The 72089-nt window shown below is 36.6% G+C and overlaps 2 protein-coding genes and 1 pseudogene across 2 annotated transcripts in view; 2 read left to right on the top strand and 1 right to left on the bottom strand.

Moving 5' to 3' along the window:
- Nucleotides 1–9, bottom strand: part of LOC104093771 (glucan endo-1,3-beta-glucosidase, acidic) — a 1854-nt gene extending 1845 nt beyond the window's left edge. The window contains exon 1 of the mRNA XM_009599590.4: nt 1–9. This exon is cut by the window's left edge and continues 122 nt beyond it. The gene's annotated coding sequence lies outside the window, so the exon portion shown is untranslated.
- A 44179-nt stretch (nt 10–44188) lies between these two features.
- Nucleotides 44189–50571, top strand: LOC104103261 (protein FATTY ACID EXPORT 1, chloroplastic-like; annotated as a pseudogene).
- Nucleotides 50572–66068: 15497 nt separating this feature from the next.
- Nucleotides 66069–67284, top strand: LOC138909171 (uncharacterized). Its single transcript, XM_070200355.1, has 2 exons — nt 66069–66333; nt 66638–67284. Exons 1-2 carry the CDS (start codon nt 66069–66071, stop codon nt 67282–67284), a joined length of 912 nt encoding a protein of 303 aa, XP_070056456.1.
- The last annotated feature ends 4805 nt before the right edge of the window (nt 67285–72089 follow it).

The raw sequence follows: 72089 nt of genomic DNA, 5'->3' as shown, positions 1-72089 counted from the left end.
CATTATATAGAAAACTTCTACAGTCAAGTCAAATCAGTCCATGGAAAAAAAGAAAAACAAACAAATTGAATCATAAGCTCTAGAACCTACATCTAAGAGATAAATTCTTGGACTTATTTCACTAGGTTTGAAAAGTATGCAACCCCTTCAATTCCTTGATGAGAATGACTTATGACTATTAATTTGAATTTTCTTAGCAGCCCTTACCATAAATATCTGCACTAATTGTTGGAGTAAATAGGTAGAAGTTTCACATATGGTTAAAAAAAACCATTATTTCCACTAAACACGTGTGTACATAGAATTGGTTTGGACTCCACATATGGCACCAACCATTGATTTTACCTCAAAAACATGCAAAGTAGTTCAAGCATCTCAAGGACTCAAAGATGTACCTAAGTATGGTTTGGCGGTCAATAAAGTGAGTGAATATGCGAAAATTCCAGTAAAACAAAAAAATTAGGTGATTTTTCGTATCTGTCTAAATCTTGATAGTGTTTGTTCTACTGGACACTAGCACGTATTCAATGGATCGAGGTGCACACAAGTTAGCCAAAAGTTAATAAAAAAAAAAAAAAGGAAAATCAAGGATTCAAGATATATAATCAAAGTTCATATGCTGTTTGGTTTTAGTTCATAGCTCTAGTAATTAAAACAATGTCTTTCAATCCTAACTCAAGATTGTTATTTATAATTTGTGTCTTAATCTCTTCAATGATAGTAGATCAATTTTTAAACTTCTTTTTTCGTGAAAACCATATAATTCTCTCAGCAGATATGTCAATTTGAAAGTAACATAATAGGATCGAGACATTTTCTCAATAACTTATAAACTTCTAGAAAAACTTGTTCACATTTACTAAAAGATCAAAAGTTTTAAGTACATGTCACGTGTCATTATCGTTCATCAACATTGATCACTCAATTTTGATTAGTAAATATTTATTCCGTAAATAATATTAAATCAGGAATAAAAATCCAACATTGTGGATCTTCTATAAAATGTTAAAATTAACACCATCTAAAATATTTACATAATTCTAAAAATGATGGTGCTAAATGACCAATGCCCCTATATATTCCCCTATGTTTGGTTTACACGCTAGTTATGGCGGAGATTACAATGCAGACGTGATTATTTATGTGATGAACAATAATTAAGAGAATTTTTATGCTATGGTTAATAAAGTAGGAATTGTTATAAAATGATCAATAAAGAGTGAATATTTTGTACCCAAAAAAAGGAATTTTTATGTGAGGATTACTTATATTAAGGGTATTTGTGGCCTTTAATTGATTTTCGCATAATTTAATGAGAGTATCATTTAATATGGCCAACCAAATGTTACATAAGATTATGCAGGAATTATTTTTTCTTATACCACTACGCAAATGCAACATAAATTATCGCGAAAAATTTAAAAATAGCTATTTTTACGCGTGGTCAATCAAATTTAGCCACATAATCAAAAGTCAACTATAACGGCCCGACCGGTCGTTTTGAGATTTAGCACGTCGTTCATCGGTTTGAGCCCTTGAGTAGCTTCACTTCAGGTATTATGACTTGTACGCGTGGTCGGAATTTAATTTCGGAAAGTTCAGAGTTGATTTGGAAAGAAAATTCTAATTTCGGAAGCCTTAAGTTGGAGGAATTGACTAAAGTGTGATTTCTGAGTAAACGATCTCGGAATTGGGATTTGAAGGTTCCAATAGGTTCGTATGGTGATTCTGGTATTGGGAGCGCGTCCGAAAGTAGATTTGGAGGTCCGTAGGTCATTTCGGGGTCATTTGGCGAAAGTTAGAAATTTGAAGGTTTTTAGAAAGTTTGACCGGGAGTGGACTTTGTGATATCGGGGTTGGATTCTGATTCCGGAAGTTGGAGTAGGTCTGTAATGTCGAATGTGACCTGTGTGCGAAATTTGAGGTCAATCAGACGTGATTTGAAAGGTTTTGGCATCGAATGTAGAAGTTGGAAGTTCTAAAGTTCATTAAGCTTGAATTGCGGTGCGATTCATGATTTCGATGTTGTTTAGCGTGATTTGAAAGCTCGACTAAGTATGTATTGTGTTTTAGAACTTGTTGGTATAATTGGTTGGGGTCCTGAGGGCCTCAGGTGGATTCCGAAAGGTTAATAGATCGATTTTTGAACTTAAGAATTTCTGAAGCTTAATGCTTCTGGGGTAATCGCACCTGCGTGACTTTGGCTGCAGGTGCAAGATCGCGGGTGTGGAAAATTGCTCGCAGAAGCGAGAATGTACTGGAGCTGGGGTAGCCGCAGAAGCGGACTGGAGAAGCGCACCTGCGAGTGCGCAGGAGCGAGGCAGCTGTCGCTGGTGCATAAAATTTGCGCAGATGCGCGAGATCAGCTCACACCTGCGATGCCCGCAGAAGCGAAGAGACTTCCGCATGTGCGAGTTCTTGGCTGGGCAGTGAGGACTGCAGGAGCGGCTATTGGGCCGCAGGTGCGAAGGTCGGGCTGGGCAGAATGTTGTTAATGCGGGGTTTGGGTTCATTTCACCCATTTTATTTCACACGGCCTGGGCGATTTTTGGAGCTTTTGAATAGGGGATTTCATCATCAAGCATGAGGTAAGTGATTTCTACTAGTTGTGAGTTACATACAAGATTTATACATGCATTTATGCATGAAAATTTGTAGAAATTTGAGATTTTGGCAGAAAACCTAAAAATGGATATTTTTGGATTTCGACCGCGAATTTGGGCATGAAATTGAGAATAAATTATATATTTGAGTTCGTGGGGTTATGAGTAATGTTTATCTTCAAAAAATTTCAGAATCCAGGCACGTGGGCCCGAGGGTAATTTTATCGACTTTTCGAGCGGAGTTGGGAATTGTTGTAAATGGAATTATAATTAGTATTAGAGTAGACATTTATGAATTTGCACATTTACTGACTAGTTTTGGAGCGATGGGCATCGGTTTGAGTTGTTGGAAAGGCTTTGGAGCCGGTTATGGGACTTCAGAGCGAGGTAAGTCTCCTTTCTAACGTTGTAAGAGGGAATTAACCCCATAGGTGAATCAAATTATTGTGTGCTTCTATTTGTGGGGGCTACGTACGCACGAGGTGACGAGAGTCCGTGCGTAACTACTATTATGCTTAGGTGCGAGTAGTCTATGACCCATATCATGTTGTACTTGCGATGTCTGCGCCTTGCTTATTAATTTAATCATTTAAAACATTTAGAAACTCGATAGAGGAATTGTAAAAAGGTTAAACTTTATTTACTTGACCGTTAAATGAGAATTTGTAATTCTTGAAATATTTACCCCTTAATAAATCTTAAATTGGTTGTTTAATGTGTTTTCTCTTTTATGGAGCGGGCCAAACGCTTCCGTAGCAGATAGATGCATCTATGGTTCGTGCCGTTCGACCCTCGGCAGTGCACAATTTAAATATTATGTTGGATCGGGCCGTACGACTTCCGCATAATTTGCGCATGATAAATCTTTGAAACCAATTATAATTGATATTGCTTCTTTGGCTTGAGATATAAATTGTTAAATGGCGAGAATAAGTTTGAAATTTTTTTTTATTAATAAAAGAATTGTCCACTCACTTCTTGTTATTGAGTTTATAATTATTTCATACAATCCATGCTTAAGTATAATATCGGTATTTACCGTTAGCCCACAGTAAGTGTCGGAGTCGACCCCTCGTCACTACTTCTTCGAGGTTAGACGGGATACTTACTGGGTACGCGTTGATTTACGTACTCATACTACACTTGCTGCATATTTTTGTGCAGGTACATATATGTCTAATGGCCTTGTGGGCGCGGAGGCGCGATTATTGCGGAAAATTAGGTGAGCTGCATTCTATACTCGATCCTTAGCCAGTAGAGTCTCCTTCAGAGTATTTATATTTCTCCTGTCCAAATTTGTATTCCGGACAGATGTTGTATTTTATTTTACATTCCTAGTTGAGGCTCATGTACTTGTGACACCGGGTTTTGGGGTGATTTTGGGTTGTCCTGTATTGAAATTGTTAAAAATAGTATTATTTACTTTGTAAATTTCATCTTTTACTATTTAATTGAAGGAAATATGACTTCAAAAATATTAAAATGAGAACCAAATTAAGTATTTATTTTTGACTTGCCTGACAGCGGTGTCCGGCGCCATCACGACCGTTAATGGATTTTGGGTCGTGACATCAATTATATTTACCACTAAATTAGCACGGAAATAATTTGTTGACTAAAATACCCCTACTCTATTTATATAATTTACGCGACAAGATCTCATACTCTGTTTCAGCAGAATCTTGCGGCGCCAATCTACAGATTGAAGTAAGCTCTCACAATTATTTTTCTGATTCTTCAAATTTTCTGGTTTGATTTTTTTGTTCTTCACAATACGTTGATCTATGATTTTTCTCGTTTGTAATTCAGATCGTAACTAATAATATCTGTATTGTTATTTATTATTATAAATTTTATATGAAAAACGTTTATTCTGTGCTTAATTGTATAATATATAAATGTAATTTAATTTCAAGTACTTTATTCTGTCACTAAACACCGAAAATGTCTAGTTCATTAAAAAAACACAGTTAAACTGATGGCAGATGAATTAATTGCAGAACAAAACATCCAGTATAATATACTGGACCTTTCTGATAGATATATTAAACTTACAAACTTCCAAAATATTATACGGAGAGTATGTATGATTCAAACCAAGAATATATCTAAATATTTAAGATTCACCTACTATCCTGAATAAAAAAATGGAATTTTGTCGTTAGATATGTCAAAACTACAGACCCTCCAACATATAGTATTGGAGGTATCTTTGATTCAAACTACTACAAAAAATTATGCATAAAATGGTATAGAACACAACACTAGTATAAAATGCTGGACTTGTCTTAATTAATATGTAAAACTCAGACACTTCCAGCAAATTATACTGGAAGTATCTGTGATTCAAAATAGAAGAACACATATAAGTTTTTAAGGTTCCCCTAATGTCCTGAATAAAATGCTAAACTTTTATTATTACATATTTGAAAACTACAAACTCTGCAACATATAGTACTGGAGGTATCTTTGATTCAAAACCAGAAAAAATACTGCATAAAATGGTGCAGAACACAACGCCAATATAATATGCTGGACTTTTCTTAATTAATATCTAAAACTCACAAACTTCCAGCAGATTATACTGGAATGTGATTCAAATAAGAAGAACACATCCAAGTTTTTAAGGTTCTCCTAATATCCCGAATAAAATGCTAAACTTTTATGATTACATATGTGAAAACCACAAACTCTGCAGTATATAATACTGAAAGTATCTTTGATTCAAAACCAGAAGAAAACACTAGTATAATAGGCTGGAGCTTTCTGAATTGATATGTAAAACTCATAAAATTCCAATGTATTATATTGGAAGTATCTGTCGTTTAAAGCAGAAGAACACATCTAAGTTTGTAATGACCTGAATAAAATGCTGGACTTTTATGATTACATATGTCAAAACTACAAACTCTTGAGCATATAGTACTGGAGGTATCTTTGATTCAAACTACTACAAAAATTATGCAATAATGGAGATTGAAAATTAACAATTATTGAAGGGAATCACTGTGATGACCCAAAATATTATCTTTAAATTTAATAATTAATTATGTATTCTAAGACCTCAAAAAGTACTATTTATCATTCATCGACTTGCGTGCGCAGTCCGTAAAATTTTTCGGAAAGTTTTTATGTGAAAAATAGATTAAAATGTGAATTAGAGCTTTAAAACTCAACTGAGTTGACTTTGGTCAACATTTTGAGCAAACGGACTCGAATCAGTATTTTAACAGTTTCAGTAGGTCCGTATCGTGATTTGGGACTTGGGCATATTCCCGAAATTTAATTCCGAGGTCCCTAGCCCGAGATATGGAATTTTGATTTAAAAAAATTAAAAGTTTAAGTTCAAATAGTGACCGGATGTCGAATTATATGCAAACGAACCCGGAATAGAATTTTGATGATTTCAACAGCTCTGTATGGTGATTTGGACTTAGGAGCGTGATCGAAATTTTATTTGGAAGTCCATAGTGAAATTAGGCTTGAAATGGCTAAAATAGGAATTTAAGTTTGGAAGTTTGACCGGGGAGTTGACTTTTTGATATCGGGGTTAAAATCTAGTTCTGAAAATTTTCACAGCTCTGTTATGTCATTTATGACTTGTGTGCAAAATTTGAGGTCAATCGGACTTGATTTGATAGGTTTCGACATCGAATGTAGAAGTTGGAAATTCTTGAGTTTATTAAGCTTGAATTGGGGTGTGATTTGTGATTTTAGCATTGTTTGACTTGATTTGAGGTTTCAAATAAGTTTGTATGATGTTTTAGGACTTGTTGGTATATTTGGTTGAGGTCTCGAGGGCCTCGGGTGAGTTTCGGATGCTTAACGGATTAAAAGTGGGACTTAGCTGCTGCAATGTTTCTGCTGGAAATGCTGGTCAAAATCGGGCTGCCTGTCAAAATCGGGCTCCCTGTCAAAAAACGGACTCCTTGTCAAAATCGGGCTGCCTGTCAAAATCGGGCTCCTTGAGAAATCGAGCTCCCTGACAAATCGGGCTCCCTAACAAATCAGGCTCCCTAACAAATCGGGCTCTCTGACAAATCGAGCTCCCTGACAAATCGAGCTCCCTGACAAATCGAGCTCCCTGACAAATCGAGCTCCCTAACAAATCGAGCTCCCTGACAAATCGAGCTCCCTGACAAAATCGAGCTCCCTGACAAATCGTGCTCCCTGAAAAATTGAGCTTCCTGACAAAATCGAGTTCCCTGACAAATCGAGCTCCCTGACAAATCGGACTCTTTGGCAAATCGGGCTCCCTGACAGATTTGTAAGTTATAAAAACAGGGGACTTCGTCCCATTTTCCATTTTTGACGAATTTGAGCTTGAGGAGAGGCGATTTTGATATATTTTCAAGGAAAAACATTGGGGTAAGTGATTCTAACTCGGATTTGGTCAATATACATGAATATATCATTGTTTTCACCATTTAATTAGTGTTTTGAGATAGAAATTTGGGAAATTTTTTGAAATCTCATAGAAACGAATTTTTGAGATTTTGGTGTCGATCCGGAGTCGGATTTGAGTGAAACCGGTATGGTTGAACTCGTAATTGAATGGGTTATCGGATTTTGTGAGTTTTGCCGGATTCCGAGACGTGGGCCCCACGGGCGATTTTGAGCTAATTTCGAATTTTATTGAAAAATATTGTATTTTCTTATGAAATTGATTTCTATAGTTTTTGTTGACTGTATCGAATTAATTATGACTAGATATGAGTCGATCGGAGTCGGAAAAATCGAGGAAAAAGCACAATACTTGGTTAAATTGGAGCAAGTCGAGGTAAGTGACTTGTCTAACTTTGTGTGGGGGAAATTTCCCCTAGGATTGGTATTGATGTAATTATTGAAATGTGTTAAAAGTCGTGTGCACGAGGTGATGAGTGTGTATACGGGCTAAATATGAAAGATTATATTTTAAAATTATGTAGATCACTGTTGCGCATTTATTAAATTATTTTATCTTGTTATATTCTTCATCATTGATTTAAGATATATACTTCAAATTTGTTTGTTCTTTTCCTACTAATTGTTTTACCTGTTTAGTTGAAACTTGACTTCTTTTATTCTGTGCATTATTTGAAGGTTGATTTTCTTTAAATTAAATATTATTAATATGAAGTATTTGACATTTTAAAACTTGATATTGAAGCAACGTATTAAAGATTTTGAAATATTATTTTCCTAAATTATTTACTCCTGAATATTTTTGTACTCATTGTGATGGAGCAGTGAGCTATTTATTGTGGAAGAATATTATTGTTGAATTATTAAGACATGAGCCGTGAACTCTTTATTGTGGAAAAATATTATTGTTGAATTATTTTGTCATGAGCCGTGAGCTCTTTATTGTGGAAAAATATTGTTGTTGAATTATTTTGGCAAGTTAAATTATTTGAGCACCTGAGGTGTAAATTGTGATATATTGTGATATTGATACGCATGCGGTGGTATAAGGTCTGGGTATTGAAACACATGCGGTGAGATAAGGGTGGCTTGATACGCGTGGCTAGTAGGGAGAACTACTAGAAGTAATGCGGTGTGATAAGGATGTCTAAAACGCGGGATGCTATTTCGGGAAAAATATTTTCTTTAAAATAAATTGTGAAGGCTCCCGCAGTGAGATCAAGAAATGAGATATTGTGAATTTTTTTATGATTTGGGACTACGAGGCGGTACCTCAGGAGTGCCCTTGTTGATATTGATTTATGGCCGCAGTTGCCTTTGATTATTGTTGTGATTTTCTTAAAGTTGAAAAGAATTCAGTTTTGTTTCCACGAGGTATTTATTTGCCATTATTTGATGTAATTAAATGTGACATACTACTTGATTCATTTCCATTGCCATTTTATCTTATAATATTGTTTAAACATTTTACCATGTTATTATTTATTCTCCAGTAGGGCCTGACCTGACCTCGTCACTACTCTACCGAGGTTAGGCTTGGCACTTACTGGGTACCGCTGTGGTGTATTCATACTACGCTTCTGCACATCTTTTTGTGCAGATCCAGGTATATCTTATTAGACCACGCATCAGTAAACTAGTTGTACGAGGAGACTTCGAGGTATATCTCTGCCAGTGTCCGTAGACTCCGGAGTCCCCTTCTATCTTACTATGTTGTCTTCCTTATTTGTTTTAGACTCTGATGTATAGAGACACAGAGAATAAATTCTTAGAAGTTTGTGACTTATTTCTACCGGGTTTTGGGAGTTGAAATTGTTTGAATTATAGTTTATTTATTTCAGATATTTATTATTATTCTGCATTGATAGGCTTACCTAGTCTTAGAGACTAGGTGCCATCACGACATCCTACGGAGGGAATTTGGGGTCGTGACAATCACATATGTTCCAGAAGAGCAAGTCATGCTGATTTCTGAAATAACAGAAGAGCAAGACATGCCGATTTTTGAAATTACAATAGAAAATGAGAGTATAATTCCTGTGAAAGATCAACACTTTGAAACACTACACACAATTGAAGGGAGAAAAAGGAACGCAAAAGGAAAGGCAAAAGAAAACCCGTCAATAATACTAAAGGAAAATGCATCATTGGATGATGTAAAACTGGGGTCTGTTTTTCAAGATAAAAATGCTATGATTAGATTTTTTGCTTAGCAGCAATAAAGGAGAACTTTGAGTTCTATGTTGAAAGATCAAGTAATACAAGATACTCTTTGATATGTTGTGATGAAAAGTGTGGTTGGACTGTTCGAGGTTTAAGAATTAAGGAATCAACACTTTTTAAAATAGTTAAATTTCAGAGAATACATGAATGCTCGATTGACATTAGAAAGTCACATCAAAGATAAATGATTTCAAATGTGATAAGAGATTACATGATTGACAACTTAAGAGACATATATACTGAAGTAAAGCCTAAGTTTTTCATTTCAGAAATGAAAAGAGCACATGGAATAGACGTTGGCTATGGAAAAGCATGGCGTGCTATTCAAAAAGGGATATCTTTATTAAGAGGAATAACATAAGAAAATTATGAGCAGCTGCCATCTTATTTGTATATGATGGAACCAAAAAATTTAAGATCATATACTAATATTAAGAGAGATGCAGAAAACAGGTAAAAACAAAACTTGTAAAATTTTACTATTTCTTTTGTTTTTTGTCATCATTATTTTCCAGTTCATTAGTGAATACTGCAAATGACACAACAAACTCTATATTAATATTAAATATAATACTGCATTTTGATATGAAAAATATAGATTCTACAGTATTAAAACTTTTAAAATTACCAGTATAATATACTGGTTTCATATGCAAAATATACAAAATCCCAAGCCTATTATTCTGCTACTATGTTTAATTTATAGTAAAAACACACATCTGCTAATATCCATTAATATTCAGCTTGTCATATCACAAAACTAAATTCTATTTACTTTTCAATGTAATAGGTTTCTTTACATGTTTTTTTATGTATGGGGCGTTAATTTCTGGGTGGAAGTATTGTAGACCACTTATTGTTGTTGATGGAGTATTTCTAAAAAATAAATATAGAGGTGTTCTATTAATGGCAGTTACAAAGGATGCAAATAACCAAATTTTCCCTTTAGCATTTGGGGTAGCAGATTCAGAGAATAACGAGTCATACGAATGGTACTTCAGAGAATTAAGAAAAGCAATTGGCATTCATAAAGATTTAATGTTTTTATCAGATCGACACAAGGCCATTGCAAATGGAATTGCAAAAGTTTTCCCTGAGTGCTACCATGGTATTTGCATATATAATTTAGAGAAGAATCTAAAGCAAAGAAAAGTGAGAAACACTGTAATAAACCGGTTTCAAAGTGTTGCAAGAGTATACATTCAATCAGAATTTGATGACTTTATGTAACGACCCGGCCGGTCATTTTGAGAGTTAGAGCCCGAACCCCTATTAACTGCTTTCCCCATATCTATTTTTGCTATTGTGATTTACCGGGATGAGTGATTTTGAGTTTCGGAGTGTTTTGGGACACTTAGCCCCTAAATAAGAGCTTAAATCTTAAAATTTGGACTGTAGTCGGAATTGTGTGAAGACGGTTCCTGAATGGAATTTTGTCGATTCCGTTAGCTCCATTGGGTGATTTTAGGCTTAGTGGTGTGTCCGAAATGTGTTTTGGGGCCCCGTAGCTCATTTAGGCTTGAAATGGCGAAAGTCGAATTTTTGGAGATTTGGACCGGTAGTGAAAAATTTGATATCGGTATATCTGCCGCTTTCGCAGACCTCGGAGTCCCTTTCTACTCTTTCTCATGTCCATTATCTTCTGTATTTTCCCTGTTAGATTCTGATGTATAGAGACACTAGATTTTTCCTTATGTAGTTTGTGATTTACGATGTTCCGGGTTTTGGGATTTGTTGTGTATTTTTGAATAGTTAGTTAAATTTATATTTTATTTCATTATTCCGCAAAAATGTTAGGCTTATCTAGTTGTAGAGACTAGGTGCCGTCACAACGTCACACGGAGGGGAAATTGGGTCGTGACACTTTATGTCCCAAATAGCTGATGTTGAGAAGAAAATATTCGACTACTTAATGGAGGTACCAGGAAGATGGGCTCGTTCACATTGTCCAATACGACGATATGATATGCTAACAACAAATATTGTTGAGTCAATGAATAATGTTTTGAGACGTGCAAGAGAATTTCCATTTTTAACAATGATAGATTTCATACAAGAAAATTGCAAATCTGGTTCTATGAAAGAAGGATAGCATCGGAAGAAATTTTCGTGAAATATCGAACTAGGCAGAAGCAACATTGAATGACAAAATTAAACCAGCTTTTACATTTAGAGTATTGCCCATTGATCGACTCATATTCAAAGTCAAAGAAGGGGGTATGGAATTTATGTTGATCTAGACAAGAGAACATGTGATTGTTCTGAATTTCAGCTAGATAAGATACCCTGTGAACATGCAATTGCTGTAATTGACACTATATATCAAAAAAATCGGCTTTCTGCTCCGCCTATTATACAAGGGACTTTTGGTTGAAAACATATGAATGGCAAGTAAATTTTGTAGGTGATTCAACTACATAGGTTATACCAGATACTATTAAATCAGAAATCACTAAGCCTCCGGATGCAAAAGTTATGCTAGGAAGAAGACAAAAGAATCAACATGTCTCCTGTACAGAATTCAAGAAGGAATCAAGATGTGGTCGTTGCAAAAGATATGGGCATAACAGAACAAATTGCACATATTCAACAATAGTTCATCCTTATTTAAGAAAATACAGGAAAAAGAATGATTGATTATATGCAATAAAGTTGCATGCGCTCATTCAAAAATGTGGTCGTAATCCAGAATAATTTGCTTGGGATTCTTGTTTCTCAAAATTTTATTACTCGCTATTTTTTTGTTTCTTGATTTGAAGTCAAAATGACTTTAATCTTTGTTTCTTCTATTACAAAATACTTTGTTGCAGTTATATAGTAATTTTTGTATAACGACCCAACCGACCGTTTTGAGAATTTGCACTTCGCTCGGCAGTTTACGGGCATGAGTAGCTCAGTATGATGTATTCTAATTTATGTGAATCATCGGTTTTGGTTTTCAGGTTATTCAAGACTGATTTGGAAGGATGATTCTCAACTAGGGAGCTTTAAATTTGAAAGAGTTTATCAAGTTTTACTTTTTTGTATTTGACCTCGGATTGAAATTTTTATGGTTCTGTTAGCTCCGTTGGATGCTTTTGGAGTTAGGAGCACGTTCGGATTGTGATTTGGAGGTCCGTGGTTGAATTTGGCTCGAAATGGCGAAAGTGGTAAGTTTGACGGGAGTGGACTTTATAATATCGGGGTCGAATTCCGATTCCGGTAGTTGGAGTAGGTCCGTAATATCGAATGTGACTTGTGTGCAAAATTTGAGGTCAATCGGACGTGATTTGATAGGTTTCGGCATCGATTGTGGAAGTTTGAAGTTTCAAAGTTTATTGATTTTGAGTTGAGGTGTGATTCATCATTTTGATGTTGTTTTGTGTAATTTGAGGCCTCGAGTAGGTCCGTGTTATGTTATTGGACTTGTTGATATATTCGGACGGGGTTTAGAGTGGCTCGGATAAGTTTCGGACGAGGTTCAGATCACTTTCGTTGCATAGTGCATTGCCGAAGGCTGCTGGTTCTGGTGTGATCGCACCTGCGACTGGTTTTGTGCAGGTGCGATGGCCACTGAAGCGACAAAGGCGTCGCAAATGCGAGATGAGATTTAGATGAGGAGGCCCGCAGAAGCGGAGAAAAGGGCGCAGGTGCGGATGCGCAAGTGCGTCGAGTGGAAACACGGGTGCGAGTGTCTTCGCAGATGCAGAGTTTGATACCGCAGGTGCGGGGATTGCTGGGCAAGGCCATTTTTTGCAGATGTGATATTTTTCCGAAAAAGCAGTGGTCGCAGGTGCGACGAATTGTGCGCAAATGCGGAAATCGCTGGGCAGAACCTATAATTCGAGGTCTTTGGTTTCTATCTTCATTTTCGGATTTTGGAGCTCGGATTAGGCGACTTTGGAGAGGAGATTTTCCACACAACTTGGGGTAAGTGTTCTCTACTCATTTTTGATCTTATATCACGAATCTACCTTCATTTTTGGTAATTGGATTGTGAATTTTATAGAGGAAATTGGGGGTTTTGGCCTAAAGTTTCATAATATGAATTTTTGAGTTTTGAACATCAAATTAGAGTCGGATTTGAGTGAAACTAGTATGGTTGGACTCGTAATTGAATGAGTTGTTGGATTTTGTAAATTTTGTCAGGTTCTAAGGTGTGGGCCCTGGTTGGGCTTTTGGCCGGTTTTGGGATTTTGATTCAAGATTTGATATTTTTCGATCGGGATTGGTTCCTTTAACATTGTTTGATGTACTTGAGTTGCTTTTTGGTTAGTTTCGGGCTATTCTGAGGTCGGAACGCGCAGGATGGTATCCTTGGAGCATTGTTTGGCTTGCTCGGTATTGGTATTGGCTTGTTCGAGGTAAGTAACTCTTCTAATCTTGGAGCTGAGGGTATGAACCCTGAATATACGTGTTATGTGTTTGATTTTGAGGTGACGCACATGCTAGGTGACGGGCGTGTGGGCGTGCACCTTGTGAACTGTGATTTCCGTTATTTTTGTAGTACTGTGTAGTTACTTGAACTTGTCTGAAATCATAAAATCTCTACGTACTAGAATTATCGAGTTGTGATTATGTTAGAACCATGTCTAGGCTACATGCTTATCCTGTTGGGACCCACTGATGTAATTTCTGTTGTTTAGTAATCTGCTTTCATTGCATTACATACTCAGTCATACGCATTCACATGCATATCATATCTCAGTCTCTGTTGTTATTTATTGATGCACCATATTATTGTCTTTGTGCTCGTATCATGACATTGTGAGCCCGAGAGACTGGAGAGATTGATGACTGAGTGAGGCCGAGGGCATGATTATGGGATCGGGCTGCACGTCGCATCGGGTCAGATTGGCTTACTATAGCACGTGAGTTGTCCGTGCGATTCCGGATATTGATATTACTGCACGTGAGTTGTCCGTGCAGCACGTGAGTTGTCCGTGCGGATTATGGTGCTTGGGTTGTAAGAGCCCCTCCGGAGTCTGTTCACACACCCCCAGTGAGCGCATGTACCTACTGAATGCGAGTGCCGAGTGCTAAGTGCTGAGCGATTGGGAGGACTGAGTGATTGTGAGGACTGAGTGATTAGGAGGACTGAGTGAAATGATACTCTGAGAGTATGCATATGATTTTATCACTGAGTTGCATCGTATTGACATGCACATTTGACATACAAGCATAGAGATGCATTTTTCTCATGTTGTACGGTATCACGTCATTCATGACTTCTCACACATTTTGGCATATGGGCATAGTGATGCATTTTTCACTAGTTATCTAGAAAGAAAATGAGACATCTTATTTATTATTGAAAGGATTTTTTGGAAAATTACTGTTTTTAAACTTACTCATTTTTTTGTCAACTTCGGCGAACGATTTGGGTTTTCACTGATATACTTGAACGGCAAAACTATTTTCAGAAATCAAGATTAAGCTGAGTATTTTATCTTTGAGTTACTTCTTTTATTACTTGCGTTATGTTGTTATGAACTGATGTTGGTTATTGGAGTTGGACTCTGACCTTGGTACCAACTCGTCACTACTTTCAACCTAAGGTTAGGTTTGTTACTTATTGATTACATGGGGTCGATTGTACTCATACTACACTTCTGCATCTTGCGTGCAGATATTGGATGTTGATGTTGCTGTGATCGACGGGAGGTGGATTTGAAGATGTACCTGCGTTATGGTTGTAGCTGCCTCTTGTTCATGGTAGCCTTAGATTTATAAAAATCTGTTTATGTACATTTCGAACAGATGATGCATTTATTTCATACCAACTTTGTAATTTCTAATTTTAGAAGCTCATGATTTGTACTACCAGTCCTTGGGGAGTGAATTAGAGTCAGTTAAATATTAATTGAATCGGATTATTGTTATTGGGCTTACCTAGCGGGTGCGGTTAGGTGCCATCACGACTAGTTGGATTTTGGGTCGTGACATTTTGTTTTTCCGAAATCCATATATCTATCAAAAGTAAGAGTGTACACTCAGTATAGCTATATAAAAAGCTTAAAAGTATACCTTGAACATTATACTGGAACTGATCAAATTTTCTGTCCAATACTCAGTTAAATATACTGGAACTCATCACATATATTATAGCAATATGCACATTTTTCTTTAAATTATACCAAATATAATAGGTACTCTTTATAGTATACCTATATAAAAAGCTTAAAGGTATATAACGAACATTATACTGGAACTAATGATTTTTTTGTATAATACTCAGTTTATTATAATGGAACTCATCACATATAGTATACCAGTATGCACTGTTTACTTTAAATTATACCAAGTATAATAGGTTTAACAATAAGAATATTATACAAAGTGTGCAATAAGAGTGGTATACGAAGAATGTTAGTATACCTGTACCTACAGTATACTCACATTGTATGGTATTCTACAATGGAAACAACACTAGACATGTTATACGCATAAAATCATAAATATTTCCTGCATATTATCCTGAAAGTTTGTGAGTTTTACATATCAATTAAGAAAACTCCAGCATATTATACTGGTATTTTGTTGTTGTTTTGCACTATTCTATGCAGTATTTTTTCTGGTTTTGAATCATAGATACGTCCAGTACTATATGTTGGAGAGTTTGTTGTTATCACATATCTGATTACAAAAGTCCAGTATTTTAGGGGAACCTTAAAAACTTAGATGTGTTCTTCTGGTTTGAATGAGAGATACTTCCAATATAAAATGCTGGAAGTTTGTGAAGTTAACATATTAATTCATAAAAGTTCAGTATATTATACGGGTGTTCTGTTCTGCACCACTTTATACATCATTTTTTCTGGTTTTAAGTAATAGATACCTCCGGTATTATATGATGGAGAGTTGTTAATTTTCACATATCTAATCATAAAAGTTCAGTAATTTCTTCTGTTATGTCTTGAATTTGAAGAGGAATTATTATCAAAAAATAACGCACAAAAAGATTTAAACAAAAACATATTATATTCCACTAAGAAAATTAACATAAAATAAAAATACATAAACAAAATACTTAAAATAAAAATAAGATAATAACCCTTTAAACAAAAGGTTTATACAACAAAACAAGACAAAACAAAAAACTAATCATCCATATCGTCACTATCAGAGTGATGAGCTACTCCATCTCCAGAATCACCATAAGAGCCATCTCTGGCTATCACCTCCAGCCTATCCAGCTTGTCGTTGTTTTCTTCTAAATCCCTTTCATACTTCTCTATGAACGCATCGAGTTTCAACTCAAATGCTTCTATGATATCTTGTTTGATTTCATCAATGATATTTCTGTCGGCATCAACCAATATTATCAAATAGTAATAACACTTTAATAAATTACAAGTTATTATAAATTAAAAAGAATGGCTTTATTTTATAATATACAGGGCCTAAAAATATTTTAATAAAAATCAACGAAACATATTGAAAAATTTATAAGAAATAAGAACTCCAACTAGTTATACTGCAATACAAGGAACTAATTTTATGATCTCCAGCATATTATACATAAAAATATAAAAATAGAAACACAAACACATGTTAAATATATAGACTCCAGTATATTAATCTCCATTTCAATCCAAAATATCTTTTAAATTATAGCAAAAAATAAAAAACTATTTCTTGCTCTTTGTGTTGCGATGTCACGACCCAATTCTCCCTCCGTAAGATGTCGTGACGGCACCTAGTCTCTACGACTAGGTAAGCCTAACAAAAATGCGTAAATAGCAAAATGGAAGGAAAACTTAACAACTAACAACAATCTCAATAATTGATAACAATGTCGCTCGACATGTACAATAACCAACACTCTAGTAATACACGGTATTCCCAAAACCCGCAACATCATAAGTCACAAGCTACAGAAGAAAACTAGTATCTCTATACACTAGAGTCTAATAAAAGAAGTACAGAAGGTAAATGACATAGGAGAGAATAGAAGGGGTCTCCGAAGTCTCCGTACAATAGCAAGCACTCTCAGCTAATAGCGGGGCTGATAAGAAGTACAAGGATCTGCACACAAAACATGTGGAGAAGAGTAGCATGAGTACACCACAACGGTACCCAATAAGTACCAAGCCTAACCTCGGTAGAGTAGTGACGAGGTCAGGTCAGGCCCACTAGTATATAATAAATAAAGCAGGGTAATATAACACTATATTAAGAGACTGGAATTTAACAAAAGGGAAAACACAACAAAAATAGCAGTACAACACAGGGGTAAACAGTAGAGGATCTCTCAAGATACCGTCTCGTAGTCCCAAAACAAATATACAAGGAGAACTCCCGAGGTACCGCCTCGTAGTCTCAAAAGTAAATATACATGGAGAATTTTCGAGGTACCACCCCGTAGTCTCACAAGTAAATGTGCAGGGAGAACTCCCGAGAAACCGCCTCGTAGACTCAAAAGTAAATATGCAGGGAGAACTCCCGAGGAACCGCCTCGTAGTCTCAAAAGTAAATATGCAGGGAGAACTCCCGAAAAAGTAAACACACAGCTCAAACCGATCGATACAACAGTTAAGACTGATAAAGATGAAGGAAAAATAGGAAAACATCTAGGCATGCTGCACAAAGTTCAATAGGCAGTTAAAGCATGTAGACATATGATAATAGACTAGATAGGATAACTATACATGTTGGTATAACTTAATTAAGATGAGAACATGTTACTACTCAGTAAAATGGAATAGCTCAATTAAAAATGAAAACAACTGTTACTCAGTCAAAATCGGATTTTACAACAAATAGCCCGTGTAGGTACTCGTCACCTCACGTACACGATGCTCACACATCACAACAGTACCAAATCCTAAGGGGATTTCCCACATGCAAGGTTAGGCAAGCCACTTACCTCGAACCAAACTCAATCAATCAGTAAGAATACCCCTTCCTCGATTATCCAACTCCGAATGGTCCAAATCTAGCCAAACAAAATTACATATCATGAATAAAATTACGAGAAACTAATTTAAATAATAAATCTACGACTTTATCAAAGAATCGAAAATTTGGCCCAATACGTCGACCCGGGCCCACGTCTCGGAATCGGATAAAAGTCACAAAATATGAACATCCAATCAACCACGAGTTCACTCGTACCAAAATTATCCAAATCCGATATCAAATTCCCAATCAAAACTCAAAAACTTAGTTGAAGAATTTCTCCAATTTTTCCCAAATATTTCAACACAAATCCGAAATTAAAGGATGAAATTAATGATAGATTAGTGGAATATAACCAAAAACAAGTGAAGAATCATTACTCAATCAATGTCTCTGAAAATCTCTCAAAATCTCGTTCAAATCCGAGCTCCCTATCTCAAATTTTGATAAACATGGCCAACCCTCGTTTTTGCAAACTTTAATACTGGTCAGGTATTTCCTTCTTCGCGAATGCGGTAACACTCTCGCGTTCGTGAATCAAAAAAGTGCTTCGGTCCAAAATCCTTCACCGCGAACGCGATGGTCTACTCGCGAACGCGAAGGTTACTCAGCTCGACCTACGCGAACGCGGAACCAGCATCGCGAACGCGTAGGCAAAATGGCCTGGAGGCTCAGTCGACCAACTTTCTCAACGCGAACGCGAGACCACATCGCGAACACATAGACCATTTACCTTAGAGATTCGCGAACGCGGGACCTCCAGTTACTCTTCGCGAATGCGAGACTCCCCTCGCGAACGCGAAGAAGGAAACCATCAACTGAAAAACTAGAAAAATCTGCAATCTTTCACAAGTCCAAAATGATCCGTTAACCACGCGAAATCAACCAGAGGCCCCCGGACCTCAACCAAACATACCAACAAGTCCTAAAACACCATACAAACTTAGTCGAGACTTCAAATCACATCAAACAATGCTAAAAATACTAATCACCCTCCGATTCAAACTTAATGAACTTTGAAACTTCATACTTCTACAACCGATGCCGAAACCTATCAAACCATGCCCGATTCACCTCAAATTTTGCACACAAGTCATAATTGACATTACGGACCTAATCCAAATTCCGGAATCGGAATTCAACCCCGATATCAAAAAGTCCACTAACGATCAAACTTACTAAAATTTCAACTTTCGCCATTTCAAGCCTAATTTAGCTACAGACCTCCAAAACACAATCCGGACACACTCCTGATTCCAAAATCATCCAACGGAGCTAACGGAATCGATAGAACTCCATTCTGGAATCGTCTTCACAGAGTTCTAACTACGGTATAAAATCCTAAGACTTAAGCTTCACTTTTAGGGACTAAGTGTCCCAAAACACTCCGAAACTACGAACAAAACCCCCCCGACAAGTCACATAAGCAGGAAAAGATACGTGGGAAGAAGTAAATAGGGAATCATGGCTATTAATCTCAAAACGACCGACCGGGTCGTTACATCCTCCCCATCTTAAAACCATCGTTCGTTCTAGAATGAGCATAGAGACATACTTGAAGTGGTTAAAAGATGAGGATAGTGGTTGCGCATATCATGCTCGGTCTCCCAAGTCGCCTTCTCGACCGGCTGACCCCTCCAATGAACCTTCACGGAAACAATGCCCTTTGACCTCAGCTTTCGAATTGCCTGTCCAAAATAGCCATTGGCTCCTCAACATAAGATAGATCCTTGTTCAACTGGACTGAGCTAAAAATCAGCATATGAGACGGATCACCGTGATACTTCCGGAGCATAGAAACATGGAATACCGGATGAACTCCTACTAGACTGGGAGGTAAGGCAAGCTCATAAGCAACCTCCCCAACACGCCGGAACACCTCAAAGGGACCAATGAACCTTAGGCTAAACTTTCCCTTCTTCCTGAACCTCATAACACCCTTCATAGGTAAAACCCGGAGCAAGACCCGCTCTCTAACCATGAATTCAACATCGCGAACCTTTCGATTCGCATAACTCTTCTATCTGGATTGGGCTGTGCGAAGTCGATCCTGAATCAACTTAACCTTTTCCAAAGCATCATGAACCAAGTCTGTACCCAACAATCTAGCCTTGCCCGGCTCGAACCAACCCACTGGAGACCGACACCACCTACCATACAGAGCCTCATACGGTGCCATCTAGATGCTCGACTGATAACTGTTGTTGTAGGCAAACTCCGCAAGTGGCAAGAACTGACCCCAAGAACCTCCAAAATCTATCACACACGCACAAAGCATATCCTCTAATATCTGAATAGTGCGCTCGGACTGCCCGTCCGTCTGAGGGTGAAATATTGTGATCAGCTCCACTCAAGTACCCAACTCATGTTGTACGGCCCTCCAGAACCGTGATGTAAATTGCGTACCCCGGTCAGAAATGATAGATACTGGTATGCCATGAAGCTTGATGATCTCGCCGATATAAATTCGAGCCAACTGCTCGGAAGAATAGGTAGTCATCACATGAATGAAATAAGCTGACTTTGTCAGCCTATCCACAATCACCCAAGCTGTATCAAACTTTCGCTGAGTCCGTGGAAACCCAACAACGAAATCTATAGTGATCCTCTCCCATTTCTATTCTATAATCTCTAACTTCTGAAGCAATCCACCCGATCGTTGATGGCCATACTTCACCTGCTGGCAGTTTAGACACCGAGCTACATATTTCATTATGTCTTTCTTCATTCTCCTCCACCAGTAATGCTGCCTCAAGTCCTGATACATCTTCGCGGTACCCGGATGATTAGAGTACCGTGAACTGTGAGCCTCCTGGAGAATCAACTCACGCAACCCATCTACATTAGGCAGACATAGCCTGCCCCGCATCCTCAATGCACTATCATCTCCAATAGTGACCTCCTTAGCATCACCGTGCTGAACCGTGTCCTTAAAGACAAGCATATGAGGGTCATCATACTGATGCTCCCTAATACAATCATATAGAAAAGACCGAGACTACACAAGCCAACACTCGACTCGGCTCAGAAATATCCAATCTCATAACCTGGCTGGCTAAGGCTTGAACATCCAATGCCAATGGTTTTTCTGCTGTAGGTAGATATGCTAAACTCCCCAAACTCGTTGCTCGACGACTCAAAGCAACAACCACCATATTGGCCTTCCCCGGATGGTACAGAATGGTGATATCATAGTCCTTAAGTAGCTCCAACCACCTCCACTAACGCAAGTTAAGATCCTTTTGCTTGAACAGATACTACAAACTCCGATGATCGGTGTAAATCTCATAAGGGACACCGTACAAATAGTGTCGCCAAATCTTCAGGGCATGAACAATAGCTGTTAACTCAAGGTCATGGAGATGATAATTCTTCTCATGCACCTTCAGTTGTCTGGACGCGTAGGCAATCACCCTACCGTCCTGCATCAACACCACGCCGAGACCAATCCGTGACGCATCACAATATATAGTATAAGACCCCGAACCTGTAGGCAATACCAATACTGGGGTAGTAGCCAAAGCTGTCTTGAACTTCTGAAAGCTCTCCTCACACTCCTATGTCCACCTGAACGGAGCACCCTTCTGGGTCAGCCTAGTCATCGGTGTTGTAATATATGAGAAACCCTCTACGAATCGACGGTAATACCCCGCCAAACCAAGAAAACTCTAGATCTCTATAGCTGAGGACGGTCTAAGCCAACTCTGCACTGCTTCAACCTTCTTCGGATCCACCTGGATCCTATCACTCGATATTACATAGCCCAAGAATGCCACTGAGTCTAGCCAAAACTCACACTTTGAAAATTTTGCATATAACTTCTTTTCTCTCAGGGTCTGAAGCACAGTCATAAGGTGTTGCTCATAATCCTCCCGATTTCGGGAGTATACCAGAATGTCATCAATAAACACAACGACGGATGAGTCAAGATAGGGTCGGAACATACTGTGCATCAAGTGCATTAATGTTGCTGGGGCATTGGTCAGCCCAAAAGACATCACAAGGAACTCGTAGTGACCATACCAAGTCCTGAAAGCAGTCTTTCTGGATATCTGGTTCCCGAATCTTCAACTGATGATAGCATGAACGTAAGTTAATCTTGGAAAACATTGTGGCACCCTGTAACTGATCAAATAAGTCATCAATACGAGGTAATGGATACATGTTCTTTACTATAACTTTGTTCAGCTGGCGATAATCAATGTACATATGCATAGAACCATCTTTTTTCTTCACAAACAACACAGAAGCACCCCAAGGTGATACACTGGGCCTAATGAAGCCCTTATCAAGCAACTCGTGTAACTGCTCCTTCAACTCAGGAGGAGCCATACAATATGGAGGAATAGAGATGGGCTGAGTGCCCGGCAACAAATCAATGCCCAAATCAATATCTCTGTCGGGTGGCATGCCAGGAAGATCAGCTGAAAAAACATCCGAAAATTCCCTCACTACTGTAACTGACTCAACCGTAGGGGTATGAATACTAATATCTCTCACATAAGCTAGATACATATCACACCCCTTCTCAACCATTCATTGAGCTTTAAGAAATGAAATAACTCTGCTGGTAGTATACTTTAGGGTACCTCTCCACTCTAATCGCAGTAATCCTGGCACAGCCAACATCACAGTCTTAGCGTGGCAATCAAGAATAGCATAATGGGGCGACAACCAATCCATGCCCAAGATAACATCAAAGTCTACCATACTGAGCAATAATAAATCGGCGTTGGTCTCAAAACCACTAAGAGCAATCAAACACGACCGATACACGCGGTCCATAACTAGAGAATCTCCCATAGGAGTAGACACATAAATTGTCACAACCGAAAATCCATTAAAGGTCGTGATGGCACCTAACACCACTGTCGGGCAAGCCAACAATAAAAGTTTAACTTAATTACTCATTTTAGTATTTTTGAAATAATAAATTTCCTTCAATTAAATAGTAAGAGATAAAATTTTACAGAGTAAATGATAATATCTTCACAACAACAATATGGAACAACCCATAATCCTCCCCAAAATCTGGTGTCACAAGTGCATGATTATTTTCTAGGAAGTAAAATAAAATACATCATCTATCCGAAATACAAATTGGACAGGAGAATATAAATAACTCTGAAGGAGACTCTGCTGGCTGTGGATCGTAACATAAAATGCAGCTCACGGTAAGTCTCTACATCATCCGTGCCTCCACGCCCAAAGACCACCAGACATAAAAGTACCTGCACAAAAATGTTCAGCAAGTGTAGTATGAGTACGTAAATCAATGTGTACCAAGTAAGTATCTAGCCTAACCGTGGAGGAGCAGTGACGAGGGGTCGACATTGACACTCACTAGTGGTCCAATAATATCAGGTACAGTAAAGAGGTGAACAAATATGAGGTAGAGTAAATAAATAAAATAAACAAGTATAAATACGTGGTACAATTCTCCTCTCTACAATAGGCTCAAGCTCTCAATTAGCAAATTTACTCCTCAACCGGAGCATATATATATATATATATATATATATATATATATATATATATATATATATATATATATATATAAGTGGACCACACCAAAATTGGTTGTTATACTTCAAATCAGGAAGAACTCACAGATACACTGACTTCTTTCCAAATGTTACGCACGATTTCATGAGGAAGGTTTATAGAAATGTCGAGGCGTACGACCCGATCCCATCATAATTTGTGCATTGCCAAGGGTCGAACGACACGAACCATAGATGCATCTATTAACCTACCAAGGTGAACGGCCTGCTCCCATGAGAGTATGGTACATAAATCCTGCCGAAGCGAACGACCCGATCCCATTAGAGTAAGAAGCTTTAACCGGTCCTTGACCCCACTCACGAATAAACGTGTGAGTTATAATTTCTTTAATGAAAAACCATTGGACAAGCATATATATATATATATATATATATATATATATATATATATATATATATATATATATATATATATATATATATATATGTATGTATGTATGTATATATATGTATGTATGTATGTATGTATCACGGACACAATGTCATAAGAGGAGTACAATTGTTTCGTGACTAATCATGAAACTCGTGAAGTCTTTACAATAACGAGTCTATCACTTTACGCATGTCTAGTCTAAAGTCATAATGTGAAATAAAAGAATTAAACGAGCAAAGATAATCTCTATAATGTAAGTATAGGCATGGTGTGAACCTAAGTCTACCTGTACATTAACATGAATCTAGCTACGTACGGACTCTCGACACCTCGTACATACGTATCCCCCGCATCAAGTTACACATATTAAATATATCACCTATGGGTAGTTTCCCCCTCACAGAGTTAGACATGAGACTTATCTCGCTTTGAAGTTCCGTAACCGGCTCCAACGCCGCTCTAACACCTCAAACCGGTGCCCGTCGCTCCAAAACTAATCAAACAATGTGCAAACTAATAAGAATATACTCTAATACTCATAAAAAATCAATTTAGACAAATTCCCAACTCCGCTCGAAAAGTCGATAAAAATCACCCTCGGGCCCACGTGCCCGGATTCTGAAAATATTCGAAGATAACCATTACCCATAACCTCACAAACTCAAATATATAATTTATTTTTAATTTCATGCCTAAATTCATGGTTAAAATCCAAAAATACCAATTCTAGATTTTCTACCAAAATCCCATAATTTCTACCAATTTCCATGCTTGAATCCATATAAAAACCATGTATTTAACTCAAAATATGTGGGGATAACTTACCTTGCCATTGATGATAAAAAAACTCCACTTGAACCTCTCCAAGAATCGCCCAAGCCAAGAGAGAATGAAAGAAAATGGGTCAAATCCTGTTCTTAAAAGAGCACACTGCCCAATGACTCTCGCATCTGCGGTCACTTGACCGCTTCTGTGGCCCCGCAGGTGCGGCCAAAATACCCCTTTTGCGGTCCTCCTTTAGGCCCCTCAACTCCGCATCTGTGGCCCCATACGCGCTTCTGAGCCTTCGCTTCTGCGGCTCCACGTGCGCACGTGCGGTCTCGCTTCTACAGAACTCGACCGCATCTGCGGTCCCAGCCTTCCCAGTCAGAAACCGCTTCTGCGACCCTCTTGGCCACTTCTGCGGCTCCGCACTTGCGGCCAAAACCTCGCAGGTGCGGTTACACTAGAAGACAGATGCTTCAGGTTTCCTTCCAAGTCCAAACATGGTCCGTTAACCAAATATACCAACACGTCCCAAAATACATTATGAACTTAGTCGAGGCCTCAAATAACACCAAACAACATCGAAACTACGAATCACCCTCCAAATCAAACTTAATGAATTTTGAAACTTCAAATTTCTACAATCGATGCCGAACCTATCAAATCACGTCCGATTGACCTTAAATTCTGCACACAAGTCATAATTGACATTACGGACCTATTCCAACTTCCGAAATCAAAATCCGACCCTGATATCAAAAAGTTCACTCACGGTCAAACTTCTCAAAAACCTTTCAAATTTCTAACTTTCGCCAAATGACCACGAAATGACCTATGGACCTCCAAATCCACATCCGGACGCGCTCCCAATACTAGAATCACCATACAAAGCTATTCCCAAACTCGAAAATCCCAAAGGGACATCAATAACATTGAAATGCACTTCAATCCAAATTTATGAAATTCTTCCAAGACGCCAACTTTCCAATATAGGCGCTGAAACGCTCCCGGGTCATCCAAAACCCGATTCGGACATACGCCCAAGTCTAAAATCATCATGCGAACATGTTGGAACCTTTAAATCCTGATTCCGAGGTCATTTATTCAAAAATCAAACCTTAGTCAATTCTTCCAACTTAAAGCTTCCGAAATGAGAGTTTTCTTTCCAAATCAACTCCGAACTTTCCGAAATTCAATTTCGATCACGTGCACAAGTCATAATACTTGAAGTGAAACTATTCAAGGACTCAAACCACCGAACGATGCGCTAGAACTCAAAATGACCGGTCGGGTTATTACATAAATAGGGAAACTCAAGGGTCCCGAGATACGCCCAAATACGGGGTAAAATAAGAGGACACATAGGAATAAGTGGATCCTGGATCAAATAAAACCGACACATCTCTATGATAGACCGGAACAATACATGTAATGACAGAGTCGGAAGTAACTGCCTCTGTACGAGCCGAAAGAGCATAATATCTGGCCCGACCTCCCCCTCTAGGGCGACCTCCACCTCGAGCTGGCTGAGTAGGTGGGCGGTAGCTGGTGCTGGAATCATAGCCTGAGGACCCAGTGGAGCACGTGGTGACTGAGAAGTCTGTGGAGTTGCACCCCTCTTAAGTATGGGAAAATCTCTCACCATATGGCGAGTGTCGCCATACTCAAAACAAGCTCTCGGAGGGCATGACTGTTGTGACTGGCTCGGGCCAGGTTTGCTGGGCTGACTGCTAAGAGCACCCTGTGCAGGAGGCACACTAGACACCAACGGTGCATAATAAGGCTCCTGGGGCCTATAAGGGGTCGGGATACCACTGGCGGCTGGAAGAGCTAAATGAATGGGGTGACTTACATAAACCCTGCCATGGCGAACTGCAGTTAAGGAACGAGTACCACTGTAAGTGCCAGACTCTCGAGACTTCTTGGCCTCCCTCTCCTCTCTATCCCGAGCGAGCATGCCCTCCAATCTACTAGCAATACTCACAACTTGCTGGTAAGAAATATCCATCTAACTCCCGGGCCATGCTAAGCCTGATACTGGGGTGGAGTCCCTCAATAAACTGACGAACCCTCTCTCGAACTGTGGCAACCAAGGCTGGTGCATGTCGGGCCAAATCACTGAAGCGAGCTGCATACTCTACTATAGTCATAGTACCCTGGTGCAACTACTCAAACTCTGTGTGCCATGCGTCCCTGAGACTGTGAGAACATACTCCCTCAAAAACATGTTTGAGAACTAAGTCCGTGTAAGTGAAGCTTCCTCATGCGGACTACTCAACTCATAAGCACGCCAACACTGATAGGCTGCTCCTCTAAACTGGAATGTAGTAAAACAAACCCCACTCGACTCCGCTACACCCATAATACGGAGAATACGGTGACACTCTTCCAGAAAACCCCGGGCATCCTCTGACGCCAATCCACTAAAGGTAGGAGGGTGGTACTTCTTGTACCTCTCAAGTCTGAGCTGCTCCGCATCAGAAACTGCTGCCCTAACCTCGAGTTGAGCTAGAGCTACTAGTTGCATCGGTAAAATCTACGGAACCTGGTCGACCTGAACCCGCTGCTCTGGAGTACCGGCGATGGGAGTGTGTGCTCCTCCTCCGGCCTGAGATGTGGCAGGAGTAAGGCTGGCAAGTGGGCCGGTCCATGACCGGGACCGGCCCAGGATCGCGGCCCATGTGGGTAGTGGGCCTAAACGGGCTGAACCGTTTAAGACCGGTACCAGGGGAGGTGGGCCTAGCAAGTGGGCCGATCCTTATCTTGAGGCCCGCAAGACCGGACCGTTTGATACCAGGACCGGACCGGTCCTAGCGGGCCTAAACGGTTCCAACGACCATAATTTTAAAAAAACAAATTTGCCCGTTTGGGCATTTAAAATCTAGATATTTCCTCTGCCAAAATAGTTGTTGGCTATTTACAAAATATCCATTTAACCCCCTCCCCCCCAACTTTGTTTTAATCCCAAATGTTTTATAATTACACTTTTCTCTATTTTCAACTATATATACCCCCTCATTCTTTCATTTATCTCACAAAATCATCAATCTCTCTCAATCTCTCCCTAATTTTCTTCTATAATTTCTTACTTTATTGTTATAATTTGTGAAAAATTATGAAGTTGGTGAATTGAAGTCTTCAAGTCTTCAACGATAATTATTTTTCAACAAGTTTTTCGTCAATTCGGTAAACTCATTCCAACTCTTAAGTTTTAATATTATAGTTTTGTTTGTTTTATTTACTTTGTATTGCTTGATTAATTAAGATGGCTTATTTCTTAAAAAATATTTAGTAAAAATAAGAGAAAATTCAAGAGTGGTGAATCTAGTGGCCAATCTGTTCCTCCTCCACTTCCCCCGACTCCCAAACCTGTTACCCATCCTACACCTGCTATTCTTGATAGCGATAATAGTTTATTACAATTTACCGAGAGTCAATTTTGCCATAATATTGCACCCGGTGAACAATTAAACCATGAATATATGAATGCTCTTTATGGTAATCCAACTACTGATAAAAATGATGATGAAGAAATAGATTTTGATGAAACGCAACCGGATGATGATACACCCACTAGTCCTGCTCCTAAAGTTAACCCAACTAATAATAATCCAAATGATGCCCCGTCTGACCCTCCTGTTGCTGCCATTACTTTTTCTAGACAACCTTCTAAACAGACAGAAACATCTGTTGTTTGGCCATTTTTTACTCAAATAAGAGAAAATAATAGGGCTAAGTGTAAAACTTGTGGCAAAGAACAAGCTTTTAAATATGTTGGAGGTTTATGTTGGAAGTCAGGGGGGACGGGAAGTTTGACTAGACACATATTGCTACACCCTCAAGATAAAGTTAGATATTTTCGTATGAAAGCTTTGGCCGAGGGGACAAGTGTACCTAGTCAGGCTGACCTTAGTACCGGGTCAAATCAATTTCAACTGGGAATTAACACTGTTACCGGTGGTATTTTATATTATGATCCAAAAAAAGATCAGGAAGAATTGGCAAAAATGGTTACTATTATATGCTTACCCTATAGTTTTTCTTCTAACCCTCACTTTGTGCATTATATTAGAAAAGTTTTTAATCCTACTTATAAAGATTTTTCTCGCACAACCGTAAAGAGTGATATTTATAAATATAAACTTGAATATGAACAATATTTGCGCTATTTATTTACTCATATAAATTATCGTGTTGCTATTACAACTGATATTGGTAGAAGTGGTAATGATTGTGATTACCTTACTGTTACCAGTCATTGGATTGATAAGGATTGGATAATGCAAAAGCGCATTATTGCTTATAGAATAATTAATTCACGTCACACATGGCAATTTATTTCTAGCACAGTTACGGATATTTGTAGATATTTTTGCATTAATGATAAAATAATATCAGTTTCAATAGATAATGCTACTAGTAACACAAATGTTGTAGCCTTGCTTACTACTACACTAAGTCCTGCATTTAGTAATATTTTTCATGTTAGATGTATTTGTCATATTTACCATTTAATTGTGGGTGCTGGTATGAGAATTTTAAATGTTGAAATTATCCAACTAGATGGAATTACATGTATGAAAGTTTAGTTGTTGCATATGAATATAGAAACCCCATAAACTCAACGTTTAATGCTCATGTAAGTGATGATGATGATGAGCACCTTACAAATGCGGATTGGGCTAATGTTAAAATGCTTGTAGATGTTTTAGAAAAACTTCATATTGCTACAAATGAATTTTCTGGGCAATATTATCCTACTATTTCTAACTGTTTAGTTTATATTGCAGAACTTGCAAATTTGTTTGATCATTTTTCAGAGGGTGAAGAAATTTATCAACTTGCTATTGATTCTATGAGAAAAAAGTTTTAAAAATATATTTTCCCTATTCCCCCAATTTATGATGTTGCTTCCTTGTTAAATCCTACTATGAAATTAGGAGGTCCTCAATTTTGGTATGAAACTGTTTATAATGGTTTAGCACTTGAAGATGAGGAGTTGTCTAAACTTCCGGACGCAATATCCTCAATTAAAATAAATGTTCAAACTATTTATAATGCTTATCAAGTTGCATTAGATCATGCTAGACCAAATGTTCCAACTCCTTTTTCTTCTAGTTCTCAATCATCTAAAAGAACTGCGGGAGTAAGAGCACTTAGTGCTTGGGCGGGGTTTAGGGGTTCTCAAGCTTCTAGTACTAGTGATTTTTCACAACTAAATGAGCTTGAAGTTTATTTGTCACATGGAATTGAGGAAGTGAATCCCGACGACTCCTTTAATATTTTGAAATAGTGGAAGGACAAAGAAAAATACTTTCCGATTCTTTCAAGGATGGCCCGAGATATTTTAACTATTCAAGCTTCAACAGTGGCATCGGAGAGCACTTTCAGTCAAGCAAGACTTCAACTCGGTGATTATAGAGAGTCTATGAGGGAGAGCTTGGAAAAATCAGTACTTTTCATAGATTGGATCCGTTCGGAAAGAAGAAATTTTGGACTTGCTGAATCACAACCAGAGGTAGACGAAGCTTACGAAGAAATGCTAGCTGAACTTGCGGAGAATGCTGCTTCGCCCGAAAGCGGTGATGACCAAGATTTTTTTTCCGCCACCACCAACGGAAATTCCTCCGGACCTTGAAGGATTTATGAAATTTGTAAGAGATACCATGTAACTTGTATGAACAAAAATTAATATGTAACTTGTATTTTGGCACATCTTGATTAGTTTCTTTTTCTTCTCAATGGTAGTATTAGCACCTTGTTGTGCTCATTCCATAGGGGGGAGGAAGACTAAGAAAGATATTGTCATATTTTTTTAATGCTATAATAAAATTATAACGCATTGCTTTGAATATCTCTTTACAATATTTTTGTCTTTAAATTTGAATTAAATAATTTAGGTCACAATTCTATAATATAATTTACAAGGAATTGCCTTAGATATTTTTATTACCATTTTTTTCTCTAATAGAAAGTATTTATTGGGCCCACTTAGGCCCGGGATCGACCCACTTAGACCGGGACCATTAGTTCGTGGGCCCGATCCCGAGCCGGTTTCTACAAAAAGCCCGCGAAGCCCGTTTAAGTTGGGATCGGGCTCACTTAGGACCGACCCACGAAGCCCACTTAGGCCCGAGCCCAGCCCATATGCCAGCCATAGGCAAGAGTAAGTGGAATCAATCCATCATGAGCTAAGGTACTGAACATGCTCAGAAACTGGGCTAGAGTCTCCCCGAGGACTGGTGCAGCAGCAGGTACTTCAGGTGACTGCCCTCCAACTTGAGCTACTGGGGGCTCCTCTCTGACAGCTCGTGCGGGAGCTCTGGCTGCACCGCGTGGACGTCGTTGGCCTCTACCCCGGCTCCGGCCTCTCGCGGCTCATGAGAGAATAGAATACAGAAGTTTAGAATTTCGAAGTCAACAATTTCGCACGACAAGGAATCAAAGAAGTGAAATTTTTCCTAATAATTCCATAGCCTCCTGAAGATAAACACAAGCGTCACTGTACCGATCCGCGAGACTCTACTAAACTTGCTTGTGACTCACGACACCTACGAACCTAGAGCTCTGATGCCAACTTGTCACGACCCAATTCTCCCTCCGTAAGATGTCGTGACGGCACCTAGTCTCTACGACTAGGTAAGCCTAACAAAAATGTGGAAATAACAAAATGGAAGTAAAACTTAACAACTAACTGCAATAGATAACTGAATAACTGATAATAATGCCACTCGGCATGTACAATAACCAACACTCTAGTAATACACGGTATTCCCAAAATCCGCAACATCATAAGTCACAAGCTACAGAAGAAAACTAGTATCGCTATACACCAGAGTCTAATAAAAGAAGTACGAAAGGTAAATGACATATGAGAGAATAGAAGGGGTCTCTGAGATCTGCGGACGCGATATATGTACCTTGAAGTCTCCATACAACAATAAGCACTCTCAGCTAATAGTGGGGCTAATAAGAAGTACCTAGATCTACACACAAAGCATGTGCAGAAGAGTAGCATGAGTACACCTCAACGATACCTAGTAAGTTCCAAGCCTAACCTTGGTAGAGTAGTGACAAGGTCAGGTCAGGCCCATTAGTATATAATAAATAAAGCAGGGGTATAACAATATATTAAGAGACTGAAATTTAACAAAAGGGAAAACACAGCAAAAATAGTAGTACAACACATAGGTAAAATGTAGGGGGTCTCCCGAGATACCGTCTCATAGTCCCAAATAAATATATAGGGAGAACTCCCGAGGTACCGCCTCGTAGTCTCAAAAGTAAATATACAGGGAGAATTCTCGAGGTACCGCCTCGTAGTCTCAAAAGTAAATGTGTACGGAGAACTCCCGAGGTACCTCCTCGTAGTCTAAAAAGTAAATATATAGGGAGAACTCTGGAGCAACTGCGTCGTAGTCACAAAACTAAACACACAACTCAAACCGATCGATACAACAGTTAAGACTGATAAAGATGAAGGAAAAACAGGAAAACATTTAGGCAAGCTACACAAAGTTCAATAGGCAGTTAAATCACGCACACAAGCAATATTAGACTAGATAGGATAACTACACATGTTGGTAAAACTTAATTAAGATGAGAACAGGTTACTACTCAATAAAATGGTATAGCTCAATTAAAAATGAAAACAGGTTGTTACTTAGTAAAAATCGGGTTTTACAACAAATAGCCCGTGTATGTACTCGTCACCTCACGTACACGATGCTCACACATCACAACAATACCAAATCCTAAGGGGATTTCCCTCACGCAAGGTTAGGCAAGCTACTTACCTCGATCCAAACTCAATCAATCAGTAAGAATGCCCTTTCCTCTATTATCCGACTCCGAATGGACCAAATCTAGCCAAACACAATTACATATCATGAATAAAATTACGAGAAACTAATTAAAATAATAAATCTACGACTTTAGCAAAGAATTGAAAATTCTGCCCAAAAAGTCGACCCGGGCCCACGTCTTGGAATTGGGTAAAAGTCACAAAATACGAACACCCAATCAACCACGAGTTCACTCGTACCAAAATTACCCAAATGCGATATCAAAATCCCAATCAAAACTCAAAAACTTAGTTAAAGAATTTCTCCCATTTTCCCCAAATGTTTCAACCCAAATTCGAAATTAAAGGATGAAATTAATGATAGATTAGTGGAATATAATCAAAAACAAGTGAAGAATCATTATTCAATCGATATCTCTGAAAATCCCTCAAAATCTCGTTCAAATCCGAGCTCCCTATCTCAAATTTTGATAAATATGGCCAACCCTCATTTTTGGAAACTTTAATACTGTCTAGGTATTTCCTTCTTTGCGAACGCGGCAACACCCTCGCGTTCGAAAAGCACAAAACTGCTTCGGTCCAAAATCCTTCATCGCGAACGAGATGGTTACTCAGCTCGACCCTACGCGAACGCGGAACCAGCATCGCGAACGCGTAGGCAAAATGGCCTGGAGGCTCAGTCGACCAACTTCCTCAACGCGAATGCGAGACCACATCGCGAACGCGTAGACCATTTACCTCAGAGCTTCGCGAATGCAGTATCTCCATTGCGAACGCGAAGCACAAATCCCACCTGCCTCTAGTTCCTCTTCGCGAATGCAAGACTCCCCTCGCGAATGCGAAGAAGGAAACCAACAACTGGAAAACCAGAAAAATCTGCAATCTTTCACAAGTCCAAAATGATCTGTTAACCACCCGAAATCAACCCAAGGCCCCCGACACCTCAACAAAACATACCAACAAGTCCTAAAATAATATACGAACTTAGTCGAGCCCTCAAATCACATCAAACAATGCTAAAAATACGAATCACCCTCCGATTCAAACTTAATGAACTTTGAAGCTTCAAACTTCTACAACCGATACCGAAACCTATCAAACCATGTTCGATTGACCTCAAATTTTGTACACAAGTCATAATTGATATTACGGACCTACTCCAACTTCCGGAATTAGAATCCGACCCCGATACCAAAAAGTCCACTACTGGTTAAACTTCCCAAAATTTCAGTTTTCGCCATTTCAAGCCTAATTTAGCTACAGACCTTCAAAATACAATCCGGACACGCTCCTAAGACCAAAATCACCCAACGAAGCTAACGGAACCTACGAAACTCCATTCCAGAGTCGTCTTCATGTAGTTCCAACTACGATCAAAAATCCTAAGATTTAAGCTTCACTTTTAGGGACTAAGTGTCCCAAAACACTCTGAAAACCACGAACAAAATCCCTCGACAAGTCACGTAAGCAGGAAAAGATACGGGGAAGCACTAAACAGGGGATCAGTACTATTATTCTCAAAATGACCGGTCAGGTGTTACATCGCATTTTTGAAATGCAAGGTTTGTCTAATTTTTCGGTGGCCTCATCTTCACTAACCAGATATCCCACCTACTTCTTCTTACCATAATTGTATAATAATGTTCCATCTCTGGTTCGAAGACATGTAGAATCAAAGATGTTATTGTCAACAAGAATCTTCTTGACTTCAATGAAATACTCCGCAAATACAAAACAATATATACCACAATCACTACATACAAAACACATATTAAGAAAGAATAAGATAAACAATAAAGGATTAAAGACTGAAGAATATGATATAAAAAAATATTGCAATTTGCGCTTTTTCCTGTTGAGGCAAGTCATCCACTGATATACAGGATCAAATTAATTAGAAATAATAAAACTCCAGGAATAAATAATGGCGTATAAAGAAGAAACATAATCAAAGAGCATATTAAAAAAACAGAGACAAATCATCATTGAAAAAAAATAATCACAAATAAAACACAACTTTAGTATGAACAAAACTCATCCAATATAACATACTGAACAACAAGCTTACAGATGGCAGACTTCCTGTATAATATACTGGAATTAAACAAAACTCAAGTATATAATAATAATCATCCAGTATAACATACTAGACAACAAACCTTCAAAGGACAGAGCATATTAAAAAAAATAGAGAAAATAATCATTGAAAAAAAATAATCACAAATAAAACACAACTCTAGTATGAACAAAACTCATCCAGTATAACATACTGGACAACAATCGTACAGATTACAGGCTTCCTGTATAATATACTAGAATCAAACAAAACTCAAGTATATTATAATAAGCATCCAGTATAACATACTGGACAACAAACCTTCAGAGGACAAACTTCCCGTATAATATACTGGACCAAATTTATTACAAACTCCATAAACAAATACTGGACTAGAATTTAAAAACATAATCAAACACCATATTAAAAAAAATACAGATACAAATTATCATGAAACACAAGTAATCAGATATAAACAGAACTCCAGTATATTATAATAATCATCCAGTAAAAATACTGTACAGCAAGCCTTTAGAGGACAGACTTCCCGTATAATATACTGCACCAAATTTATTACAAAAATAAAACTTCGTAAACAGATATTAGGCTAGAATTAAAAAAAATATAATCAAAAACCATATAAAAACACACATACAAATTATCTGTAACGACCCGGACGATCGTTTTGAGAACTTAAGTCTCGTTTAGCGGCATAAGGCCCTGAGCAGCTTCATATTATGTGTATTGACTTGCGTGCATGGTTGAATTCAGTTACCGGATGATTCAGAGTGATTTGGGACATTTAGTCCCTAAAACGGAAGCTTAAGTCTTAAGGATTTTTGATCGTAGTTGAAACTATATGAAGATGACTCCGTAATGGAGTTCTGTCGATTCCATTAGCTCTGTTGGGTGATTTTGGACTTAGGAGCGTGTCTGGACTGTAAATCCGAGGTCTGTAGCTGATTTAGGCTTGAAATGGCGAAAGTCAAATTTTTGGAGATTTGGACCGGAAGTGGACTTTTTGATATCGGGGCCGGAATGCAATTCTGAGAGTTGGAACAGCTCCGTTATGTTATTTGGGACTTGCCTACAAAATTTGACATCATTCCGGGTTGGTTAGATTGGTTTCGGCACGAGTTTTCAAAGTTGGAAGTTTTGGAAGTTCATAAGTTCGATCCGTGGTGCGATTTGTATTTTTGGTGTTGTTGATGTGATTTGAGACCTTGAGCGAGTCCGTGTTAGGTTATGGGACTTGTTGGTATATTTAGACGGGGTCCCGGGGGCCTCAGGTGAGTTTCGGATGGGCTACGGGTCTTTTCCCCCTATTTTTGAACTGCTGTTATCTGTTATCTGGTTTCCTTCATCGCATTCGTGTCCTTGCCTTTGCGTTCACGTAGTGTTATTTTGGAGGGTGAAATATTTCCTCTTCGCGTTCGCGAAGTTCTGCCACCCCCTTCTTCGCGTTCGCATTCCCTATCTCGCGTTCGCAAAGTGCAAACCAGGCCCTGGGCACTGGTGATCATTTTCCTCTTCACGTTCGCGTGTCACTTACGCATTCGCGTAGCTATTCCATTACACTCTTCGCGTTCGCGTACTACTTCACGCGTTCGCGAAGAGCAGTCGTTGGGCCACCATATTTTTCCTCTTCGCGTTCCCGAACGTGGCAGCTTTGTTTCTCTTCTTCACGAACACGTCCCTTTCTCCGCTTTCGTGATGCACAAAACCCCTAGGCAGAATATAAAGTCCTCTATTTCGAGGGTTTGCCATTTTCACCATTTTTGGAGTTCTAGAGCTTGGTTTTGAGCGATTCCTTGTGGGTGTTTTCATGCAAATCGATTGGGTAAGTGTTCTTCACCCAGAATTTATTTATTTCCATGATTCTATCTTTATTTTTATCATTTAATTTGTGCTTTGAGTTGAGGAAAATGGTGGTTTTTGAAAGAAAAATTCAAAATGAAAAATCACGATTTGAGGGACAAAATGGTATCGAAATTTGATGATTTTTGTATGGTTAGACTCGTGAGTGAATGCGTGTTCATATTTTGTGACTTTTACCCGATTCCGAGACATGGGCCCAGGTTGACCTTTAGGGAAGATTTCGGGATTTTTGTTAAAGTATTGATTTTATTAATTAGATGAGTCTATAATGGTTGTATTCATGTTATGCAATTGTGTTTGGCTAGATTTGGGCCATTTGGAGTCGGATAATTGGAAAAAAGGCATTATTACAGACTGGTTGAGCTTGGTTTGAGGTAAGTATCTTTCCTAACCTTGTGTGGGGGATTTTCCCCTTAGGATTTGAGTCTTCTATGTTGATTGTAGCCCGTATGCACGAGGGGACGAGTGCGTGCACAGACTTATTTGTGGAAAGTTGGCCTTTTAGGGTCCTTAGGTCCTTGTATTCATTGAATATGTAGTTGTTCTTGTTATGACTATATATCTTAATTACTAGATTCACATCTACCTGGTTAATTAGAATAAATTGCTTCATGATCCACTATTATCGTTACTTGATTCATATGTGCCTTAATTGAAATTGTTATCTCTTTTATAGCCACGCTGTCTTTTCATAACTGCTTATCTTTATTTGGAATTTATATTATTTCATTCTATAAATTATTCAGTCTTAATTGAGGTTATAATTATCTTGCCGCTGCTTATCCTTAATTAAATTGTTGAAAATCCTTATTAATTTCTCAACCTTAAAAGAAGTTTTAGATATCCCATATCTTCGTCGACTTGTTTTATTTGAAATTATTTGACGTGTGTTAGTTTCCCTGTTTTTGAAATGTATATTGTGGGATCGTTGATACACATTAGTTTCCCTTTGTTGAGTTGTTCTCTGTACGCCTAGCATTCTTTACTGTGGTTATTCCATGTGATTTGGTCCCACATTTTCCTGTGATTTAAAAGTTCTTGAGTTGATTTACTTGTCGTACTTTGTATTATTGCCATTGTTGTTGTGGTATTTGTTGTGGTGATGCACGAGGTTTCTGCCGTGCGGTTGTTATTATTGTGATGCACGAGGTTTCTGTCGTGCGGTTGTTGTTATGGGGTTGCACGAGGTTTCTGCCGTGCTATTGTTACTATTGATATTTGCACATGCGGCATGACAAAGTGGGATATATATATGTGTGGGTTGCGCATGTGGCGAGACAAGGTGGGAATATTATTATGCACGTGTGACGAGACAAAGCGGGCATTTATGTTACTATTGCACACGTGGCGAGACAAGGTGGGCTGTGTTAGAGATTGATTTGTGATGATTTATGGCCCGAGGGCATTCTTGTTGTTGATATTTGTGTAGTGGTATACATACCTGTGTGAGATTTATCTTGTGAAAGTTGTGAGAAAATATTCTACGTGTTGTCCGTTCTTCTTCTTCTTTATGCTTATTTGCTGGTATGGACTATGTTAGGACACTTGCACAAGCATACATGTAGTTAAGCACTCTTATCGGATAAGAGGTGTTCTTGATATTGTTGAGCATAGATGCTCACCCTTGTTTACTTGCCTTCTATGTGAGAATAGCTTTATTTGGCACGTGAGTCGTTAGTGCGGTTATGAGATGTTATGAGGGCACAGGATGCTAAGTGTTAGAGTTCAGGTATTGAGACCCGTGAGGTGTGATTTGTCCGAGGTTCAGTACCTCGTGGAGTTGTTGACTAAAACTTGATGTAAAAGCGGTTGGAGTTGCTGAGTTATTACTTGTCCTTGCTGTATCTGTGATTTCGGATTTAGGTTGTGTTCCATTCACCTTTCTGTGTCATTTTCATGATATTCCGCTGATACTTGTTGTTTCTTTCCTTATTGCCATTACTGTATTGTGAGCCATATTGCATAGTCTTTATGTAGACATCATACTTCTGTTATTCATGTACTTATATCTGTTCAGTTTATTAGACCAGTGGGTGTCTTGACTATTCCTCGTCACTACTCCACCGAGGTTAGTCTTGATACTTACTGGGCACCGCTGTGGTGTGCTCATGCTACTCTTTCTGCACATTTTTGTGCAGATCCAGGTACTTGTTCGTTAGCTAGCTGTGTGGATTGTTACTGTGGAGACTCAAGGTAAACCTGCTGCTGCGTTCACAGGCTTCGGAGTCACCTTCCAGTTTTCGTTTTGCATTATTTATCCTCATTTCTAGACAGTTGTATTTAGAAGTTTTCTAGCAAACACTTTATAGAGCTTATGACTTGTACTACCGATTTTGGGAATTTTAAGAGATTCTATTTAAATAATGTTATTTTAATTATTGTTAGGCTTACCTACTCCCTAAGACTAGGTGCCATCACGATACCCAAACGGAGGGAAAAATGGGTCGTGACATTATTATTAAACACAAGTAATCAGAAATAAATAGAACTCCAGTATTTATAATAATCATCCAATATAAAATACTGAAAAACAAGCCTTCAGAAGACAGACTTCCCATATAATATACTGGCACCAAATTTATTACAAAAATAAAACTCCATAAACAAATACTGGGCTAGAATTAAAAAAACATAATCAAACACCATATAAAAAACACATATATAAATTATCATTAAACACAAGTAATCAAAAATAAATAGGACTCCAGTATATTATAATAATCATCCAGTAAACAATACTGGACAAATTTCCATATAATATACTGAATAAGCCTTCAGGGGACAGATTTCCGTATAATATACTGGACAAATTTTCGTAAAATTTATTACAAAAAATAAAACTCCATAAATAAAAACTGGGCTAGAATTAAAAAACATAATCAAACACCATATAAAAAAAAACACATACAATTTATTATTAAACACAAGTGATCAATACAACTCCAGTATATTATAATAATCGTCCAGTATAAAATACTTAGAAACAAGCCTTCAGAAGACAGACTTCCAGTATAATATACTGGACCAAATTTATTAAGTATGAAGTCCAGCACATTGTTCTGGATTTCAAGTTTTAACAAGAACTCGAGCAATCTATAATGCAGTTGAAGCAAAAAAACTACTTGAAAATTAACCCTAATATACAACGGCTACAAAAATATTTGAATAACTTATCAAAACAAGTTACGCAACGATTTCAACATTACAACATAAAACTAATAACAGAGTGACAAAATTATCAGAAATAAGATGAACTACTGAACAGAGAAAAAAAAATCGTAGATGTTAAAATACCACAAATATTTAAACGCTAACAGTACGAAAATCAAAATTAAAACAAATGAAACAACAATAACAACGAAAATTCAAACACATTACTATAAAAAAACAACACTTACCGAGACAAATTTGAAGAAAATTTGACCTAACCCAGACTAAATTCGAAGAAAGTAATCTCACGAAAGCGAAATCCGTACACTGCTCTCTTAAGAGAAAGCGAAAAGCGATTAAAAACATAAAGTAACTAAACAGGATGTTAAAAGGGACAAGGGCAAAAATATCATTTACTAATATATTTTAAGTTAAAATGGCTAGAAATCGATTACATTAGCGATGGTGGCTATTTATGGATAGCTAGCCGTAAAAATAGCTACACCATGCCATTTTGGCTAAATTATCCGAAGATCATTTTTTCTTATCCTTATGAGCAAACGCGACATTAATGTTATGCAAGGTTTTACATTGAGATTATGTTTTTCAATTCTTACAAGTAGAAATGACAACAAGTAGCCAATCTAAAGGACTGCTATTTAAAAATTAGCCAGTACGTCCTGAATTTCAGTTTTTCAGTTTAAATTTATTGGACAAAAATGTACTGAGTTGTCCTGAAATTAAGATTTTTAGTTTAAAATTTTAGGACAAAATAATTATTGGCTAATTTTCAAATAGCATCCCTAAAAATGGCTATCTGTGCACTTGCCCCTTCTTATAACCTAGCAGCTTCTTGTTTTTCCACAATAAAATCAAAGGAAAAGGTCCAAACATGCCCTCGAACTATCGTAAATAGCTCAATTATACCCTTTATTTGCTTTTGGTACCAAAAATATCCGTCCCGTCATTTTTTGGGACCATAAATGCCTCACAATTAACATATGGCCACATGCATATCCTACGTGTAATACAATACCTGACAACTCACTAACCCATATAATTTACCCATTAGCCTAAATGGTATCCCGCTACCCGATAGTCTAATTAAAGGGGAAAAAATAATTTTACCCCTCATTTCTCACTACCCTTCTAAAGGTGTCTTAGAGAGGCGATTTCATATGAGGGTTTTCAGAGGAATAACAAGAAAAATTGAAGATTATTTATTCCAGATCTTCCATACTCACCCCCTAGGCTTATAAGGAAAGGTAAAGAAGCGGTCATTGGCAATCAGTTGGAAGTGGCAAGGCAGAAGAAGGCGGGGAAATTGAAATCTAAAAAAGCCAATGGAAACTCTCAAATCTAAGACTAGTAGTTGTTGGGTAGTTGTAGGACTTTTAACTTTGGTGCCAGAAATTAATTTCCAACAACCAAATCTGATAGGTTTTTGCATAATTTAGTTGTTGGAATTTGAATTGTTACCTTTTGTCCTTAGTGCTCTGGCAAGTCAAAATAATGACATATTTAATGTGTATAGTTTGGTATTAGTTTGTGCGGTTTGGTTTGATTTTAGTTATTTGCAATCTCAAACTGCAGTTTTGGTCTATTTTTGCTTCTGAAGTTGGTATAATTTTGCTTGCTGCATTTTTGGTCGATTTTGCTGCTCTTTTTGTCGAGTTTTGTTGCTCTTTTGGTCATGTTTTGGCCTAGTTTTACTGCAGTATTTTTGGATTGGTTTTGCTGTTGTTTTGGTCTATTGTTTGGTCAATTTTGCTGCTAAAATTAATCTAATCTTGATGTTGTTTTGCTGCATATTATAGTCCTATTTTGCTGCTGAAATTAGTCTAGTCTTGATGCAGTTTTCAGCCTTTTTGGTCCAGTTTTGCTGTTGAAATTAGTTTACTCTTGATGCAGTTTTGTTTGAATTTTTGGTTCAATTTTGTTGATATCTTGGCTCTTAATTAGTCCAGTTTTGCTGCAGATTTTGGACTAATTTTGCTGCTATTTTGGTAATTTCTTGACAAGTTTTGCTGTATTATTTTGAAATATGATTTTACCACTAGTTTTATCCACTTTTTGCTCCATTATTACTATTGTCTTTTAGTCTATTTTTGCAGCGATTTTAGATAAAACCTATAAAATATAAGATTAATCAATAAAAAATAATCACTTATTTTCGACTAAATAATTACTAATAACTAAGAAGGCCTTCAAAGAAACTCAACAAATCTAAACCTAAACGTAACAAAAGAAAGTGAATTCATTAAACCCATCAAAAAGAAAATAAATTTAAGATTTACTTTTGGTTAAACCTCCACCCTGCATTAACATCTGTCCAAGCAGTCAAAAATAAAGTAATTAGTCTGCAACGACATTTTTACATACTGGATTTCGGGTTAATTCATAGAACAATCTGATATTGAGTCGAAAAAATCATTAGAAAGAGAGATTTGTTAGGAAATTTTTGAAAATATGAAAATAGGGTTGTGATGAGAGAGACCATCTATATAAAGAAGGGTACTTTGCCACGTTGGACTGCCATATCAACTTATTTATATTATTAAACAGGTCTCAAAGGCTCATGTGACCATCTGTTAGTTCTGAGGCATTTATGATCCCAAAAAATGACGGCAAAGATATTTTTAGTACCAAAAGCAAACAAATAGTATAATTGAGTTATTTCCGATAGTTCGAGGGCATTTTTGGACCTTTTTCGTAAAATCAAACATGAACTAGTGGCTTAATTAGGTTCTTTCCCCAGAATATATACTTTGGCTGGCTAATTCAAGTAGTGTGCAGATTTGTAGGAATTCAAAAACTAAGCAAATCATATAGATATAATGCGACTTAAATAAGCATGTTTAACGGGCCGGGTTGATCCATTTTCGGACCGACCCAGACCGGTAGTTAGGGGACGGGTGGGCTGGGTTAGGGGGGTTGGTCTGTATAAAAAAATATTTCGGTTAACCGGACCGGTCAAAATCGATCAAGGAAAATCACTGTTGAACCGGCTAACTGGACTGGCCCGGACCGGTTCAACAGTGATTTTTTAATTTTTTTTTTAAAATTCATTTGACCGTTTCCCAACAGATATTTTGCAAGAATAGTCCCTTTTGGGCAATTATTTTAAAAAATAATACTTTTATTAATTACTAATTTAGCCTTTCGAAAAACTACAAATAACCCCCCCCCCCCCCACACTTCATTTCTTCACTCATCTCTCATTTCTTAAACTTAAATTCTCAATTCAAGTTAAATCATACCCTGTGATTCTAGAGTGCGCTCATATGTTTGGGAACACTTTGAGGTGGTAGAAGAAAATGAAAAAGTTCATAAAGTAAAGTGCAAGAACTGTGGCCGAGTCTTAAATCGTCGTCGAAAGTGGGAGGGCACAGACTGCTTAAGGAGGCATATGAAAAATTGTCTTGAGCATCCTCCAGAAATTCGTATTTAAGATTTTAAGTTGATTTGAGACAATTTGTGTTATTTTAAAATTATTAGGCGTATTATGCTTAATGTTTTAGTTTGCTAGATTAATTGTAAGTATTATTATGTAATGAAAATTTAAAATGAAACTATGAAAGCCTTTGAATTTAACACTCCAGAAGATGGCCAATAAGGTCATATTGATTATGAAGAACTTACTAAGGCAATGCAAAACCTTTGAAGTTCTAGATTTATATTTAATAATTAAACTTTGAATCTACTATTTTTTCATTAATTTAGTTGTTGTTAAATGTAAAATTTAATTTACAAGTTTGAACTTGTAAATTATAAGTGCAATTTTTTTTCATCTTCGTTGTATTCTATTATCTTAAATTCTTAATGAAATATTCAAATATAAAAATTTTAAAGTCTTTGCATCATTTATTCAAACATTCTTTTAATAAGATTATTTTTTTGTTTTATATTTTTACTTAAGTTATACAAAATACAAAAGAAAAAAAAAATATAAAATCGGCCCGGCCCGACCTTGCCCCTTAAGCACGGAACCGTTCCTGTTCAATTTTTTATCGAATGAGGCCGGACCCATTAAGCCCGGTTTGTAAAATCCAAAACCCGGCCCGGATTGGTGATCGGCCGGTCACTATTTTCTCGACCCGGCCCGGCCCACCCATTCGTCAACTTTAGACTTAAGGATAAAGAATAACCGGAAAAATAGAAATAAGTTGCTAATCACAAATAATTTTTTTTAGTGCAAATTGTTATGTGACTTGAAAAATTGGCAAATCGATTAATGAATTGCAAATGCGACTTATAAAGGGTAATTTGTAAATACGACTTATTTTGGACATTTAATTCTTCTAATAATAAAAAATTAAATTTAGTCGAATATTGAGCACTAAAGGGTGACCTAAGCTGCCGAACCACGTCTTACGCAGCGTTATCCTATATTTACGCAACAGGTACCGAACTCCACCAAATCCCTTTCTCTTTGCACTTTATTTAAAGTTCAGTATTCAAAGTCAACAAGAGTTACCTTTAATATTAATTAACATTTAGCACCTTTCCCATTTGACTTTCTCAAATCCATAACTCACTCAATTTTGAATATTCCAATATTTCTCAAAAAAAGAAGAAGGAAAAAAGAAAAAAAAAGCAAAGCAAATCGGGCATGTCATCAGCAATTTCTCAGCTATCATGTTTCTCCTCTGTCAATCGCAGATTACTCTTCCGCACTCATCTCCACCCTTGTTCTACTCTTCCACGAAAGGTGTTTTTTTTTTAAATTTTATTTTTATTTTTTATTATGGGGTCAAATGCATATATTTTCTTTAATTTCTCCATTTTCTTTGAAGGCCCCTCAATTTTGCTCACTCCATTATCTTGTTTTCTGGGAAATACTTCCCTTTTATTCTCTTTTGGGTAATTGAGAAATTAGCATTCTCTGTTGAGTGTTTGCTTTATTGTTGTTTGTTTGAATTCAAAATGAATGACTTTGAAGATTTTTTGATGTGGGTGTCTTCTAATTTTGTTAAAAAATTGATCTTCTTGGGTAAAATTTGTTCTTCTCAAAACAAAAACAAAAAAGAGGAAGAATTTTTATGTGGGGTTCTGTTAATTTGGTTAAAAAAAATATCTTTTTGGGATAAAATTGTTATTTTCATAAAAAAAGAGGAAGAATTTGAAGTTTTTTTTTTTAAAAAAGATAGGAGAATTGCTAAACTGTTAATATGGTTAAAAGTTTGATCTTTTTGGTTAAAACTAAAACTTGTTAGTTCTATGAAGGTTGAGAATGTTTTTTCAATGTGTTTTAGTTCCACAGATTAGCAATAATTCTTTGCAACTACATTTTGATATTGATTTCCCAATCATAAGTTTTGATCAACAAACGTACTATTTTTTCCTGTTATCACTGTATAATTATTAGGCAGAATATGAGCATGTACTTGTCCTTTTTACAATTGATTAGTCCGACTTGACATCTGCCATTTGACTTCCAAAGCAATAATGATTTTAATTTTTCTATTGCTCCTTGAATTTTAATTTCTATTTTGCTTACTAAAGTATGGATTTGTGGAGTGAGCGACACTCTATCTGATATTTGTATTCACTTAGACATCTTCAATTATCATGGAATTCAGGTAGCGGTTGTGAGTTATGATGGTCGTGGCACGGATTTATCCAACTTAGAAAACAGGACAACTTTAAGTTATACTGGAGATGCATCACAATCACACAACGGAAGCTCATCAAAATGAAATTCAAAGTCAGAAGAACTTGTTCCAGGAAAAGAAATGAATGGGTCATTGCAAGATAACTCCGTCAGTCTATCAAAGACGGCCAAAATTCATGACTTCTGTTTTGGTATTCCTTTTGGTGAGTATTGCCTAGAAAAGGTAGAGGAACTAGTGCTTTTTTAGTGCCTGATATCACCTGTCCTTCTCTTCTCAGTTAAGGCATTCTCACTTGTTGCATGTTTCATGATAATGCTTGAAATGGTGTAAACTAGAAACACTATTCGCTACCTCGTCTACCAATTACCGTTTTTAGGTTGATCCCTTGTCCAAACATGAATTCTACTATCCTAGAGATTTCAATGATTCTATAAAAGACGTGTCTATGCTAGCGTTTGGCCATAGATTCCCAAATTCGTTTTGAAAAATCTGATTTGGGTGAAGTTTGGTTTGAAGATGAAAATGTGTTTGGACATCAATTTTCAAAACATATTTCACTTTTTAAAAAAAAAACATGAAACATGACTTATACCCACAAGTTTTAAAAACTATCATAAATACCCAACAATACTTTCATCAATAACATTCATTGTCATTATCACAAACCATAGCCCTGAACATAAATAAATTTGGTACAAAATTATCATTTTTATAATAAACTACATAATACACTAATCAGATGACCGAGTAAACGAAGTAGCATTGTTACAAAATAATAAATGGTGAGCTCTTTTATAAAATACAAAAGTTTGGGGCAATTTTTAAAAAATATAATAGTAATATTTTGGGCCAAAACCAGACCAGCTCTTAAGCTTGTTTTGGGAATTTGCCAAAATATGGATAAAATTTATGAACAAAGTATTTGCCAAAAACAATTTGGCAAAAATTCGGCAAAATTTATGGCCAAACAGGTCCTATGTCGCTTTGATTGTTTTGTTTTCATTTTTTATTCCCCTCCCTTTTTTACTCTCTGTGGTTACAAATTAAAGAAAAAAAGGAGGATTATGTTGCCAACCATTCTTGCAACATAATTTTCCCTCCAACTATTACATTAGGAATCCAAGTCGAGAGGTATGGAAGTTCTTTTGAGGGGGAACTACCTAAAAGTGCAATCGTTTTGTTGTTTTTCTTTTGCTTCTGCAGCATTTCGGATAACTACTTGGATAGAGGGAAGGTGCAACACTTATGTATAGCTCCTCCTTTTGCTATGTACACTTCTTATATTCTACGGAATATCCTCCTTCTGGTGCAATATAATCTCCTTGTCAAAAAAGTGGGAGTGCTGCTTATGACCTTTCACAGAGTCCAGACATGAATTAACCCTCAGGTCTTTTTCTTAAACCTAAAAGATTCTGTTGAAAGCACAAACTCTTAAGAATATTTAGTCCAAAAGGGAGGAAACATTTTGTCAATGTAGACAAGGTTCAGTTATTTTCTTGCGAAATTCTTTTTCTTCGTTGGAAACATAATCATATATCCCTAGCATATTTCCTTTAACCTCAAACTCCAGTTCTATTGACCTATCCTGGTGGAATCACCAATGTGTCACTGGATCCAGAAAATTTTTGCTTCATTATTTAGGAGTTTGTGCGTCCTACAAAATTTTGGTGATGCAGTAGATATAAGTAAGGCAAAAAGTAGAACCATTCCCTTATTGTTTATATTTTTGTTCTGTGCATCAAGGTATAAGTTCCTTGTCTTTGAGCTATATAAAGTTTGCAACTTTACTCAGGAACCAATGATTCTCAGAATCCTACACGTATCATTAGATTCAGGAGAATTTTTAATTATTCTGGTGTCTATGTAAGATAATTTTATCTCGAGCGACATCTCTTGTTACTAGCTCTGAATCTTTACATGTTTCTTTAACCTAGATATCCACGAGGGCCTAGAGAAAAATTAGTTCTTGATCAAGTGGAACTGTTTATTTATCAGAAAGATGTCAAATAACAATAACTAAAGAGATCAAAATGACAGCAAACATTTATCTAAGATTTGTTATCACAATGATGTTTTTATTTCTTGCAGCTACTTAATTATTATGAATATTAATTACTTAATGATCCTCATCACAGGTGGTCTAGTTTTTACCGGGGGCATTGTTGGTTTTATTCTCTCAAGAAATCCTTTGACTTTAAGTAATGGTGTTCTTTTTGGAGGCACTTTACTGGCCTTCAGCACCATTAGCTTGAGGGTCTGGAGACAAGGAAAATCTAGCTTGCCATTCATACTGGGTCAAGCAGGTATTTGCTGCTTTCCTGCAAGTTAATTGCTATTATATGCAGTTGGACTACCTTTAGTTCGCCGATGAAAAAGGAACAATTTTGAGTGTGATCTCTTTTGTATTTGATCTTATTGTTAACATTTTGTGTCAGCTATCTTTTTTCTCATTTTTTTTCTTTGAGCAGTAACTCGTTCTAATCTTTGAATATTAATATTTTGTAAATATGGGAAGTCTGGAACAGGAAAAACAAATTTTATGGATATATTATTCATTGATGGATATGCTTATGAATGAAACAATGGATATGTTTTAAGACACTTTGGTGTGCTTTAGTAAAATTTCATTTTGTAATTGTTTGAAATAAACCAGACATCTATCAATGAATAATATATGTTTCTAGCTCTACTCTCAGCTACCTCATAGTGTAAATATATTAAGTCCATGGAAACATCTCTTATGCTGAAACCAGTGTTTTAAAAGGCGTGGGCGTAAGACGAGGCGTTTTATATATGCCTCAGCGAGGCGTAAGCCCCGGGCTGTAAGCCTTATGGGTATTTAATTTTTAATATTTAATAAAACAATATAATTACAGTAAATATTTTTAAATAGGTAAAATTGCATAAAAATTGAAAAAAACTATAAATAAGTAAACAATATATATATATAGATGTGCTCAATCCCCACTAATAACTAGTCAAAATAAGCCTTATATGCTACTTACTAGCACAAGTAACTTGAGTTGAAAAGAATAAAGTTTTCTACATCGGGAACAAAAAGGATGACTAATTAACCTGCAATTTGAACTTTGAACTTGCTGCTATGGAGGAAAATGGAGTTCTCTTTGGATTTGCAAAAAAAAATAAAATAAAATAATTAATTGTTCGTTGCTTTTTGGATATAGTAACAGACTAGCAAACAAGATAAAGAATTAGGAAGACCATAAATTAGGGCTTCTAGCAATAAAAAAAGGTCTTGACTTTTAAATTTGATATTTCGGTTCTTTTTAAAACTTTTGATTAATAACAAGCTGACTTTTGAGAATTTGGGTATTATACTAAGGACTTATTCAACAAATTTTATTTTAATTTGAAAAAGTCTCTTGGGCTTACGCCTCACTGCATAAACTCGCCTTAACCCCGGGCGTCCGCCTCTTGAGACTTTCGCCCCGCACCATCGCCTCGAGGCATTTTCGGTGCGCCTCGACCCAGGGCTCGCCCTAAAAATGCCTTTTAAAATACTGGCTGAAACAATCCTTGCTTTGGAAAGGGAAAGAGGTGAATGTTTTCCCATCTGCCATTTGAGGATCTATATTTTTGGCAGCTCTTCTCCTAGATCAAGCCAAACATTCTCGAGATTCATCTCCCACTCTTTGCTTGCCAGATTTGTTGAAGCTAATGAAAAATAGTTAGTTTATATGTTCATTTTATTTATTTTTGGTGGTAGAGCTGATACTGGATGAGTGAAAGAGCTTTGTTGTGAGAAATGAAATATTATTAACCTAAAGGATACTGAATATTGATTTCCTACACTCCAACCTGGCTTTGTCCATTGTTGTAATTGGAAGATTTGATTTAGAATTGTAACCCTAATAATGAGAAGAGAGAGAGAAACGAAAGGAGCAAAATATCTGAGAAAGAGAAAATGAATTTCTTCTTTTGTTATTGTGTCCAGAATGTTCTATATGTGTTGTATATACAAAATGAATGACTAAACTGAAAATGGGCCGGGTATACAGAGAGGCCCAAACAAAGTATAAAACTATGAGGCCCAATAGTTAATCCTTTTAGCTGCTGTCAAGTGGCCCAGTATTGTCAACATCCATTCGGATAGTCACCTCGGTCCAGCTCCATTTTCACTAGCGTCTTCTAGTGTCTTTGACGACACTTCACAGGACAATGCATGCAAACTTCTCCATAGTTTTTATGATTTTCAGTGAGTCATGTATGTGCTTTATGTGGCTCACTTAAAATGGCCATGATATGATGCTTCGATTTGTTCTACTGCATAGTTCTTTCAGGTGCAATGCATTTTAGCTGTATTTAGATTTCATTTTATGCCTTGAACAAGTGCCTTATTTACGGCAATATCTTAATACACTCCCTTTTTTATTTTCCATTTTTACCTATCAAAAGAAAATTTGGGCTTGCATTCGCTATTGGATATCATTTGAATAAGTTAAGCATCTTCTTGTTAGAGTTGAAATTTTGCACTCCCTCTTTTCTGTTGTCTGAAAGGGTAAGATAAATTAAGATAAATTACTGAGTTTGTTTTTTCTTTCCAATTATTCATTTCTTCCCTGCTATTGTCCCTGCAGTACTTGCTGCAGTCTTCCTTTGGAAAAACATGCAGACTTTCTCCCTGGTAGTTCCTCGTATTTCCAAAGTCCTTTATTAGCTTATTTCGTGGCTTGCATTTTCGAATTGATGATGGTAATCTTTTTGCAGACAAGAAAAGTGTTTCCCACTGGTTTTTATGCTGCCATCAGGTATTGCAGTGACTTTTTTCTCGCTTCTCTTATTGAAAATTCATTGCGAGGTGTATCATTATATGATTTCTGCTATCTGAAATGACAGTGCTGCAATGTTTTGCTTCTACTCTTACGTGGTATTGTCGGGGGGAAATCCACCACCCAAGAAGTTGAAGGTGTCTACTGCTGGGGCATCTTAACGAGAATCTAGAAAGGTCAGTTTTAATTCTTAGAAATACTCAGGATCTTGAATCAATGTGCAGTTGGTTTGCCAGAGAGAAGCCCATTAATTTGCACAAGTTACTTCTTGATGTTGAAAAGGATGAGGGAAGTTTGATTGTATTGGTCACTATGTATGTTTGCGCTATACTTAGTATTCTAGGAGATTGTAATTTAGCAACTTACTGGTGGAATTGAGCATTCAATTATCATGTAAATTACGTATGGGATCAGTGTAAGTACTAAAGTATGCTCAATGCTGTTGTGCTGTTGTTCTTGTTCTCAATTCTGTTTACAGTTATTTCTCGTAGGATTATTATCTTTGTAACTTCTAAACTTCTGCTGCTGGAGAAAGACCAACTATTACCCTGAGTGTATGCAAGTGTTATTATCGATAGAAAATTAGCACTTGCATGCTTTCAAGCTAACAATGTCACGGGTTCCTACTCACTTTTTGAGCTGACACCACGCAGAAAGTTAATAGAAGCATTTATATTTCAAGCTACGGGCAGGTTAGCTAACTTCGAAGCATCTTTTATTCCTCTCTTTCCATAAGACCCATAAAATGCTGGCAGGGTCATTGGCCGAAATTCTTTCTGATCCTTATTGAGAGTACTTCTTGACCACTTTTACAGTTCTGAGTATCACCCGTTGTGTTCCAAAAATGTTCAGGAAGAGCATTCTATTATAGTGTAGAAAATGCTTTTCTGCTTCTTCACAGTGTTCATCCCAGAGATAGCATCTGCTACGTGCTTGATGCCTCTATTCTGTAAATTTCTCTATGTCAGGCATGCATTTTGGGAGGCCAACCAAGTGAAGCAAGCAACTTTAGCTGGGGCGTTTGTTTTTCAAATCCTTTTCCAGGGCCACTGAGTGTCTGTAGTGTAATACGAGTATCATAGTAGGAGTTGACTGAGAGAATTTGCCATTCTTTTGACCTTTCCAGATTATGGTGTCTGATTTTTCAGGGAATTTCTTTGTTTCATCTAAGCTTTTCCAATGGTACGATCATGTTGTTGATCTCCCAGTCAATGCAAGCTCTCGTGAAGCTAATTTTCCAACCTGTCGTATTATGACATTGAGCATCAAGTGAGTGTATTTGATGCAAAGGAGAAAGTTGTCTGCCATCTCCTAACTTGAAATGTATCTTAAGGAGAATTCAGCCCATAAGTTTCTTCTGGACTCCAATTCCGTGGGAGTAGCTAATTGTGTTTGAACACCAGGGAATCCAATTTTTTCTGTATAATATTCCTCCAAAGCGTGTGTTCTTCCGTGCTCTATCTCCAAAGCCACTTGCAACATCAACTTCTGTCGTATAGTCCCAAATTTCTGACCACGAGGCGACCACCTTTTTGCTTAATATGACAGTGCTTGATCTGTTTAGATGGAATGATCTTCTTTCTTTGTTACCTTCCTGCCGGAAACTTCTCCTCAATTTATCCAGTCTTTTTTCAACTGATGTAGGTATTGGAAAGAGTGACATATAAGATTTGGTAGTGAATCCGAAAAACTGTTGATAGGTACTAACCTCCCCCCTTAAGATAGATATTGTATTTTTCCATCGGACAGCTTCCTTTCCACTTATTCAATAACTCTATTCCACACTTCAGTTGATTTATGGCTACACCCAAAGGCATACCCAAGTGTGTTTTGGAGAGAGATCCTTAAATTTCGGACCAATATGTTTTTGCCAGTTCTTCCAAGTCCTGCAAACATCCTTTGTAATCATAGCATATAAATGCTTTTTGCCATATTAATGTAGAAGAAGTATTGCCTTCAGGTGTTCCAATTATGAACAATCAACATCACATAGGACCGAGGGTCTATTGGAAACAACCTTTCTATCTCCACAAGGTAGGGGTAAGGTCTGCCTACACACTATCCTCCCCAGACCCCACTATGTGAGATTATACTGGGTATGTTGTTGTTGTTGCAGCATCACATAGGATAAGAGTGTCATTAGCTTATAGAATGTGAGGTTTGGATTCTGCTTTGATTTCCTTCCCTACCTGAGATCCTTTGATCCGACACTTCTTTACTGTTGTTTTGAAGATCAAGCCTAGTTCTTCCATGGCCGGAAAGAGTGAATTGATCCCTTTGCCTCAATCCCTTTGGGAAGAGAAAAGACCTTCAGGTTTTTTTATCAATTTACATACAGAATTTAACTGAAGAAACACAGAGATGGCTCCAATTTATCCATTTTTTCTCCAAGTATTTGCGTCAGCAGATGGATTAAGTAATTCCACTTGTTATGGTCAAACATTTTCTCAATGTTTAGCCTGCATAAATGTCCAGAATTTGCCTTGTCTCTTCCTCGTATGAACACGCTCAGTAGCTATTAGAAGAATGTAAGTAATCTGCCTCCCCTTCCTCAACAATGAGTTTATAAATAGAACCAGGTTAGACAATTTCAGAGTGTGATATTTGAATCTTTTTATGCTAAACTTGCTTTTATCATTGTCCTGATGCAATGGAGGAAAGACATTGAACTGTAAGGATCTCTCAAGTCTCAGCTATATCTGACCTTTCTGACATTTAAAAAAGAGAGGGAGAGGAAATGAATGCTTTGCCTCCCAAGCTAGATCTTTCCTCATCACTGTTAATTTGGTTTACTAGTTTACTTTTGCATTTGATTCTTTGCAGACCTGCTGCTGCCTAACAAACTGATGCTATCACTAGATGAAATGATGATTTAAATTTGTGATGCAGATATGTAAAGAAGGTTCTATTTGGACAAGTGCAATATCAGTTGCACTATCCAATTGTCAAGTTATGATAATCGTTAATGGAAGATGGTATTCATTCTTCTGCATTATTTCACATAGAAAACAAGATACTAGCACATGCTTAGACGTTTATTATTGATAAGTATATGCTGAAGTGTGTGACCATCTCATCTAAAAGCTTAAGCTGTTAGAAAGAGCACACTTATATTTACTTAATTATGTCTTCAACACGCCCCCTCACGTGCGAGCTTGATTCTTGTTGATGAGCCTAGCACGTGAAAATACTTTTTGATATTGGGCGGCGGTCAGACTCGAATCCAGGATCTCTGCTTGCTCTGATACCATGTTAAAGTGTGTGACCCATCTAAAAGCTTAAGTTGTTAGAGAGAACAGACTTTTGTTTGCTTAATTACGTCTTCAATAGTATATTTCATTAATGAGAAAGAGAGCCATATGCAGGTGGTATACAACAGGGGAAAACCTTATACAACTTGCTTGGTGTTTTACCACAAACTTCTGCCTATGCATTATAGTTTCAAAAAGCCGCGATAGTGGAGAGAGAGAAGGAAAATAACTAGATAATGTCTTCCTGTCTAGTATACTCAGATTAAAAATAAACAAGCATATAGATTATATATTCACCCCTTGTAGTGCAGTACCAAAGTTGGTTTTCAAGTCTTGCAGCAAGTTTGCCACCAATTTCTGTTATAATTGACATTGATTTTGATTTTGGGGTTGTGGTGGTTGTTTGGGGGGGGGGGGGGGGTTAACTTCTTCACTAGCTCTAGTTTTTTATCTAATGCTTCAAAATTTTCTTTTCCCAGATAGCAGAAGAAGAATTAAATACTAAATACAGAATAAAATATGCTGCTGGTTTAATCTCAACTTATAGTTTGGTCAGTGAAACATGTTAGGGATGAGATATTTGCATCTTTTGCACTCACAGACTTGGAAAACTCAAGGCAGTGAAAATTGACTTTTGATGTTTATCTTGGAGATGAATGGTAGAAGTTGGATCCTTTTCAAGACAAGATTTGGTAGAAAGTTGGTGTGGGATGGCCCCACGGCTTTGGTCTAGTAGCAAAAGCGCAATGCATGATGTATGGATTAGGCGCACCTCATGAGTTCAAATCTTGTCGCAGTTAAGAATCTGGTATTTAAGTGAAGAAAAGTAAAGGAGCCGGCCCATTATCCGACGACTTTCAAACCATGCGTCAGCTGGCCCTGGGTATTTCTCAGGCAACCCGGTGCACTAAGCTCTCGCTATGCGCGGGGTCCGAGGAAGGACCGGATCACAAGGGTCTATTATATGTAGCCTTACTCTAAATTTCTGCAAAGGACTATTTCCACGGCTCGAACCCGTGACCTTCTAGTCACATGACAGCAACTTTACCGGTTACCTCAAGGCTCCCTTCACCTCGTGGATTTCTCGATTATCCAAAAAAGGATGGTGTAGGATGACCCTAATGGCAACCTACTTCCTTCATTTTGTTGGGATGGGATTATTGTCAAAATTCCATCCAGGTGCACTTGCATCCATGTGGTGGTGTGTTAATCTTTGATGTAAGTCCCAGAAAGTGTTAATCTTTGATATAAGTCCCAGAAAATAGGTAACTTGATATTGTGACACTTGTCCATTCAGAAATAGTAAGTCTTTCTAAAAAAGTAGTAGTCTTTAACTAACTCAATTGCTTGCCCTACAAAGCACTAACTAACTGCAACCAACTCTTTTCCTCCTCACCTTTTAAAATGTCCCATTTCTCTTGTCTAAAATCTTTCTTCTTTCAGAGTTGTATTTTTTATGGTGGATTTTGAGTTGCAATTAGAATCTTGTTCTTTGAAAATTTTGGAGATTCCTGTGTAGCACTTTTAGGGGTTCTTGTCATGTTTTCCACCATTGGCTTTTCCTTTTCACATTGGTTGCTAATTGCTTCTGTCATTTCCATTTCTTTTTCAACTGTTTATTTGCTTATTGCAGTGACAAGTTTCATGCTACTTTGACATTGGATATTCTAATGGAATAGAATGTTTGGTCATTTCTTGGGTTTTCTTAAAGGATATTGGTCTATGTTTGAATATTTGTTGGGGTTAAATTAGTGATTTTGGTTGCTCCAGGACTTTGGACTTTGGACTAGTGGTAAGAGTGTTTTGCGTGATGTACGGATTAGGCACACGTCACGACTATTGGTAAGAGGGTGGTGCATGATGTGTGGTTTAGACGCACGTCACGAGTTCGAGTGTTGTTGCAGACAAAAGATAGTATTTAATTGGACTATGGTAGATGGACTGAGCCATTATCCACCGAGTTTTTAATCGTGCGTCATTGGTCCTCATAATCAAAAAATAATTTGATCATATAATGGTAAACCACAAATTTAACTGCAGTTTAACGGGATGTAGTCCAGTTCTCTTCTAGATTTTTTTTTCAAGAAAATTTTCAATTTTAATAAAAAATCACTGAGTGAGTCTAAGCCATGACATTAGTTTACTGGTTTTCTTGACGCCATGTAAAAATTCTGACTCCACCACTATACAACCCTAGAACATATTATAATCATTTTGTTTTAGGTACTTGTGTGTAGTCGACTAATAACGCTAATCAACGACCTTTTGATCTATATATAGTTTGATTAGAAATTGAAAATAAGTCGAGAGATGCTTTAGTACATAGGCGAGCGCAACTTACATTTATTAAGTTCGACTAAATCCAGTATTTTTAATACATACCATAATAAATATGTGAAAATTTACCTAATGGAACCGGCTTCCCTTGAACCATCCTCAAGAAGAATAAGAAAGGATAAGAGAACGGGATTTTCTCTCCAACATGTAAAAAGAAGCATAGTGTCACTCCAACAAAATAGATGCATGCATCAAGGCATTCCGCAAACGAGCGAAGGTTATCGCTCAAGAAAGGCGATCAGCCATGGCAAATGCGATACATTAATTTTTTCTTATTCACTTGTGATGGTAACGGAGAGATTTTATTTAAAACCGATGCATTAATTATCCAAAGGGTCCTAGTACTAAATACTAGATAAGTAAACCTATATCTGGCATAAATCGTTCTCTTTACCTACTTTTAAAGACACAAAATGTTTGTAGAAGAATGCCCAAATTCTGTGATATCATTTTCAAGAAGTGAAGCATGAAGTAGAAGTAAGCACAAAACATGAGTTGTAACTTTCAAACTTTTTTTCAAGTGATTGGGTCTCACCTATCTTAGCCATAAAACAAGAATGGGTTGCACATGCTATCTACTTTGAACTTGTAGATTTGGAAAGTGACCTATCATCAAACAAAATCTCTAAAAAATTCTATTCCAAATTTCTTTCTCATTGGTGAAATTTCAAAGATTTCTTGGAGAATGTCCCACACCCTGACATGATTCACGTGCTATCTTAACCGTGTCAAGTTGTACCAGACAGATAACCTATTATCGAATTACGAATCTTATCTGACAAGTGAGGCTTGCTCAGTTGGTAAAGCACTTTCATCCACAACCGTTAGGTCCTGAGTTCGAGTCACGCTGGAGTAGAGGGGAAGTGTGAAAACACTATAGATTCTCATAATTTGGGAGGAATAAAAAAAAATTACTTATCTAAAATTTCAACACATTTAATATATGAACCTAAATTTTAGTAATGAGTTAAGTGTTAACAAATTTTAAAGATCGAACCTCACTAAATTTAAATTCTAACTCCGCCAACGTGTCTCTAGTGATTCGTAGGCTTTGAATTATGCTTCACAATAATTAATGCAAGAGAGATTACTATTGACACCGAAAGTCTTCAAAAAAAGGAAGACTTAAATTTCCTCCCAAGCGTGCCCTTAAAAGCCATTTTCTTAGGATTTGTGGAGTTCGAACTTGCTTCTGTCCCTAGCTACTATCCTAAGCTAGTTAGTTTTCAACATCTTTTGAGTTCTTTTTTCCCAGCTTGGTATTTGATATTTGTATTGAAGCCCCTAATTAATTCGGATTCGCGCAGCGTAATGCCCATTAAAAGGATAAGTGCTTACCACTAAGAGTTTTTTTTCCTTTCCTAAAACTCAAACTCGAGATCTCTAGTGAAGGGTGAAGGAATCAAATTCATCCCACAACAACCTTTGTGGCGAGTTGCTTTCAAGCTTTTGGTATTAATAATTAATTTATGTATTTACTTCCTAAAGTAAATATCCTAGAACATCTCACTTTCAATTCAATATTTCAATATTGAACATGATTCATAAATAGCAAAAGGAAAAGAATTTAAATCTCATTTTAACTTTTTTATGCTAAATTTATTTTGCTTTTGAACTGTCTTATCTAATTATATTTAACAAAATTAGGCTAAATGTAGAAAGGAGGGAGAACCAATTCATTTACAACGTAACGTGAAGATAAAAACATGTTAAATTTCTAAACAATTCACAATCATTCTCAAAACCCGGTGTCACAAGTGCATGAGCATTTACTAGGGAATTAAAAATAAAATACAGCATCTGTCCAGAATACAAATTAGGCAGGAAAATATAATAACTCTGAAGGAGACTCTGTTAGCTGCAGATCGTAATATAGAATGCAGCTCACCTATGTCCCCACAATTATTAACCACACCTCTGCGCCCACAAGGCCGCTATACATATATATACATGCACAATAAAATGTGCAGCAAGTGTAGTATGAGTACGAAAATAACGTGTACCCAATAAGTATCAAGCCTAATCTCGAAGTGGTAGAGACGAGATGGCCGACTTTGACATTCACTATGGGTCAATAATATTAATTAATCATGAAATAGAAATATTTATATCAACATGATTCACAGAGTTAACAGTAATTTTATTGACTAGTAAAAATAATTAAATTCCTTCAAATGCAGCAATTCTCAATATATTAATTAAATTCTTTTAATTCAAATAAATTTTCAAATTTATCAATTAGTCTCATTTACAGTAATTACAATAATTCTTAACAAGCAGGAATAATAATTCAATAAATTTCAATAATTTTTAATTTATCAATTAGCTCACAAGCTGCAATAAACTATTAAGGTATCCTGTGATTATTATTATTATTATTAAGCACGATTTCTGCCGAGAACGTACGGCCCGATCCAGAGTGTCGTGTACACTGCCGAGGGACGTGCGACACGATCCATAGATGCATCTATCCTGCTGAGGCGTTCGGCCCGCTCCACAAGAAAGGAGGACATTTTCTTATGTACCTCCGGAAGGAAAGTATATTTGTTATGAGATAAATCCGGGAGGAAGAACAATTTCTTTTAACAATTAATTAATTTAAACAGAAAATTAAGCATATGAGATTTCCATCCTTTAATATCTTTATCTAACAATTCACAATATATTCATACATATCAATTAATATTAATTCAATAAAGAATACACTGTACACAAGTAATTCATGCTTTGAGTCCTAAACTACTCGGACTTTAGCATTAATAGTAGCTACGTACGGACTCTCGTTACCTCGTGCATACGTAGCCCCGCAATTATCAATAATTATTCAATTTAATCCCTATGGAGTAATTTTTCCCCTCACAAGATTAGACAAGAGACTTACCTTGTCTCAAAGCCCAGTTTCGATCACGATGTCGTGTCAAAACTTCAATTCGATGCCGAAAAATTCGAAACTATCCAAAGGTTATATAAAATAATTAATACATGTTCAATAATTCAAAATAAAGTTATTAATTCAATTACCCAACCCAAAATGGTAATATTCTTAAAATTCACTCCGGGCCCACGTACCCGGATTTCGAAAAATTTTAGAGGGAATCGTTACCCATAATCTCAAGAACTCAAATATATCATTTCTATTCAATTTCATAACCATTTTCGTGGTGAAAAATCAAAAATACCAATTTCTAGGTTTTTCTTCAAAACTTCAAATTTTTACAAATTTTCATGTCTAAATCCATGTATAGACCTTGTATTTAACTCGCAACTAGTAGGAATCACTTACCTCATGGTTGATGGTGGAAAGGGTGCTCAAAAATCGTCCCCAAAATCGGCTGCAATGAAGAAATGGAATGAAAATGAGTCCAACCCCGGTCTTTAACAGAACAATGCCCAGAACCGTTCTTCTTCGCGTTCGCGACAAATGCCTCGCGTTCGCGAAGGCCAAATGTTCCTGCCCCAGTATTTCCCCTTCGCGTTCGCGTGACCAGTGTTGCGTTCGCGAAGGCCTGTCCATGCAAGGCATCGCGTTCGCGTTCAAGCCATCGCGTTCGCGTAGGCCAAATAGCCTTAGGCTCGTCTCCTTCTTTCTTCTACGCGTTCATGATTGACCCTTTGCGTTCGCGTAGTTTTCTCAATCAATCCCTCCGCGTTCGCGAACTACACCTCTCGTTCGCGAAGGCCAAAAACCCAGCGGCCTCAAAACTCCTCTTCGCGTTCGCGACCCACTGATCATGTTCGCGAAGCACAAGATAGCAGCCACCATTTTCCTTCTTCGTGGACGCGGGACTCCCTTCGCGTTCGCGAAGAACAAAACCAGAACCAATAAACCAGCAGCAACTTTTCATCCAAATTCGATCCGAAACCACCCCAAAACACATTCGAGGTCCCCGGGACCCCGTCTAATTATACCAACCTATCCCAAAACACAACACGAACTTGCTCGAGACCTCAAATCGCATCAAACAATATCGAAACCATGAATTGTGCATCGATTCAAGCCTAATAAACTATTGAACTTCTAACTCCCACATCCGATGCCGAAATCTATCAAATCAAGTCCGATTGACCTCAAATTTTGCACATAATTCATAATTGACATTTCGGACCTACTCCAACTTCCGGAATCGGAATCCGACCCCGATATCAAAAAGTCAACTCCCCGGTCAAACTTTCAAATTTAAATTCTTGTTTTAGCCATTTCAAGCCTAATTTTATTACGGACTTCCAAATAAAATTTCGATCACGCTCCTAAGTCCAAAATCACCATACAGAGCTGCTGGAATCATCAAAATTCTATTCCGGGGTTGTTTGCATATAATTCGATATCCGGTCACTATTTGAACTTAAATATTTTAATGGTTTCATCAAAATTCCATATCTCGGGCTAGGGACATTGGAATTTGATTCCGGGCATACACTCAAGTCTCAAATCACGATACGGACCTACCAAGATTGTCAAAATACTGATCCGAGTCTGTTTGCTCAAAATATTGATCAAAGTCAAACTTGGCCTTTTAAGGCTAACTTAAGGAACCAAGTGTTCCGATTTAACCCGAACACTTCCAAATTCCGAACCAACCATCCCCGCAAGTCATAAATCAATAAAAGCACATTCGCGAAGTTTTATTTTAGGGAACGGTATTCTAAAAGTTAAAATGACCGATTGGATCATTACACTTTGGATTTTAAACTAGCTAGGATTTTTATTATATGTGATAATGTGAAGTGGATTGTTAACACAAAGGTAAATATTATCGTTGTGTGTAATTAGGAGGTCACATGTTCAAGTTGCAAGAAACCGTCCATTTCAAAAATACAAAGTAAAAATGTGTATAATAGACTTAATATAGTCCGAACCTTCCCAGACCTCACGTACAGTAAAATCTTAGTCTATCGAACTGCCTTTATGAGTTTTTGTTGTATATTATCAAATCTTTTGTTTAATGGTAATTCTTCATCGATAAGCTAATTACTATAACATGTACTAACATTAAGCATTTTTAGTGGACATATCGTGGCAAATTACATTATTTCTTAACATTGTTGATTAACACAATGAAATTAAGGAAAATGCAAGTGCATATAAAATACAAGAAATCCCTTTCTGAGGATAATCACCCCCCATGAAAAAATTGGCAATGAAAATACAATTTACTAAATCATAGTAGTTGAGAATTTCAATCTTCTAATTTTTATTTTTATTTTTAATTTATGGTGGAGGGCATATCTCTATATTATATTATATTATAATCCAAGAACATTACATGAACCTAAATGACAATGACCTCCAAAATTAGACTAAATCCAATAATAATGATATCACATTATATTAATCAGACACCACTTCTCATATATAGGAATATAAGTAGCCAAGCTAATCATTTGTAACGTTTACTCATATCACTGATCGCTCTTTTAGTTTATTTATTTATTTATTTTTAGAGTCACACCTTTGTTACGCAAGATTCGTTCTTTCGATTCAGTAGAGCGAGAATCCTTTTTTTAGGAGTATATCAGGGTTATTCTTCTAAAAAATAATAAAGACATTGTTATACCAATAGCCGGCTAGATTCAATGATTACTTATATATATATATATATATATATATATATCATTTTTAGTTTAAGAGATTAAGTGATCGATTATTTGGATTAATTCTTCAATAATAAAAGTAGGGCAATAATTGACTCTTTACACTTACCCCATCTCAACTTTCAATGAAAGTCTCGTCATAAATGATCAAAAACCATTGGCTTCTCCCTTGCTCATTAGGTTTGTGAATTTTACACTATAATTAGGGGATTCAAAATAAATACTAGCCTAAAGTAATTTTGTATTTCAGTCTACACTAGAAGATTTTTTTTTTCAACCACAAAAAAAAAGTAAAAAATAAGACAGTAGGTTTTGCCTGATTTGCGAAGTATAATACTCCTAGGAAAGAGATTCAATTTTCGGATCATATTGTTACACTCACACATTTTGCGAATTTTATAAATTTAAATCTTAAATCTGACTTTGGTACACTCTAGTGATCATGCTATTTTATGTCACTATCAATAACGATACAACGCATGTGCACACATTGTTCTGCAAGTAAATGCATTATTTTATGAACTCTAACGAATTTCAAATGCGAATAATTGAGAATTAATGATCAAAGGAACACCAAAATAAATGCCAACAAAAATCAGTGTTTTTTGTTCAAATGCTAAATCCTAAAGAAAACAACGACTGGTTTTATTGGGGAGAATAGACTAGTGAGATTCTTTGGTTTTGGTCCAAAAATGCTAATTTTTTAAGACTTGATAATAATGATGAAATGAAACTATATACTAACATTTTCAGAAGTCCAAAGTATTAGGATATACTATTAACAGTGCGGTTTAGACATAGTATTGTGTTTTATTCTTTATGGAATAATTATTTATTTTACTTATTCAATTCAATAAAGTACTATTTTAAATAGATCATTTGTTACATGTGTGTCTTTTAATTATGTAGTAGACAATTTAGTGTATGGAGTCTTAGCTCATGCACAGAAGATTAAATAATCGGTTCTCATAATTAATAAACTATGTTCATAATCGAAGATATTATTGAGCAAAATATCTTGATGATTGTAGCGCAAGATTAATGTATAATTTGTCTTGATTATGAGAGTGGTTTTACTTCGACTTCTATACTTAGTGTATATTGAACGGACCAAGTAGAGAAAAGATTTTTTTGTACTGAATATATATAAAACATTTTCTCTAATTTATTAAATGAGTTTATACTCCTAATCTTGATATAATTATTATGATCAGTGTGATTTGTTTATTATTTTGATTTATCAAAAGGTACAACTCTATTCAGAGTTAGTGTATGCCTAATAGATTGGACAATAACGAATATCATTTGTGAAATAATAATTAGTTGATAAAATCTATGACTCGGTTTTGAGTTGGATGATACCCCTTTATGTAAGCTTATAAGTTTTCATGTGAAAACCCGGCCGATGGATTTGGTATCAGTCACATGAAATAGTTTAAGCGGAATTATAAAGGATTTAATTAGTTGATTAAATTAAATTATTACTGATTTAATTTAATTAATTGGTATTTGTGATCTTAACATGGGGAGTTAAAATAAGTGTTAGTGAATTTTTGAAATTCATATTGAGGAGTTCAATTGCAGTTTTTAGTGAAATAAACTGCAATTAATTATAGTAAGAATTAATTCATGCAAATTTTCGAATTAATGCTATAATTGGTAGTCTCTTATTGTTTATGTGGTCCCTACTATACCTAGTAAAAATCTGGATTGACTTGGGTAAAAAGTGACTTGGGAGAAAAGTCATCCTTGAGAGTTAGAGTAGGATTCAACTTGCACAAGCAGAATCCTACACGTTTTTGGAGCTCTCTTTTGGCTGAAAAACGAGTCTACATAAGGAAGACGTTTTTCACCCAATAACTTACTTTTAAGAGTTATATTGTTCTTGCCCACCCAAAAGTATTTTCGTCCAAGGTCTTACTAGGACCATAGTAGAAGACTGCAGCCCTGGATTCTTGCTCTGAGGAGGATTTGTGCATCGTTTTCAAGAGGTTAGTGGTTCTAATCTCGTAATTATATCATTATCCAGTTTACATGTTTGTGATGCCTAGTTTGTATGCTTGCTTCCGCTGCGCATGTTCTAACAGTTGGTATCAGACGCCGCCTTACATCTAACTAGATAATGTAATGCAACATGAATAGAGTAATATTAAAACGTGTTGTTAAATGATACATGTTTGGTATGATTATTCTATGAAAACAGTAGATTAACATACATAATACAATGCTATTTTGTATGGTTATTCTATGTCAAAAACGTGACCTTTTTAATTAGTATTTCAATTCTGAAATTATGGATTAATTTACTATGCATAAACAATGGTGTTATATTAATAACAATCTATTTTTGTTGCATTTTTGTCTAAACAGTGTTGTTTTAATAAAAATGTGACTGTTTTGAATACTATTGGTTCTAAAATTATGGATTAATATACGTAAGTATGAACAATGGTGTTTTGAACGGGTAAAAATAGTGTTGTTTTTCCCATGTTTGTTTGAAAATAATTTTTATATATATAAAAATGACTCTGTAATAATAATATTATTTTGAGTTCTGAAATCATGGATTAATATACATAAGTATATTATGTGATATGAATGCGTCAAAATAATCAAAACCCTAAAAACGACAAAAATAGAATTTGCAAATAGGTCATAAATTTGGAATTCTGAAATTCTGTCAAACTCCGATTGACCTCAAATTTGGTAGGTTCATCGAAAATGACCCAATAAGCAATACTCATCGGTTTTGCTCATGACATACGTCATTTTTTGGGCATTCGGGGTCATTTAGATGGGTTTTTGGCCATTTTTCTATTTTTGGAATTTATTTTTAATATAATTTTTTTTTAAGAAAACAGTGATGGTAGGGTTCAATTCCCATTATTTCCAGTCATATTTTACAGTAATATAATAAATTTATATGTTGACATAGGTCTTCTTCCACATTGGATAAGTTCATCATAGATCATTACTGTAGTTTTGCCTCTAGTTATTTGATTACTTGTATTAACTCTCCAACTGAGTTACATGTTGATTCAATGAAACTAGAGTTTACTAAAAGCGATATTTAACTATCTTAAATTAATAGTTTACTCTCCATCTGAGTTGGTCCTGTTTTAATTTATGGGGTAAATACTTTTTACATAACTCATATATTTTGCATGAATAGTTAAGTTTCCCTAACGAATCTAACTGTTCAATGAGCATGGTTATATGTGTAATGTGCTGTTTTAAATTTAATGTTCTACTTACATAACTAATGATCTATTTAATGTGAATATCTTTCAGATTAACCATGTCTTCATTCAACTCACTTACCTCAATCTTGAACCAAAACAAGTTAGAAGGACCGAATTATGTTTACCGAAAAAGGAACCTTGATATTGTCCTAACTGCTGAAGGTTACAAATTAGTAATCACTGAGGAGTTCCCAGAAAAACCTGATGAAGATGCTACTGATGATCAGGTTAAGGCCTATGACAAATGGGTCAAGGCTGATGAGATGGCACGATGTTCCATTCTTGCCTCTATTTGAATCGATCTCAATGGATCCCTCGTTATTGCCCAGAGGAGAAGAATAGGTAGGGATGACAGGATTAATGGCGAATGTTTTGCAACATCGGCATCAGTCTATGGGGTCTGCTTATGAGATACTCGAAAGTCTCAAAGAGATGTTCGGTAAGCAAAATCGTACGGCTAAGCAGACAGCCATGAAAGCCTTTTTGAACACCAAGATGGCTGAAGGATCATCGGTCAAGGACCATGTTCTGAAGATGATGGGTCTTCTTAATGAACTGGAGGTCCTTGGAGCTGTGATTGATAAGGAATCTCAAGTTGAGATGGTCCTGCAGACTCTGCCTGACAGTTTTCAACAATTTTTCTTGAACTATAATATGAACAAAATAGATTTGTCACTGGCAAAATTGTTGAATGAGCTGCAAGCGGCAAAATCTATTATCAAATAGCAAGCTCCAGTGGTGGTACTGAATGTTGAGATAGCTTTGGTTTCTAAATCGAAAGGCAGTAAGAAAAAGAAGAAGGCTCAAAAGGTTTTGGTACCTGGAGGTGCGGGTGGTGTGAAAAAGCACAGGAAAGTGCTATCATTGCAAGCAATCTGGGCATCACAAAAAGTAATGCCCTCCCTATCTGGCAAAGTTGAATAAGTAAGGTAATTCGAATTTAAATGTCGTTGAAACTTGTTTAGCGGTTGTCTCTACCATATTTTGGTGTGTAGATTTAGGAGCCACTAATCATATCTGTACTACTTTGCAGGGGTTTCAGGAAACGCGGCGGCTAAGTGAGAATGAAGTTTTCGTTTTTCAAGCCATTGGCGAGCCAGCACCAGCTTTAGCATTAGGAGATATTAGAGTTTCGTTTAGTAGTGATAGATTTTTAGTTTTGAAATATGTTCTCTATGTACCTTCTATTAGTAGGAATTTGATTTCGGTTTCGAAAATAATGGATACTGGTCATAATGTTTATTTTGCTAATAACTCTGCTGTTATTAAGTTTAATAAATATTTTATCTACACTGCTGCTAGAGTACACGACCTTTTTATTCTTGATATATCTCCTCATGTGCTATAACCAAAAGAATTAAATAACATTAATCTGCCACATAAAAGAAAACGTATTTTTGAGTTGAGCCAAACTTATTTGTGGTACTTACGTCTAGGTCATATAAAATTTAAATAGGATTTTGAGATTGGTCTCTGATGGACCTTTGAATTCATTGAAAGTGGAGGCAATGCCAACATGTGAATCCTGTTTAGAAGGTAAAATGACCAAGAGACATTTTTCCTCAAAAGGAAATAGAGCCAGCGATAAGTTAGAATTAATTCACTGTGATTTGTGTGGCCCTATGAATATACAAGCAAGAGGTGGTTTTGAGTATTTTGTGACTTTCACACATGATTACTCAAAATATGGATACATTTATCTGTTGCGCCATAAGTCTGAATGCTTTGAGAAATTTAAAGAATTTAAGACGGAAACGGAGAAACGACATGATAAATATATCAAAACATTGCGAACTGATCGTGGTGGTGAGTACCTTTCTGCGGAATTCATTAAATAGTTATCATATTATGGAATTACATCTCAGTTATCTGCCCCAAGAACACCATAACAAAATGGTGTGGCAGAAAGAAGAAATAGAACCCTATTGGAAATGACTAGATCAATGCTAAGTTATTCTGATTTGCCTTTTTTCTTTTTGGGAATATGCCTTAGAAACAGCAAATTACATTTTAAATTTGGTTCTTTCTAAGTCAGTACCTTCACCCCCAGCAGAATTGTGGACTGTGCGCAATCAAAGTTTATGACACATTCGGGTTTGGGGTTGTCCAGCAAATGTGCTGAAAAGAAAAGCGGATAAATTAGAATCGAGAAAAGAAGTATGCATTTTTATTGGATATCCAAAAGGAACTAAAGGAGGTTTATTTTATTGTCCCAAAGAAAAGAAGATAATTGTTACGGCAAATGCCAGATTTTTAGAAGAGGACTATTTAATAAACTATATTCCTAGAAGTAAACTAGTTTTACAGGAACTAAGTAATGGAATAACTAATGACTCATCTCTGGAACGTATTCCGGAAGCCAGTATTGACATACCACTGCATTATTGTAGTGGGAGAAATGTCAATAAGCCGCAGAATGCACAAGAGCAAGTGCATGTCATTTCACTACCCCAAAGAAGTGGGAGTAATGTTGAGCAATCTCATATTGTTGAGCAAACTGAAATTGTTGTGCAACCTACACTTCAGGAAGAAGTTAATGATATCCCAGCACCACAAGGTGTGGAGAATAATATTGAGGCTTTAGTTCTGGAAAATGATGTTGTGATTCAACAGCAAAATCTAACTATACCTGTAGTGACTAGTCGTAGTGAGAGAATTATTAAAAAACCTCTCCGATTTGCACTCTTGGGAGAATCTTATGATAGAATCCCTAAAGAGCCTAATACAGAACCTCTTAATTACGACGAAGCACTATAGGATACAGATGCTGATAAATGGGTTGTTGCTATGAAATCTGAAATGGAGTCCATGTACTCCAATCAAGTCTGGGATCTTATAGAACCACCTACTAGAGTCAAACCCATTGGTTGTATATGGATCTATAAGAAAAAGAGAGGAGTGGATGGAAAAGTGCAAACTTTTAAAGTTAGGCTTGTTGCAAAAGAGTTTACTCAAAAAAGGGGATCAATTATGAGGAAACGTTTTCGCCAATAGCCATGCTTAAATCCATTAGGATTCTCTTATCCATTGCTGCTCATTACGATTATGAGATTTGGCAAATGGATGTCAAGACGGCTTTTCTTAATGGAAGTCTTGATGAGTGCATCTATATGGAACAAGCAGTTGGTTTCATAAAAAGTAGCAATGAGCACATGTTGTATAAATTAAAAAATCCATTTATGGATTGAAACAAGCTTTTAGAGCATGGAATACTTGTTTTGACACATCGATTAAAACCTTCGATTTTGATCAATGTGAAAACGAGTCTTGTGTCTATAAGAAGTGGGATGGACATAAAGTTACATTTTTGGTTTTGTATGTAGATGATATTTTGCTCATAGGAAATAATGTGAGCATGTTGAATTCAGTAAAGGAATGGTTGTCCTCGCGTTTTGATATGAAAGACTTGGGACAAACGGCACATATCCTTGGGATCATGCTTATGCGAGATCGCAAGCGAAGGATATTAGGCTTATCCCAAGCACTTTATATTGATACTATTGTCACCGGGTTTAGCATGTAAGATTCCAAGAAAGGTTTTCTCCCTTTTAGGCATGGAATCTCTCTGTCTCCCTTTGAAGGAGGTCCCTTATGCTTTTGCTGTAGGGAGTCTCATGTATGTTATGTTATGTACTAGACCCGATATCTGCTTTTCTGTTGGCATGGTTAGAAGATTTCAGTCTAATCCTGGACGAGAACACTGGACTGTTGTTAAACATATAATCAAGTACCTGAAAAGGACTAGGGATTATATGTTGGTTTATCACTCAGGTGATCTTGTACCCATTGGCTATACTGATTCCGATTTCCAGTCAGATAGAGATTCTAGAAAATCTACCTCAAGATATGTTTTTACCTTAGGAGGTGGAGCCATAAGTTGGAGGAGTATAAAGCAATCATGTGTTGTTGATTCCACCATGGAAGCCGAATATGTGGCTGCATCTGAGGCAACTAAAGAGGTTGTTTGGCTCACGAACTTTCTAAAAGAGCTTAATGTAGTTCCTTCGGTTCAAGCACCAATTGTACTTTATTGTGACCATAGTGGTGTAGTTGCAAACTCGAAGGAACCAAGAAGCCATAAAATGAGTAAACATATTGAGCGTAAATATCATTTAATTCGGGACATAATTCAGAGGGGTGATGCAAGAGTGTTAAAGATTGCGTCAGAGGACAATTTGGTAGACCCGTTTACCAAGAGCTTGACACAGAAGAGTTTTGACAAGCATGTAGAAGGAATGGGTATTAGAGTTGTAGACCCATGGTTATGAGTCTAAGTGGGAGATTGTTAGGATATACTATTAACCATGCGGTTTGGACATAGTATTGTATTTTATTCTTTATGGAACAATTGTTTATTTGACTTATTCAATTCAATAAAGTACTCTGTTACATGTGTGTCCTTTAGTTATGTAGTAGACAATTTAGTGTATGGAGTCTTAGCTCATGCACAAAAGATTAAATTGTCGGTTCTCATAATTAATAAACTATGTTCACAATCGAAGATATTATTGGGCAAAATATCTTGAGGATTGTAGCGCAAGATTAAAGTATAATTTGTCTTGATTATGGGAGTGGTTTTACTCTGACTTCTTGTTCTAGTATACTTAGTGTATATTAAAGATAAAAGATATTTTTGTACTGAATATATTGATACCCAATTTCACCCTCATGTTTTAATAAAAGTCATATATGTTTTTAAAATATCATTCCTGCATCATCACCAATTTACAGGGGTCATATAAGAATTATTTACAATTTTTCATAATTATTAAAGCTTTAAAATTAATTTTTTCTTGCATTTAGATTATTTAAATATGTATTAATTACCTCTTCAAATCATTTTATGAGGACTCAATAATCAAAATTCATTATTTTCATCTACATATATGTTTCATAATATTTTACTTTATTTTTTCATATAAGTATATTTGTATTTTTAAGTTATTTACATAATTTTACAATAATAGCCTATATGCTATGCATAATTACATTATTTGTGCCAAATAGTATTTTTACATTTTTATAATATTAAGCTATTATTTTCAAACACTTTACTACATAAATAATATTTTTTATGTATTAATTACTTTTTATAAATTATTTTTGATAAACTTTCGTGTATTTAAATTATGGCAAAGCTTTAAAATGAATTTCAGACAAAAAATTGGCCCAAAAAATATTTGGCCCGCTTCATTTTGCCTTCAGCAGCCCAACCAAACGACCCTTTTTATACCTGATCAATACCTGTTTTATGACCCGCCCCATCTCTCTTTTAATCTTGGTCGTTGATCTCAAATGATCAACGGCCCATAAACAATCCCTCTCTTTAATTAACCAAGCTCACCCCAAACCCTAATCTCATTCCCACACTACCAGCCGCCTTTATACTCTCTTGAACCTTCTCCTCTCTTATGCAAACCCTAGCCACCCCCACTCAAATCCCAGTCCCAATCCGATAATCACATGAAAATCTTTCATGATTCCTTTCCTTTCTTGAACACACGGAGACGCTTATCATCTATTAAACGTTACAAGTATTTGGTACTCGATTATTTATGGAAACTGAGTCATTGGTGTTCGTTCAACTTCGAATCTGTATTATCTTCATGTTTCTGACCTGATACACTCACTACCAGGCCTTATGGGTCCGATTCAGTGAGATTTTTACTATTTTTTGTTCTTTATTTCAAACTAGGGCTTGCTTGATTCCTCTTAAATTGATTCTAATCGTTTCTACATGCTATTCTTTCCCTTTTTATGTTTAATTGATTGTTTTCTTTGTTTGTGTATTTAAATTTGCTACTATATAAACCCCTCTCCTAATTCCCTTTAGGGGGCTTGGTCACTAAAATTTACCACTATTACTCTCTTATTCTCTCATTCTATATTGTTCTGAACTTTGGCTCTTGGCCGGCTAAAAGCCAAGACCACCGAAATTCGACTAGATGATCCTTTCTTAGTGCGAGCACTATCCGGGGTTCATCTGAAACCCTTGAGAACTCTGACGCACTAAGATTATTTTAGGTTCCGCTGCTTTCTATTGACGTTTGAAGTACCGCTGAGACTATTCTACCTATTTATTTGTTTGTCAACTGATAGCTGGTGAGTTCTTTGACCTTAGCAGTTCATCCTCTTTCGTTTATGTTCATATTCAGTATATTTATGCTACTAAGACTTTTGTGAATGAATATGTTCCTATGCCATCTATGTTTGCAACCTTATTGGCTCTAAAGCTATTTTGTGACTCTGAACTCTTTTCTCGCATTTGAACTTGTCTACAATTACCAGCTTTGACATTTGTCTAGTACATGTGTTCAGTATGAATGATTTTTGACTCTCTTAAGCATGTTTACACTAATATGTGTTTGAATGCTTATTACATACTACTCTCCCTGTGTTTATCCCCTACTGTGATCTGCATCTTTATGATAGACCAATTCATGTGTTTTAATGTATCTGATGCTCTACTGCGACCAATTCTTAACTGTGATGTCAGCCAATTGTGAGCCTTATTGTGTGTTCCATGCTTAGTTCAATCCTGTGTTGTTTAAATATACTCATAGGTGAAAGGAAAATATCCAGCCTTTATATGACAATCTAGTTCTTAATGTGTCTTTGCCTATTGAGAATTTTGGCCCTACTAAACATGTTTAGCCTGCTAGGTTATGCTGATGATTGTTGTCAATCTAGAGTTCGCTTTCCTACGATGTCCTGGATTGTTATGTCAACCAAACTCATGCTCAAGAATTAATTTAGTCCATGTTTAACTTGTTACTCTTCACGTCCTGTTGTTTATAAGGACGTGTTATTATGCATTTGTGATTCTATTGTGTGTTTTCTGACTTGCTTAATCCTGCATTCCTTAGTACCAGTCAAGACCTCCTTAGGAATAAATCTTACAACTGGCCTTTTTCCACTACACATGGCCAAATAGTATTACAATTGATGCTTGCTTCTCCTACTGTTGAAGTTTGATATTGTCTCTTATACTGTGATTAATGTTTAGCATGATAACTTTATCTTGTTAAGTAATTTCTCGATCATGAACCTGTGTTGTTTTCACTAGATCTTCATGTTAAAACTTTCGTGTGAATGAAATGCTCTATTTAACTCTATTAGACTTTCATGTGGCTAAAGTCTTTTAGGCTAATTCTGAATCATTTTACTTTTGAAACTTTTGGGAATAGTGACCCTTTAGCTTTGTTTCTGAGAATACAAGCATGAACCTGCCTTGTAGACTTGTCAGTATTTCATGTGATCTTGTCTATGTGCTTTGGTTAGAACTGTTGTTAGTTACAACTTTAGGAGTTAAGTGTGAAAAGTTGTTTACATTAATCCTGCGAGTGGTCTACCATCTGCATGGTTAGGTTTGGCATACATTTGGCTAAGCAAGTTATTCGTTGGGCCTGGTGTTGGGCCATATGTGTTGTTGGACCTGGGTACTGGATTCAAGAAGATTTTACTGTCCTTATGAGCCTGAGATTTGGGTCTGTTAGTTGGTAAGGTTGCTAAAGGCTCAGAAATTTGCTGGGTTATTTTATAGTGGGAATGCACTGTTTGAT

This window comes from Nicotiana tomentosiformis, chromosome 4, assembly GCF_000390325.3.
Source record: "Nicotiana tomentosiformis chromosome 4, ASM39032v3, whole genome shotgun sequence".
Lineage (NCBI taxonomy): Eukaryota > Viridiplantae > Streptophyta > Magnoliopsida > Solanales > Solanaceae > Nicotiana > Nicotiana tomentosiformis.
Note: the sequence above shows the minus strand (reverse complement) of the source record. Positions and strands in the feature narration are given on the sequence as shown.

What these genes read in the sequence shown, in the direction of transcription:
- LOC138909171 (XM_070200355.1), top strand. Translation starts at nt 66,069, where the DNA reads ATGACCAAGAGACATTTTTCCTCAAAAGGAAATAGAGCCAGCGATAAG. An exon ending in ATTGCGAACTGATCGTGGTG is followed by an intron (nt 66,334 to 66,637) that starts GTGAGTACCTTT and finishes GGGGTTGTCCAG; the next exon opens with CAAATGTGCTGAAAAGAAAA.